Source organism: Salvelinus fontinalis, unplaced genomic scaffold, assembly GCF_029448725.1.
Source record: "Salvelinus fontinalis isolate EN_2023a unplaced genomic scaffold, ASM2944872v1 scaffold_0903, whole genome shotgun sequence".
Taxonomy (NCBI): domain Eukaryota; kingdom Metazoa; phylum Chordata; class Actinopteri; order Salmoniformes; family Salmonidae; genus Salvelinus; species Salvelinus fontinalis.
The window spans coordinates 9,655-76,060 of NW_026601112.1; the positions used below are offsets into that span (position 1 = coordinate 9,655).

The 66,406-nt window shown below is 45.3% G+C and overlaps 2 protein-coding genes across 2 annotated transcripts; both read left to right on the plus strand.

The window, feature by feature from the left end:
* Positions 1 to 24,123: 24,123 nt before the first annotated feature.
* LOC129847633 (beta-1,3-galactosyltransferase 1-like) lies at positions 24,124 to 25,447 on the plus strand. Its single transcript, XM_055915388.1, has one exon. It carries the CDS (start codon positions 24,124 to 24,126, stop codon positions 25,333 to 25,335), a length of 1,212 nt encoding a protein of 403 aa, XP_055771363.1. The 3' UTR covers positions 25,336 to 25,447.
* Positions 25,448 to 40,777: 15,330 nt separating this feature from the next.
* LOC129847634 (beta-1,3-galactosyltransferase 1-like) lies at positions 40,778 to 44,416 on the plus strand. Its single transcript, XM_055915389.1, has 2 exons — positions 40,778 to 41,106; positions 41,387 to 44,416. The coding sequence occupies exons 1-2, from the start codon at positions 41,024 to 41,026 to the stop codon at positions 42,432 to 42,434; spliced, it is 1,131 nt and encodes a 376-aa protein (XP_055771364.1). The 5' UTR covers positions 40,778 to 41,023; the 3' UTR covers positions 42,435 to 44,416.
* Positions 44,417 to 66,406: the final 21,990 nt, after the last annotated feature.

The following is a 66,406-nucleotide window of genomic DNA, read 5'->3' on the forward strand; positions in this document are numbered from 1 at the left end:
TCCAAAACTATAGTTTTCCTACCTCATGATGCCATCTATTTTGTGAAGTGCACCAGTCGCTCCTGCAGCAAAGCACCCCCACAACATGATGCTGCCACCCCCGTGCTCCACATATACATATACTTAACAAGAAATTTGTGAAGTGGTTGAAAAACGAGTTTGAATGACTCCAACCTAAGTGTATGTAAACTTCCGACTTCAACTTTAAGTGTCTCAGTGTCAATAAAGTGTGTCCCAAATGGAAGCCTATTCCCATAGGGCTCTGGTCGATAGTAGTACCACTATATAGGGAATAGGGAGCCATTTGGCATACCATCCTGTTCTCAATTTTCATCACATGACTCTGGACCCAGGATATCATGACAGACAATTGGTTCTCTGTTCAGAATTCCTAGATTTGGGGCCTAGTTACCTGAGTACAATATAACAATAGAGTTGGTGCCTAGTTACCTCAGTACAATATAACAATAGATTTGGGGCCTAGTTACTCCAGTACAATATAACAATAGATTTGGGGCCTAGTTACCTCAGTACAATATAACAATAGATTTGGGGCCAAGTTACCTCAGTATAATAGAACAATAGATTTGGGGCCTAGTTACCTAAGTACAATATAACAATAGATTTGGGGCCTAGTTAGTCCAGTACAATATAACAATAGATTTGGGGCCTAGTTAACCCAGTACAATAGAACAATAGATTTGGGGCCTAGTTACCTCAGTACAATAGAACAATAGATTTGGGGCCTAGTTAGTCCAGTACAATAGAACAATAGATTTGGGGCCTAGTTAGTCCAGTACAATAGAACAATATATTTGGGGCCTAGTTACCTCAGTACAATAGAACAATAGATTTGGGGCCTAGTTAGTCCAGTACAATAGAACAATATATTTGGGGCCTAGTTACCTCAGTACAATAGAACAATAGATTTGGGGCCTAGTTAGTCCAGTACAATATAACAATAGATTTGGGGCCTAGATACCTCAGTACAATAGAACACTAGATTTGGGGCCTAGTTACCTCAGTACAATAGAGCAATATATTTGGGGATCTAGTTACCTAAGTACAATATAACAATAGATTTGGGGCCTAGTTACGTCAGTACAATAGAACAATATATTTGGGGCCTAGTTACCTCAGTACAATATAACAATAGATTTGGGGCCTTGTTAATCCAGTACAATAGAACAATAGATTTGGGGCCTAGTTACCTCAGTACAACAGAACAATAGATTTGGGGCCTAGTTAACCCAGTACAATAGAATAATGGATTTGGGGCCTAGTTAGTCCAGTACAATAGAACAATATATTTGGGGCCTAGTTAACCCAGTACAATAGAATAATAGATTTGGAGCCTAGTTAGTCCAGTACAATAGAACAATAGATTTGGGGCCAAGTTACCTCAGTAAAAATAGAACACTAGATTTTGGGCCTTGTTAGTCCAGTACAATAGAACACTAGATTTGGGGCCTAGTTAGTCCATTACAATATAACAATAGATTTGGGGCCAAGTTAGTCCAGTACAATAGAACAATAGATTTGGGGCCAAGTTACCTCAGTACAATAGAACAATAGATTTGGGGCCTAGTTGATCCAGTACAATAGAACAATAGATTTGGGGCCTAGTTACCTCAGTACAATAGAACAATAGATTTGGGGCCTAGTTAGTCCAGTACAATAGAACAATAGATTTGGGGCCTAGTTAGTCCAGTACAATAGAACAATAGATTTGGGGCCAAGTTACCTCAGTACAATAGAACAATAGATTTGGGGCCTAGTTGGTCCAGTGCAATAGAACAATATATTTGGGGCCTAGTTAACCCAGTACAATAGAATAATAGATTTGGGGCCTAGTTAGTCCAGTACAATAGAACAATAGATTTGGGGCCTAGTTAGTCCAGTACAATAGAACAATAGATTTGGGGCCTAGTTAGTCCAGTACAATAGAACAATAGATTTGGGGCCAAGTTACCTCAGTACAATAGAACAATAGATTTGGGGCCTAGTTGGTCCAGTACAATAGAACAATATATTTGGGGCCTAGTTAACCCAGTACAATAGAACAATAGATTTGGGGCCTAGTTACCTCAGTACAATATAACAATATATTTGGGGCCTAGTTAGTCCAGTACAATAGAACAATATATTTGGGGCCTAGTTAACCCAGTACAATAGAACAATGGATTTGGGGCCTAGTTACCTCAGTACAATAGAACAATAGATTTGGGGCCTAGTTAGTCCAGTACAATAGAACAATAGATTTGGGACCTAGTTAGTCCAGTACAATAGAACAATATATTTGGGGCCTAGTTACCTCAGTACAATATAACAATAGATTTGGGGCCTAGTTAGTCTAGTACAATAGAACAATAGATATGGGGCCTAGTTACCTCAGTACAATATAACAATAGATTTGGGGCCTAGTTACCTCAGTACAATATAACAATATATTTGGGGCCTAGTTACCTCAGTACAATATAACAATATATTTGGGGCCTAGTTAGTCCCAGTACAATATAACAATAGATTTGGGGCCTAGTTACCTCAGTACAATATAACAATAGATTTGGGGCCTAGTTACCTCAGTACAATATAACAATAGATTTGGGGCCTTGTTAATCCAGTACAATAGAACAATAGATTTGGGGCCTAGTTACCTCAGTACAATATAACAGTAGATTTGGGGCCTAGTTACCTCAGTACAATATAACAATATATTTGGGGCCTAGTTACCTCAGTACAATATAACAATATATTTGGGGCCTAGTTAGTCCCAGTACAATATAACAATAGATTTGGGGCCTAGTTACCTCAGTACAATATAACAATAGATTTGGGGCCTAGTTACCTCAGTACAATATAACAATATATTTGGGGCCTAGTTAGTCCAGTACAATAGAACAATATATTTGGGGCCTAGTTAACCCAGTACAATAGAACAATACATTTGGGGCCTAGTTAGTCCAGTACAATAGAACACTAGATTTGGGACCTAGTTAACCCAGTACAATAGAACAATAGATTTGGGGCCTAGTTAGTCCAGTACAATATAACAATAGATTTGGGGCCTAGTTAGTCCAGTAAAATAAAACAATATATTTGGGGCCTAGTTAGTCCAGTACAATAGAACAATATATTTGGGGCCTAGTTAACCCAGTACAATAGAACACTACATTTGGGGCCTAGTTAGTCCAGTACAATAGAACACTAGATTTGGGGCCTAGTTAACCCAGTACAATAGAACAATAGATTTGGGGCCTAGTTAGTCCAGTACAATATAACAATAGATTTGGGGCCTAGTTAGTCCTGTATAGTAGAACAATACATGTGGGGCTTAGTTAATCCAGTACAGTAGAACAATAGATTTGGGGCCTAGTTAGTCCAGTACAATATATTTGGGGCCTAGTTACCTCAGTACAATATAACAATAGATTTGGGGCCTAGTTACCTCAGTACAATAGAACAATAGATTTGGGGCCTAGTTACCTCAGTACAATATAACAATAGATTTGGGGCCTAGTTACCTCAGTACAATAGAACAATAGATTTGGGGCCTAGTTACCTCAGTACAATAGAACAATAGATTTGGGGCCAAGTTACCTCAGTATAATAGAACAATAGATTTGGGGCCTAGTTACCTAAGTACAATATAACAATAGATTTGGGGCCTAGTTAGTCCAGTACAATATAACAATAGATTTGGGGCCTAGTTAACCCAGTACAATAGAACAATAGATTTGGGGCCTAGTTACCTCAGTACAATAGAACAATAGATTTGGGGCCTAGTTAGTCCAGTACAATAGAACAATAGATTTGGGGCCTAGTTAGTCCAGTACAATAGAACAATATATTTGGGGCCTAGTTACCTCAGTACAATATAACAATAGATTTGGGGCCTAGTTAGTCCAGTACAATATAACAATAGATTTGGGGCCTAGTTAGTCCAGTACAATAGAACAATATATTTGGGGCCTAGTTACCTCAGTACAATATAACAATAGATTTGGGGCCTAGTTAGTCCAGTACAATATAACAATAGATTTGGGGCCTAGTTACCTCAGTACAATAGAGCAATATATTTGGGGATCTAGTTACCTCAGTACAATATAACAATAGATTTGGGGCCTAGTTACCTCAGTACAATAGAACAATATATTTGGGGCCTAGTTACCTCAGTACAATATAACAATAGATTTGGGGCCTTGTTAATCCAGTACAATAGAACAATAGATTTGGGGCCTAGTTCCCTCAGTACAACAGAACAATAGATTTGGGGCCTAGTTAACCCAGTACAATAGAATAATGGATTTGGGGCCTAGTTAGTCCAGTACAATAGAACATTATATTTGGGGCCTAGTTAACCCAGTACAATAGAATAATAGATTTGGAGCCTAGTTAGTCCAGTACAATAGAACAATAGATTTGGGGCCAAGTTACCTCAGTAAAAATAGAACACTAGATTTTGGGCCTTGTTAGTCCAGTGCAATAGAACACTAGATTTGGGGCCTAGTTAGTCCATTACAATATAACAATAGATTTGGGGCCAAGTTAGTCCAGTACAATAGAACAATAGATTTGGGGCCTAGTTAGTCCAGTACAATAGAACAATAGATTTGGGGCCAAGTTACCTCAGTACAATAGAACAATAGATTTGGGGCCTAGTTGTTCCAGTACAATAGAACAATATATTTGGGGCCTAGTTACCTCAGTACAATAGAACAATAGATTTGGGGCCTAGTTAGTCCAGTACAATAGAACAATAGATTTGGGGCCTAGTTAGTCCAGTACAATAGAACAATAGATTTGGGGCCAAGTTACCTCAGTACAATAGAACAATATATTTGGGGCCTAGTTGGTCCAGTACAATAGAACAATAGATTTGGGGCCTAGTTAGTCCAGTACAATAGAACAATAGATTTGGGGCCAAGTTACCTCAGTACAATAGAACAATAGATTTGGGGCCTAGTTGGTCCAGTACAATAGAACAATATATTTGGGGCCTAGTTAACCCAGTACAATAGAATAATAGATTTGGGGCCTAGTTAGTCCAGTACAATAGAAAAATAGATTTGGGGCCTAGTTAGTCCAGTACAATAGAACAATAGATTTGGGGCCTAGTTAGTCCAGTACAATAGAACAATAGATTTGGAGCCTAGTTACCTCAGTACAATAGAACAATAGATTTGGAGCCTCGTTAGTCCAGTACAATAGAACAATATATTTGGGGCCTAGTTAACCCAGTACAATAGAACAATAGATTTGGGGCCAAGTTACCTCAGTACAATAGAACAATAGATTTGGGGCCTTGTTAGTCCAGTACAATAGAACACTAGATTTGGGGCCTAGTTAGTCCAGTGCAATATAGCAATAGATTTGGGGCCTTGTTAGTCCAGTACAATAGAACAATAGATATGGGGCCTAGTTAGTCCAGTACAATAGAACAATAGATTTGGAGCGTAGTTACCTCAGTACAATAGAACAATAGATTTGGGGCCTAGTTAGTCCAGTACAATAGAACAATAGATTTGGGGCCTAGTTAGTCCAGTACAATATAACAATAGATTTGGGGCCTAGTTAGTCCAGTACAATAGAACAATAGATTTGGAGCCTCGTTAGTCCAGTACAATAGAACAATAGATTTGGGGCCTAGTTAGTCCAGTACAATAGAACAATAGTTTTGGGGCCTAGTTAGTCCAGTACAATAGAACAATAGATTTGGAGCCTAGTTACCTCAGTACAATAGAACACTAGATTTGGTGCCTAGTTTCCTCAGTACAATAGAACACTAGATTTGGGGCCTAGATACCTCAGTACAATAGAACACTAGATTTGGGGCCTAGTTACCTCAGTACAATATAACAATAGATTTGGGGCCTAGTTGGTCCAGTACAATAGAACAATATATTTGGGGCCTAGTTAACCCAGTACAATAGAATAATAGATTTGGGGACTAGTTAGTCCAGTACAATAGAACAATAGATTTGGGGCCTAGTTAGTCCAGTACAATAGAACAATAGATTTGGGGCCTAGTTAGTCCAGTACAATAGAACAATAGATTTGGGGCCAAGTTACCTCAGTACAATAGAACAATAGATTTGGGGCCTAGTTGGTCCAGTACAATAGAACAATAGATTTGGGGCCTAGTTAACCCAGTACAATAGAATAATAGATTTGGGGCCTAGTTAGTCCAGTACAATAGAACCATAGATTTGGGGCCAAGTTACCTCAGTACAATAGAACAATAGATTTGGGGCCTTGTTAGTCCAGTACAATAGAACAATAGATATGGGGCCTAGTTAGTCCAGTACAATAGAACAATAGATTTGGAGCGTAGTTACCTCAGTACAATAGAACAATAGATTTGGGGCCTAGTTAGTCCAGTACAATAGAACAATAGATTTGGGGCCTAGTTAGTCCAGTACAATAGAACAATAGATTTGGGGCCTAGTTAGTCCAGTACAATAGAACAATAGATTTGGAGCCTCGTTAGTCCAGTACAATAGAACAATAGATTTGGGGCCTAGTTAGTCCAGTACAATAGAACAATAGATTTGGAGCCTAGTTAGTCCAGTACAATAGAACAATATACTCGGGGCCTAGTTAATCCAGTACAGTAGAACAATAGATTTGGGGCCTAGTTAGTCCAGTACAATATATTTGGGGCCTAGTTACCTCAGTACAATAGAACAATAGATTTGGGGCCTAGTTAGTCCAGTACAATAGAACACTAGATTTGGGGCCTAGTTAGTCCAGTGCAATAGAACAATAGATTTGGGGCCAAGTTACCTCAGTACAATAGAACAATAGATTTGGGGCCTAGTTGGTCCAGTACAATAGAACAATATATTTGGGGCCTAGTTAACCCAGTACAATAGAATAATAGATTTGGGGCCTAGTTAGTCCAGTACAATTGAACAATTGATTTGGGGCCTAGTTAGTCCAGTACAATAGAACAATAGATTTGGGGCCTAGTTAGTCCAGTACAATAGAACAATAGATTTGGGGCCAAGTTTCCTCAGTACAATAGAACAATAGATTTGGGGCCTAGTTGGTCCAGTACAATAGAACAATATATTTGGGGCCTAGTTAACCCAGTACAATAGAACAATAGATTTTGGGCCAAGTTACCTCAGTACAATAGAACAATAGATTTGGGGCCTAGTTAGTCCAGTACAATAGAACACTAGATTTGGGGCCTAGTTAGTCCAGTGCAATATAGCAATAGATTTGGGGCCTTGTTAGTCCAGTACAATAGAACAATAGATATGGGGCCTAGTTAGTCCAGTACAATAGAACAATAGATTTGGAGCGTAGTTACCTCAGTACAATAGAACAATAGATTTGGGGCCTAGTTAGTCCAGTACAATAGAACAATAGATTTGGGGCCTAGTTAGTCCAGTACAATAGAACAATAGATTTGGGGCCTAGTTAGTCCAGTACACTAGAACAATAGATTTGGAGCCTCGTTAGTCCAGTACAATAGAACAATAGATTTGGGGCCTAGTTAGTCCAGTACAATAGAACAATAGATTTGGAGCCTAGTTAGTCCAGTACAATAGAACAATATACTCGGGGCCTAGTTAGTCCAGTACAATAGAACACTAGATTTGGGGCCTAGTTAGTCCAATACAATAGAACAATAGTTTTGGGGCCTAGTTAGTCCAGTACAATAGAACAATAGATTTGGAGCCTAGTTACCTCAGTACAATAGAACAATAGATTTGGTGCCTAGTTTCCTCAGTACAATAGAACACTAGATTTTGGGCCTAGATACCTCATACAATAGAACACTCGATTTGGGGCCTAGTTACCTCAGTACAATATAACAATAGATTTGGGGCCTAGTTACCTCAGTACAATATAACAATAGATTTGGGGCCTAGTTGGTCCAGTACAATAGAACAATATATTTGGGGCCTAGTTAACCCAGTACAATAGAATAATAGATTTGGGGCCTAGTTAGTCCAGTACAATAGAACAATAGATTTGGGGCCTAGTTAGTCCAGTACAATAGAATAATAGATTTGGGGCCTAGTTAGTCCAGTACAATAGAACAATAGATTTGGGGCCAAGTTACCTCAGTACAATAGAACAATAGATTTGGGGCCTAGTTAGTCCAGTACAATAGAACAATAGATTTGGGGCCTAGTTAGTCCAGTACAATAGAACAATAGATTTGGAGCCTCGTTGTCCAGTCTGCATCGTTGGGCCTGTTGTCCAGTACAATAGAACAATATACTCGGGGCCTAGTTAATCCAGTACAATAGAACACTAGATTTGGGGCCTAGTTAGTCCAGTACAATAGAACAATAGATTTGGAGCCTGGTTACCTCAGTACAATAGAACAATAGATTTGGTGCCTAGTTTCCTCAGTACAATAGAACACTAGATTTGGGGCCTAGATACCTCAGTACAATAGAACACTAGATTTGGGGCCTAGTTACCTCAGTACAATATAACAATAGATTTGGGGCCTAATTACCTCAGTACAATAGAACACTAGATTTGGGGCCTAGTTAGTCTAGTACAATAGAACAATAGATTTGGGGCCTAGATACCTCAGTACAATAGAACACTAGATTTGGGGCCTAGTTACCTCAGTACAATATAACAATAGATTTGGGGCCTAGTTACCTCAGTACAATATAACAATAGATTTGGGGCCTAGTTAGTCCAGTACAATAGATTTGGGGCCTAGTTATTCCAGTACAATAGAACACTAGATTTGGGGCCTAGTTAGTCTGGTACAATAGAACAATATATTTGGGGCCTAGTTACCTCAGTACAATAGAACACTAGATTTGGGGCCTAGTTAGTCTGGTACAATAGAACACTAGATTTGGGGCCTAGATACCTCAGTACAATAGAACAATAGATTTGGGGCCTAGTTACCTCAGTGCAATAGAACAATAGATGTGGGGCCTAGTTAGTCCAGTATAATAGAACAATAGATTTGAGTCCTAGTTACCCCAGTACAATAGAACAATAGATTTGGGGCCAAGTTACCTCAGTACAATATAACAATAGATTTGAGTCCTAGTTACCCCAGTACAATAGAACAATAGATTTGGGGCCTAGTTACCTCAGTACAATAGAACAATAGATTTGAGTCCTAGTTACCCCAGTACAATATAACCTAAATATGTTGTCTCTATGGCATCGAAATGATGATGAGAATATTGGAAACATGCTTTCACTGTTTATGCCACAGTGGTATCTATTGTTTTTGGATACTGTATAGGGTTAACAACCTCTATCTGTCTCAGTCTAACAGAACATCCCTGGTGTCCTGAGACATATGGATACTGTATAAGGTTAATATCCCTGGTGTCCTGAGACATATGGATACTGTATAGGGTTAATATCTCCTGGTGTCCTGAGACATATGGATACTGTATAGGGTTAATATCCCTGGTGTCCTGAGACATATGGATACTGTATAAGGTTAACATCCCTGGTGTCCTGAGACATATGGATACTGTATAAGGTTAACATCCCTGGTGTCCTGAGACATATGGATACTGTATAAGGTTAACATCCCTGGTGTCCTGAGACATATGGATACTGTATAAGGTTAACATCCTCTACCTGTCTCAGTCTAACAGAACATCCCTGGTGTCCTGAGACATATGGATACTGTATAAGGTTAACATCCTCTACCTGTCTCAGTCTAACAGAACATCCCTGGTGTCCTGAGACATATGGATACTGTATAAAGTTAACATCCCTGGTGTCCTGAGACATATGGATACTGTATAAGGTTAACATCCTCTACCTGTCTTAGTCTAACAGAACATCCCTGGTGTCCTGAGACATATGGATACTGTATAAGGTTAACATCCCTGGTGTCCTGAGACATATGGATACTGTATAAGGTTAACTACCTCTATCTGTCTCAGTCTAACAGAACATCCCTGGTGTCCTGAGACATATGGATACTGTATAGGGTTAATATCCCTGGTGTCCTGAGACATATGGATACTGTATAAGGTTAACATCCCTGGTGTCCTGAGACATATGGATACTGTATAAGGTTAACATCCCTGGTGTCCTGAGACATATGGATACTGTATAAGGTTAACTACCTCTACCTGTCTCAGTCTAACAGAACATCCCTGGTGTCCTGAGACATATGGATACTGTATAAAGTTAACATCCTCTACCTGTCTCAGTCTAACAGAACATACTTGGTGTCCTGAGACATATGGATACTGGGCCACCTGGTGTCACCTCAGGGTATGAGAGGCAGAGAGGTTTGAAACGTCTTTGTGAAATTTAGCAGGACTTGCAATTACATATCCAGCCAGCAGGTGGCAGCAGTGGCTGTAGCAGATATATAGGAAGTGTTCAGGAAGTTCAGGAAGTAATCATACCCCCTTTCTTCTTCTTCATTATGTTGTGTTACAGCCTCAATTCAAATTTGATCAACTTGAGATTTTGTGTCACTGGCCTACACACAATACCCCATAATGTCAAAGTGGGATTATGTTTTTAGATTTTTTTTTGTGATTAATAAAAAAGAAAAAGCTGAAATGTCTTGAGTCACTAAATATTCAACCCGTTTGTTATGGCTATTCTAAATAAGTTCAGGAGTAAATATTCAACCCGTTTGTTATGGCTATTCTAAATAAGTTCAGGAGTAAACATTTGCTTAATAAGTCACATAATAAATTGCATCGATTCACTCTGTGTGCAAAAATAGTGTTTAACATGATTTTTGAATGACTACCTCATCTCTGTACCCCACACATACAATTATCTGTACGGTCCCTCAGTCGGGAGGTGAATATCAAACACAGATTCAACCACAAAGACCAGGGAGGTTTTTCAATGCCTCACAAAGAAGGACACCTATTGGTAAATGGGTAAAAAAAAAAAACATACATTGAATATCCATTTTGAGCGTGGTGAAGTTGTTAATTACACTGTGGATGACATATAAAAACACAAAGTCACAACAAAAGATACAGGTGTCCTTCCTAAACCATTGGCCTCATTGCAAATGAGGTCTTTGAAACAGTTACAGAGTTGAATGGCAGTGATAGGAGAAAAATGAGGATGGGTGAACAACATTGTAGCTACTCCACAATACTAACCTAAATGACAGAGTGAAAAGAAGGAAGACTTGTACAAAACAAAATATTCCGAAACATGCATCCTGTTTGTAACAAGGTAACAAAGTAAACCTGCAAAAAATGTGACAAAGAAATGAATTATGTCCTGAATACAAAAGTGTTATGTTTGGGGCAAATCCAACACAACACAACACTCTTCATAGTTTCCAGCACTTTGGTGGCTGCATCACGTTATGGGTTTGCTTGTCATCGGCAAGGACTTGAGAGTTTTTTTTAGGATAAAAAATAAATGGAATAGAGCTAAGCACAGGCACAATCCTAGAGGAAAACCTGGTTCAGTCTGCTTTCCACCAGACACTGGGAGAAAAATTTACCTTTCAGCATAACAATAATTTAAAACACAAGGCCAAATATACACTGGAGTTGCTTACCAAGACGACATTGAATGTTTCTGACTGGCCGAGTTACAATTTTTACTTAAATCGTTATTAAAATATATGGCAAGACTTGAAAATTGCTGTATATCGATAATCAATAACCAACTTGACAAAGCTTTAAGAATTTAAAAAAGAATAATGTGCAAATATTGTACCAAATCTAGGTGTGCAAAAATACTCACAGCTGTAATCGCTGCCAACGGTGATTTGAACATGAGTTGATAGAGTGATGTGAATATACACCACCGTTCAAATGTTTGGGGTCACTTAGAAATGTTCTTGTTTTTGAAAGAAAAAATAAATAATTGTCCATTAAAATAACATCAAATTGATCAGAAATACAGTGTAGACATTGCTAATGTTGTAAATTACTATTGTAGCTGAAAATGGCAGATTTTTAATGGAATATCTACATAGGCGTACAGAAGCCCATTATCAGCAACCATCACTCCTGTGTTCCAATGGCACGTTGTGTTAGCTAATCCAAGTTTATCATTTTAAAAGTCTAGTTGATCATTAGAAAACCCTTTTGCAATTATGTTAGCACAGCTGAAAACTGTCGTGCTGATTAAAGAAGCAATAAAACTGTCCTTCTTTAGACTCGTTGAGTATCTGGAGCGTCAGCATTTGTGGGTTCGATTACAGGCTCAAAATAGCCAGAAACAAAACGTTCTTCTGAAACGCGTCAGTCTATTCTTGTTCTGAGAAATGAAGGCTATTCCATGTGAGAAATTGCCAAGAAACGGAAGATTTGGTACAACACTGTGTACTACTCCCTTCACAGAACAGCGCAAACTGCCTCTAGCCAGAATAGAAAGAGGAGTGGGAGTCCCCAGTGCACAACTGAGCAAGAGGACAAGTACATTAGAGTGTCTAGTTTGAGAAACAGATGCCTCACAAGTCCTCAACTGGCAGCTTCATTAAATAGTACCCGCAAAACACCAGTTTCAACGTCAACAGTGAAGAGGCGACTCCGGGATGCTGGCCTTCTATAGAGAGAGAGAGAGAGAGAGAGCGAGAGAGAGAGAGAGAGAGAGAGAGAGAGAGAGAGAGAGAGAGGAGAGAGAGAGAGAGAGAGAGAGAGAGAGAGAGAGAGAGAGAGAGGAGAGAGAGAGAGAGAGAGAGAGAGAGAGAGAGAGAGAGAGAGAGAGAGAGAGAGAGAGAGAGAGAGAGAGAGAGAGAGAGAGAGAGAGAGAGAGAGAGAGAGAGTGAGAGAGAGAAGAGAGAGAGAGAGAGAGAGAGAGAGAGAGAGAGAGAGAGAGAGAGAGAGAGAGAGAGAGAGAGAGAGAGAGAGAGAGGAGAGAGAGAGAGAGAGAGAGAGAGAGAGAGAGAGAGAGAGAGAGAGAGAGAGAGAGAGAGAGAAATAGTTTTTTCCCACATAACCACAATCTTTCAGAACGGAGACAAGTTTGATCCTAACAATTACAGAGGCATTTGTGTGAACATTAACCTGGGGAAGGTTTTCTGTAGTATTATACATGTAAAATGTAAGTTCTAAACTTCCTTGATAAGCACAATGTCTTGCGTAAAAGCCTAATTGGATTTATACCAAACATCGCACGACTGATCATATATACACCCTACACACCCTGATAGATAAACATACTAAAATATACGCTTGCTTTATCAACTTCCAAAAAGCATTTGATTCTATTTGGCATAAAGGACTGTTCTACAAAGTTATTGAAAGTGGTGTAGGGGGTAAAACATATTACATAATTAAATCAATGTATACTGGCAATACGTGCAGCATTAAAATTGGAAAGAATAGAACATAATTCTTTAACCATGGGTAGGGCCTTCGTCAGGGTTGCAATCTGAGCCCTGCACTCTTCAATATTTACATCAACGAATTGGCCACTATTCTAGAAAAATCCTCAGCCCCTGGTGTTAGTCTCCACAATTCAGAGGTTAAATGCCTACTCTTCGTAGATGACCTATGCCTGCTCTCACCCACAGCCCATGGCCTACAGCAGAGCCTGGACCTGCTAGAGCAGTACTGCCAGACCTGGGCCCTGGCAGTAAACCTCAAAATTACTAAAATAATGCTTTTCCAGAGAAGATCCAGATCCCAGGGAATTAGACCAAAGTTCTCAATTGATACAAAATATATAGAGTACTGCACACACTACAATTACTGAGGTTTAAAAATAAGCTCAACTGGACACCTTAATGAGGCAGTAAATTAACTGAGAGAGAAAGCACGCAGGGCATTCTACGCCATTAAAAAACAAATTCAAATTGAAATACCTATTAAAATTTGGCTAAAACTAATTGAATGTGTCATTGAACCAATTGCAATTTATGGCAGCGAGGTGTGGGGTCCACTTGCAAAACAAGATTTCCCCAAATGGGACAAACACCCCATTGAAACCCTACATGCAGAGTTCTGTAAGATTCTCCTACGTGTCCAGAGGAAAACTACAAACAATGCATGCAGGGCAGAATTAGGCCAATATCCACTAATAATAAAAACTCATAAAAGAGCAATTAAGTGTTGGAAACATCTAAAATACAGTGGCCCCCTCTCATATCACCACCAAGCCCTGCAATGCCAAGAGCTGAGCAAAGAAAAGAGTCCCCTCATCCAGCTGGTCCTGGGGCTGAGTTCACAAACCTGTTCTACTAACACACTGAAGCCTCAGGACCAGAACATCCAATCAATCAAAATAAAACAAATTACAACACAGTCAAAACAAAACTACATTGCTTATTGGGAAACACAAGCACAAACACAGAGCAAAATGCAGTGCTATCTGGCCCTAAATCGACAGTACACCGTGGCTAACTATTTGATCATGGTTACTGATCAAAACCTTAGAAAAACCTTGACAAAGTACAGGCTCAGTGAGCACAGCCTTGCCATGGAGTAGGGTAGACACAGGAAAACCTGGCTCCCTGTAGAAGAAAGGCTGTGCAACCACTGCACAACAGCAGAACCTGAGACGCAGCTGCATTTCCTGACAAAATGTAAAAAATATAAAACAATTAGAGAGAAACCCTTATTCAAGGTTTCAAAAACCTCTCTGATGAGGATAGGCTACCAGTCCTGTTGGGGGAGGACGCAGACAGCTGTGGGTTGGCAGCGCACTACATTGCTGCCTGCCATAAGATGAGGGACAGTGGCCTCTACTGTTTGCTTATTATTATTGTTGAATGTATGGTTATTTTGACTCTTGGTTATTGTTGTTACTGTTGTCCCGTTCTTATTATTTTCAAATTGTAAATATCAAAAATAAGCTTTGGCAATATGTACATTGTTACGTCATGCCAATAAAGCAAATTGAACTGAATTGAATTGAAAGAGAGCGAGAGAGAAATAGAGAGAAAGAGAGATATAGAGAGAGAGAGAGACAGAGAGATAGATAGAGAGAAAGAGAGATAGAAAGGGAGAAAGAGAGAGAGAGAGAGACAGAGAGAGAGAGAAAGAAAGAAAGAGAGCAAGAAAGAGAGAGAGAGAGAGAGATAGAAAGGGAGAAAGAGAGAGAGAGAGAGACAGAAAGAGAGAGAATGAAAGATAAAGAGAGAGAGAGAGAGAAAGAAAAAGAGAGAGCAAGAGAGAGAGAGAAGGAGAGAAAGAGAGAAATATGTGCTTTATACATATACATTATTATTTGACAGATAGAATTTCATGGCAAAGCTATGTAGTGTGTGTGTGTGTGTGTGTGTGTGTGTGTGTGTGTGTGTGTGTGTGTGTGTGTGTGTGTGTGTGTGTGTGTGTGTGTGTGTGTGTGTGTGTGTGTGTGTGTGTGTGTGTGTGTGTGTGTGTGTGTGTGTGTGTCAGGTTTGAAATCAGTGTCAGAGACATACAACAGTTCTTCACCAGAGTAAATAATTCATTACAATGCCCAACGAATCATTACAACTCTCTTGTGCTAACGTGTGTTAGCTCTTGTGCTAACGTGTGTTAGCTCTTGTGCTAACGTGTGTTAGCTCTTGTGCTAACGTGTGTTAGCTAAGCGTCTATTTTAGCCTCATATCAAATGTTAATAGGTCAAATGTAATACAGAGATCTGAAAGACATGAAGACAGCAGTCTATACTAGATATGGATGTGAAACTGCAGTTGTTACCACCTTAAGGTATCAGATCCTCAACATTGTAATCGTCTGTGTTCATTACAGAGATAAGAGACACATGAGGAGAGATGATATTGATCCCTAAAGAAAACTGCTTCCCAAACAGCCAATAGTTCTACAATAGAATGATATTGATCCCCAAAGAAAACTGCTTTCCAAACAGCCAATAATTCTACAATAGAATGATATTGATCCCCAAAGAAAACTGCTTTCCAAACAGCCAATAATTCTACAATAGAATAATATTGATCCCGAAAGAAAACTGCTTCCCAAACAGTCAATAGTTCTACAATAGAATGATATTGATCCCCAAAGAAAACTGCTTTCCAAACAGCCAATAATTCTACAATAGAATGATATTGATCCCCAAAGAAAACTGCTTTCCAAACAGCCAATAATTCTACAATAGAATGATATTGATCCCCAAAGAAAACTGCTTCCCAAACAGTCAATATTTCTACAATAGAATGATATTCATCCCCAAAGAAAACTTCTTCCCAAACAGCCAATATTTCTACAATAGAATGATATCGGTGTTGCATCAGACAAATGCTACAGATGTTATCGTGATACAATATTTCCTGCAGTCGACACTGTCACCACCGATAAATCTGCGATAATTGAGAATTTCAATAAGCATTTTTCTACGGCTGGCCATGCCTTCCACCTGGCTACCCCGACCCCGGCCAACAGCCCTGCACCCCTCACAGCAACTTGCCCAAACCTCCCCCATTTCTTCTTCACCCAAATCCAGATAGCTGACGTTCTGAAAGAGCTGCAAAATCTGGACCCCTACAAATCAGCAGGGCTTGACAATCTGGACCCTCTCTTCCTAAAATGATCTGCCGAAATTGTTGCAACCCCTATTACTAGCTTGTTCAACCTCTCTTTCGTATCATCTGAAATCCCCAAAGATTGGAAAGCTACCGCAGTCATCCCCTCTTCAAACGGGGAGACACTCTAGACCCAAATTGTTATAGACCTATATCCATCCTGCCCTGCCTTTCTAAAGTCTTCGAAAGCCAAGTTAACAAACAGATTACCGACCACATCGAATCTCACCGTACCTTCTCCGCTATGCAATCTGGTTTCCGAGCTGGTCATGGGTGCACCTCAGCCACGCTCAAGGTCCTAAACGATATCATAACTGCCATCGATAAGAGACAAAACTGTGCAGCTTTATTCATTGACCTGGCCAAGGCTTTACGACTCTGTCAATCACCTTATTCTCATCAGCAGACTCAACAGCCTTGGTTTCTCAAATGACTGCCTAGCCTGGTTCACCAACTACTTCTCTGACAGAGTTCAGTGTGTCAAATCGGAGGGCCTGTTGTCCGGACCTCTGGCAGTCTCTATGGGGGTGCCACAGGGTTCAATCCTCGGGCCGACTCTTTTCTCTGTATACATAAATAATGTCGCTCTTGCTGCTGGGGATTCTCTGATCCACCTCTATGCCGACGACACCATTCTGTATACTTCTGGCCCTTCTCTGGACACTGTGTTAACTAACCTCCAGACGAGCTTCAATGCCATACAACTCTCCTTCCGTGGCCTCCAACTGCTCTTAAATGCAAGCAAAACTAAATGCATGCTCTTCAACCGATCGCTGCCCACACCTGCCCGCCGGTCCAGTATCACTACTCTGGACGGTTCTGACTTAGAATATGTGGACAACTATAAATACCTAGGTGTCTGGTTAGACTGTAAACTCTCCTTCCAGACTCACATTAAGCATCTCCAATCCAAAATGAAATCTAGAATTGGCTTCCTATTTCACAACAAAGCATCCTTCACTCATGCTGCCAAACATACCCTCGTAAAACTGACTATCCTACCAATCCTTGACTTCGGCGATGTCATTTACTCTGCTGCCAATGACTGGAACGAACTGCAAAAATCACTGAAACTGGAGACCACTATCTCCCTCACTTTAAGCACCAGCTGTCAGAGCAGCTCACAGATCACTGCACATGTACACAGCCAATCTGTAAATAGCCCATCCAACTACCTCATCACCATATTGTTATTTATTTTATTTACTTTGCTCCTTTGCACCCCAGTACCTTTACTTGCACACTCATCTTCTGCACATCACCCCAGTGTTTTATTTGCCATACTGTGATATTTTGCCACTATGACTAATTTATTGCCTCACCCCCCTTATCTTACCTCATGTACACACACTGTATATCGACTTTTTTATTTACTGTATATTTGTTTACTCCATGTGTAACTGTGTTGTTGTTTGTGTCGCACTGCTTTGCTTTATCTTGGCCACGTCGCAGTTGTAAATGAGAACTTGTTCTCAACTAGCCTACCTGGTTAAATAAAGGTGATCTGGTCTACCTGGTTAAATAAAGGTGATCTGGTCTACCTGGTTAAATAAAGGTGATCTGGCCTACCTTGTTAAATAAAGGTGATCTGGTCTACCTGGTTAAATAAAGGTGATCTGGTCTACCTGGTTAAATAAAGGTGATCTGGTCTACCTGGTTAAATAAAGGTGATCTGGTCTACCTGGTTAAATAAAGGTGATCTGGTCTACCTGGTTAAATAAAGGTGATCTGGTTAAATAAAGGTGATCTGGCCTACCTGGTTAAATAAAGGTGATCTGGTCTACCTGGTTAAATAAAGGTGATCTGGTTAAATAAAGGTGATCTGGTTAAATAAAGGTGATCTGGTTAAATAAAGGTGATCTGGCCTACCTGGTTAAATAAAGGTGATCTGGTCTACCTGGTTAAATAAAGGCCATCTGGCCTACCTGGTTAAATAAAGGTGATCTGGCCTACCTGGTTAAATAAAGGTGATCTGGCCTACCTGGTTAAATAAAGGTGATCTGGTCTACCTGGTTAAATAAAGGTGATCTGGCCTACCTGGTTAAATAAAGGTGATCTGGTCTACCTGGTTAAATAAAGGTGATCTGGTCTACCTGGTTAAATAAAGGTGATCTGGTTTACCTGGTTAAATAAAGGTGATCTGGTCTACCTGGTTAAATAAAGGTGATCTGGCCTACCTGGTTAAATAAAGGTGATCTGGTCTACCTGGTTAAATAAAGGTGATCTGACCTACCTGGTTAAATAAAGGTGATCTGGTCTACCTGGTTAAATAAAGGTGATCTGGTCTACCTGGTTAAATAAAGGTGATCTGGCCTACCTGGTTAAATAAAGGTGATCTGGCCTACCTGGTTAAATAAAGGTGATCTGGTCTACCTGGTTAAATAAAGGTGGTCTGGTCTACCTGGTTAAATAAAGGTGATCTGGTCTACCTGGTTAAATAAAGGTGATCTGGTCTACCTGGTTAAATAAAGGTGATCTGGTCTACCTGGTTAAATAAAGGTGATCTGGTCTACCTGGTCAAATAAAGGTGATCTGGTCTACCTGGTTAAATAAAGGTGATCTGGTCTACCTGGTTAAATAAAGGTGATCTGGTCTACCTGGTTAAATAAAGGTGATCTGCCCTACCTGGTTAAATAAAGGTGATCTGGTCTACCTGGTTAAATAAAGGCGATCTGACCTACCTGGTTAAATAAAGGTGAACTGGCCTACCTGGTTAAATAAAGGTGATCTGGCCTACCTGGTTAAATAAAGGTGATCTGGTCTACCTGGTTAAATAAAGGTGATCTGGTCTACCTGGTTAAATAAAGGTGATCTGGCCTACCTGGTTAAATAAAGGTGATCTGGTCTACCTGGTTAAATAAAGGTGATCTGATCTACCTGGTTAAATAAAGGTGATTTGGCCGACCTGGTTAAATAAAGGTGAAATAAAATAAATAAATACATGTGAACAGGAACTGTACTGTACGCAGTCAGGCAAGATAAAAACACTGCAAAACATGTGAGACACTTCCTACAGTAACCGTAAGCCGTGGTCTTCATAAACACATACACTTGCGCTGTATAATTCTCAGAGCTATTTCTGAACTTTGTAACTGTGTAACATCACTATCTTGATGTGCACTTGTTTTAAACTAATAAGAAAATGTAAAGATATTTGCAAAGGAACATGACTGAAACTAGATGGTGTGTGAAAGCGAACACATTTGGAAACCTTCCTGACACGACATGGCCTACAGTTGCTAAGCAACAGTGACTAGCCACAAACCACTGCCTGTATCTCAGTATGAAACATTTGATCATTTCACAAGGCATCACTTGAGTCATACACTACCGTTCATAAGTTTGAGGTCACTTAGAAATCTACTTGTTTTTAAAATACTTTTTTTAATCCATTAAAATAACATAAAATTAATCAGAAATACAGTGTAGACATTGTTAATGTTGTAAATGACTATTGTAGCTGAAAACGGCAGATTTCTTTTGGAATATCTACTTGTTGTCACGTTCCTGACCTGTTTTCTGGTTGGTATGTGTTTAATTGGTCAGGGCGTGAGTTTTGGGTGGGTAGTCCATGTTATGTGTTTTCTATGTTGGGTTAATGGGTTGCCTGGTATGGCTCTCAATTAGAGGCAGGTGTTTGGCGTTTCCTCTGATTGAGAGTCATATTAAGGTAGGTTGTTTCACATTGTTTGTTGTGGGTGGTTGTCTTCCGTGTCAGTACATGTTACCACACGGGGCTGTTTTCGGTTTGTCTGTTCCTGTTCGTGTGTTCTTCGTTTCATGTAATTTTAGGTCTGTTTAGTTCGTTTTGTAATTTTGTTTTCTAAAGTGTTATTTTGTGTTTCGTCGTTTTGTCTAATAAATCATTATGTCCACATACCTCGCTGCGTGTTGGTCTGATCCATGCTCCTCCTCATCCGAGGAGGAGGAATATGACGACGATCGTTACCCTTGTAGGCATACAGAGGCCCATTATCAGCAACCATCACTCCTGTGTTCCAATGGCACATTGTGTTAGCTAATCAAAGTATATCATTTTAAAAGGCTAATTGATCATTAGAAAACCCTTTTGCAATTATGTTAGCACAGCTGAAAACTGTTGTTCTGATTAAAGAAGCAATAAAACTGGCCTTCTTTAGACTAGTTGAGTATCTGGAGCATCAGCATTGGTGGGTTCGATTACAGGCTCTAAATTGGCCAGAAACAAAGAACTTTCTTCTGTAATTCGTCAGTCTATTCTTGGTCTGAGAAATGAAGGCTATTCCATGCGAGAAATTGCCAAGAAACTGAAGATCTCGCACAACACTGTGTACTACTCCCTTCACAGAACAGCGCAAACTGTCTCTAGCCAGAATAGAAAGAGGAGTGGGAGGCCCCGGTGCACAACTGAGCAAGAGGACAAGTACATTAGAGTGTCTAGTTTGAGAAACAGACGCATCACAAGTCCTCAACTGGCAGCTTCATTAAATAGTACCCGCAAAACACCAGTCAGATTTCTCAACGTCTCAACGTCAACAGTGAAGAGGCAACTCCGGGATGCTGGCCTTCTAGGCAGAGTTCCTCTGTCCAGTGTCTGTGTTCTTTTGCCCATCTTAATCTTTTATTTTTATTGGCCAGTCTAAGATAACGCTTTTCTTTGCAACTCTGCCGAGAAGGCCAGCATCCCAGAGTCGCCTCTTCGCTGTTGATGTTGAGATTGGTGTTTTGCGGGGACTATTTAATGAAGCTGCCAGTTGAGGACTTGGTGTCTGTTTCTCAAACTAGACACTTTAATGTACTTGTCCTCTTGCTCAGTTGTGCACCGGAGCCTCCCACTCCTCTTTCTTTTCTGGTTAGAGACAGTTTGCTCTGTTCTGTGAAGGGTAAGGGTTAGGGTTAGTAGTACACAGCATTGTACGAGGTCTTCAGCTTGGTTAACACAACGTGCCATTGGAAAACAGGAGTGATGGTTGCTGATAATGGGCTTCTGTACACCTATGTAGATATTCCATTAACAATCTGCCGTTTCCAGCTACAATATTAACACAACATTAACAATGTCTACACTGTATTTCTGATTAATTTGATGTTATTTTAATGGATTAAAAAAAGTATTTCAAAAACAAGGACATTTCTAAGTGACCCCAAACTTTTGAACGGTAGTGTACCTTTTTTCCACCTTTAGAGAATCACCACCGTTCATCTCAATGTAAAGATATCTGAGAACACGGCTTCATCTCAATGTAAAGATATCTGAGAACACGGCTTCATCTCAATGTAAAGATCTCTGAGAACACGGCTTCATCTCGATGTAAAGATCTCTGAGAACACGGCTTCATCTCGATGTAAAGATATCTGAGAACACGGCTTCATCTCGATGTAAAGATATCTGAGAACACGGCTTCATCTCAATGTAAAGATATCTGAGAACACGGCTTCATCTCGATGTAAAGATCTCTGAGAACACGGCTTCATCTCGATGTAAAGATCTCTGAGAACACGGCTTCATCTCGATGTAAAGATCTCTGAGAACACGGCTTCATCTCGATGTAAAGATCTCTGAGAACACGGCTTCATCTCGATGTAAAGATCTCTGAGAACACGGCTTCATCTCGATGTAAAGATCTCTGAGAACACGGCTTCATCTCAATGTAAAGATATCTGAGAACACGGCTTCATCTCGATGTAAAGATCTCTGAGAACACGGCTTCATCTCGATGTAAAGATCTCTGAGAACACGGCTTCATCTCGATGTAAAGATCTCTGAGAACACGGCTTCATCTCGATGTAAAGATCTCTGAGAACACGGCTTCATCTCGATGTAAAGATCTCTGAGAACACGGCTTCATCTCGATGTAAAGATCTCTGAGAACACGGCTTCATCTCGATGTAAAGATCTCTGAGAACACGGCTTCATCTCGATGTAAAGATCTCTGAGAACACGGCTTCATCTCGATGTAAAGATCTCTGAGAACACGGCTTCATCTCGATGTAAAGATCTCTGAGAACACGGCTTCATCTAAGTGGAGAGCTCGACACAGTGGAATAATTGATGTAGGAGTCATTAAAGTCATATTCAAATGCTTACGGCACAAATATACAATACCCAACTTTGCTGTTGTCAAGAATATCAAAATATATTGCTGTTGAATACGTCATATTTACATAAACTAACAGGTTTTGGCATTTCAAAATAGATTGGAAACATGTCTGATCTATCAGTCTACAATTTGAATACTGTGATCTTTCTGACTGTAGCATTGTAGAACCACTTCTAATCATCAGCACTCACTCTACAGTAGACAGACTGTTTAATCAACTTAGAGGACTGACTCCACTGTGAACAGACTAGTTAATCTCCTTAGAGGACTGACTCCACTGTGAACATACTATTTAATCTCCTTAGAGGACTGACTCCACTGTGAACAGACTAGTTAATCAATTTAGAGGACTGACTCCACTGTGAACAGACTAGTTAATCTCCTTAGAGGACTGACTCTACTGTGAACAGACTAGTTAATCTCCTTAGAGGACTGACTCTACTGTGAACAGACTAGTTAATCTCTTTAGAGGACTGACTCTACTGTGAACAGACTAGTTAATCAATTTAGAGGACTGACTCCACTGTGAACAGACTAGTTTATCAATTTAGAGGACTGACTCCACTGTGAACAGACTAGTTAATCAATTTAGAGGACTGACTCCACTGTTAACAGACTAGTTAATCTCCTTAGAGGACTGACTCCACTGTGAACAGACTAGTTAATCAATTTAGAGGACTGACTCCACTGTGAACAGACTAGTTAATCAACTTAGAGGACTGACTCCACTGTGAACAGACTAGTTAATCTCCTTAGAGGACTGACTCCACTGTGAACAGACTATTTAATCTCCTTAGAGGACTGACTCTACTGTGAACAGACTAGTTTATCAATTTAGAGGACTGACTCCACTGTGAACAGACTAGTTAATCTCCTTAGAGGACTGACTCTACTGTTAACAGACTAGTTAATCTCCTTAGAGGACTGACTCCACTGTGAACAGACTAGTTAATCTCCTTAAGGACTGACTCTACTGTGAACAGACTAGTTAATCAATTTAGAGGACTGACTCCACTGTGAACAGACTAGTTTATCAATTTAGAGGACTGACTCCACTGTGAACAGACTAGTTAATCTCCTTAGAGGACTGACTCTACTGTGAACAGACTAGTTTATCAATTTAGAGGACTGACTCCACTGTGAACAGACTAGTTTATCAATTTAGAGGACTGACTCCACTGTGAACAGACTAGTTAATCTCCTTAGAGGACTGACTCTACTGTTAACAGACTATTTAATATCTTTAAAGGACTGACTCCACTGTGAACAGACTAGTTAATCAATTTAGAGGACTGACTCCACTGTGAACAGACTAGTTAATCAATTTAGAGGACTGACTCCACTGTGAACAGACTAGTTAATCAATTTAGAGGACTGACTCCACTGTGAACATACTATTTAATATCTTTAGAGGACTGACTCCACTGTGAACAGACTAGTTAATCTCCTTAGAGGACTGACTCCACTGTGAACATACTATTTAATATCTCTAGAGGACTGACTAACATAGCCGTACTATGAGTCCAAAGTAACTTGCTGTTAAAGACCTCTGAGCTTGTTTTTGGTATGTTACGATTGACCTCCATTTTGTTTTTTTCTAGTGACAAAGATCCCGATGTAATGATCAGTCACTGGCGGACGTGCACCAAGATCTTCCTGGTACTGGTGTCTCTGAGGGTCATATACTATACCGTTCTGGAATATCCCAACAACCCAAACCACCGCTACCGGCGTCCCCCTTCCAGGAGGACTCCAGACCCTTCGAGAGGAGAGGACTTGTCCTCCGAGAGCATCAGTCCAACTACTAATGATGCATCAACATATTATATGGAAGCTGAAACACCAGACAACAAGGACACACCTACAATGTATGTTGACGTTCAACCACAAGCTGAATCAGAAGTTTACCTGGACACAATATCCATTCAGGACTGGCCATCAATAACACTGACCACTGTACTGGCCACTCCTCCTCCTCCGTATGTGTCCCCAGGACCGTACCATGTAGAATACCCATCAGAGTACATCTTCATCCTGGATGAGCCAGAGAAATGCCGGGAGCAGAACCCCTTCCTGGTTCTGATGGTGCCAGTGGCGCCCAATAACAGGGACGCTCGTGAGGCCGTCCGCAGTACTTGGGGCAGTGAGAGGCAGGTACTGGGCAAAGAGGTCCGTCTGTTCTTCCTGCTGGGACTGCCCAGTGGAGAGGAGACAGCGCAGCTCCAGGAGAAGGTGCTGCAGGAGAGCAAAGAGCACCAGGATCTGCTGCAGAGCGACTTCATAGACAGCTACAAAAACCTGACCATCAAGACCATGGTGATGATGGAGTGGCTGAGCTCTCGCTGCCCCAACGCCTCCTACGCCATGAAGATCGACTCAGACATGTTCCTCAACGTGCACAACCTGGTTTACATGCTGATTCTACATTCTCCAAAGGAGAACTACATGTCTGGACAAGTGGCAATTGGTGCCGCAGTCCTTCATGACCCAAGCTCCAAATGGTATCTTCCAAAGGAGGTGTTTCCTGAACTGGTATATCCACCTTACGCTCTGGGCCTGGGCTATGTCTTCACCTTAGACCTCCCCAGGAAGCTGGTGGAGGCGTCCAGGCATGTTAAAGCCGTCTACATAGAGGATGTGTATCTGGGACTGTGTATGAGACACCTGGGCATCCGGCCTACTGACCCCCCGAGTGACAACGTCTTCCAAGGGTATGCAGGAGCCCAGGACCGCTGTCACTACATGGCTGTTATCACGACCATTCTCGACACCCCTCAAGAGCTTCTGGACGTATGGAGAAACTTACACCAACCTGGGCCTGTCTGTCATTGAAAACAACACTCTGGGAAAGACAAATAGCCTTGAGGTTAGAGCGTTGGGCCAATAACCCAAAAAGGTTGATGGTTCCAATGCCGGAGCTGACAAAATGGCAAATCTGTCACTGTGCCCTTGAGCAAGCACTTAACCCCAGTGCTCCATGGGTGCTGGACATTGGTGTCCCTGACCGTGAACTCCCTGTGGGTGTCTTGTTTGTTTCTGTGGATGTGGTAGAGAAGGATCACCTTATCTCTGTGTTTCTGTGGATGTGGTAAAGGATCACCTTATCTCTATGTTTCTGTGGATGTGGTAGAGAAGGATCACCTTATCTCTGTGTTTCTGTGGATGTGGTAGAGAAGGATCACCTTACCTCTGTGTTTCTGTGGATGTGGTAGAGAAGGATCACCTATCTCTGTGTTTCTGTGGATGTGGTCGAGAAGGATCACCTTATCTCTGTGTTTCTGTGGATGTGGTAGAGAAGGATCACCTTACCTCTGTGTTTCTGTGGATGTGGTAGAGAAGGATCACCTATCTCTGTGTTTCTGTGGATGTGGTAGAGAAGGATCACCTTACCTCTGGGTTTCTGTCAATGTGGTAGAGAAGGATCACCTTACCTCTGTGTTTCTGTGGATGTGGTAGAGAAGGATCACCTTATCTCTGTGTTTCTGTGGATGTGGTAGAGAAGGATCAGCTTACCTCTGTGTTTCTGTGGATGTGGTAGAGAAGGATCACCTTACCTCTGTGTTTCTGTGGATGTGGTAGAGAAGGATCACCTTACCTCTGTGTTTCTGTGGATGTGGTAGAGAAGGATCACCTTATCTCTGTGTTTCTGTGGATGTGGTAGAGAAGGATCACCTTACCTCTGGGTTTCTGTCAATGTGGTAGAGAAGGATCACCTTACCTCTGTGTTTCTGTGGATGTGGTAGAGAAGGATCACCTTACCTCTGTGTATCTGTGGATGTGGTAGAGAAGGATCAACTTATCTCTGTGTTTCTGTGGATGTGGTAGAGAAGGATCACCTTATCTCTGTGTTTCTGTGGATGTGGTAGAGAAGGATCACCTTATCTCTGTGTTTCTGTGGGTGTGGTCGAGAAGGATCACCTTATCTCTGTGTTTCTGTGGATGTGGTAGAGAAGGATCACCTTATCTCTGTGTTTCTGTGGATGTGATAGAGAAGGATCACCTTACCTCTGTGTTTCTGTGGATGTGGTAGAGAAGGATCACCTTACCTCTGTGTTTCTGTGGATGTGGTAGAGAAGGATCACCTTACCTCTGTGTTTCTGTGGATGTGGTAGAGAAGGATCACCTTAACTCTGTGTTTCTGTGGATGTGGTAGAGAAGGATCACCTTACCTCTGGGTTTCTGTCAATGTGGTAGAGAAGGATCACCTTACCTCTGTGTTTCTGTGGATGTGGTAGAGAAGGATCACCTTACCTCTGTGTTTCTGTGGATGTGGTAGAGAAGGATCAACTTATCTCTGTGTTTCTGTGGATGTGGTAGAGAAGGATCACCTTATCTCTGTGTTTCTGTGGATGTGGTAGAGAAGGATCACCTTATCTCTGTGTTTCTGTGGGTGTGGTCGAGAAGGATCACCTTATCTCTGTGTTTCTGTGGATGTGGTAGAGAAGGATCACCTTATCTCTGTGTTTCTGTGGATGTGATAGAGAAGGATCACCTTACCTCTGTGTTTCTGTGGATGTGGTAGAGAAGGATCACCTTACCTCTGTGTTTCTGTGGATGTGGTAGAGAAGCATCACCTTACCTCTGTGTTTCTGTGGATGTGGTAGAGAATGATCACCTTATCTCTGTGTTTCTGTGGATGTGGTAGAGAAGGATCACCTTACCTCTGTGTTTCTGTGGATGTGGTAGAGAAGGATCACCTTACCTCTGTGTTTCTAACAGTGGTGGAAAAAGTACCCAAAACTCATACTTGAGTAAAAGTAAAAATACCTTAATGGAAAATGACTCAAGTAAAAGTGAAAGTCCCCCAGTAAAATATTACTTGAGTAAAAGTCTAAAAGTATTTGGATATAAATATGCTTAACTATCAAAAGTAAAAAGTACAGGTATAAATCAATTCAAATTCCTTATATTAAGCAAACCAGATGGCACTATTTTCTAGTTTTTTAAAAACATTTTCAGATAGCCAGGGGCCACACTCCAACGCTGAGACACTCCAACACTGAGACACTCCAACACTGAGACACTCCAACACCGAGACACTCCAACACCGAGACACTCCAACACTGAGACACTCCAACACTGAGACACTCCAACACTGAGACACTCCACACTGAGACACTCCAACACTGAGACACTCCAACACCGAGACACTCCAACACCGAGGCACTCCAACACTGAGGCACTCCAACACTGAGACACTCCAAACTCAGACACTCCAACACTGAGACACTCCAACACTGAGACACTCCAACACCGAGACACTCCAACACCGAGACACTCCAACACTGAGACACTCCAACACTCAGACACTCCAACACTCAGACACTCCAACACTGAGACACTCCAAACTCAGACACTCCAACACTGAGACACTCCAACACTCAGACACTCCAACACTGAGACACTCCAAACTCAGACACTCCAACATTGAGACACTCCAACACTGAGACACTCCAACACTGACACTCCAACACTGGTGGTAGAGAAGGATCAACTTATCTCTGTGTTTCTGTGGATGTGGTAGAGAAGGATCACCTTATCTCTGTGTTTCTGTGGATGTGGTAGAGAAGGATCACCTTATCTCTGTGTTTCTGTGGGTGTGGTCGAGAAGGATCACCTTATCTCTGTGTTTCTGTGGATGTGATAGAGAAGGATCACCTTACCTCTGTGTTTCTGTGGATGTGGTAGAGAAGGATCACCTTACCTCTGTGTTTCTGTGGATGTGGTAAAGGATCACCTTACCTCTGTGTTTCTGTGGATGTGGTAGAGAAGGATCACCTTATCTCTGTGTTTATGTGGATGTGATAGAGAAGGATCACCTTACCTCTGTGTTTCTGTGGATGTGGTAGAGAAGGATCACCTTACCTCTGTGTTTCTGTGGATGTGGTAGAGAAGGATCACCTTAGCTCTGTGTTTCTGTGGATGTGGTAGAGAAGGATCACCTATCTCTGTGTTTCTGTGGATGTGGTAGAGAAGGATCACCTTAACTCTGTGTTTCTGTGGATGTGGTAGAGAAGGATCACCTTACCTCTGTGTTTCTGTGGATGTGGTAGAGAAGGATCACCTTACCTCTGTGTTTCTGTGGGTGTGGTCGAGAAGGATCACCTTATCTCTGTGTTTCTGTGGATGTGGTAGAGAAGGATCACCTTATCTCTGTGTTTCTGTGGATGTGATAGAGAAGGATCACCTTACCTCTGTGTTTCTGTGGATGTGGTAGAGAAGGATCACCTTACCTCTGTGTTTCTGTGGATGTGGTAGAGAAGGATCACCTTACCTCTGTGTTTCTGTGGATGTGGTAGAGAAGGATCACCTTACCTCTGTGTTTCTGTGGATGTGGTAGAGAATGATCACCTTATCTCTGTGTTTCTGTGGATGTGGTAGAGAAGGATCACCTTACCTCTGTGTTTCTGTGGATGTGGTAGAGAAGGATCACCTTACCTCTGTGTTTCTAACAGTGGTGGAAAAAGTACCCAAAACTCATACTTGAGTAAAAGTAAAAATACCTTAATGGAAAATGACTCAAGTAAAAGTGAAAGTCCCCCAGTAAAATACAACTTGAGTAAAAGTCTACAAGTATTTGGATATAAATATGCTTAACTATCAAAAGTAAAAAGTACAGGTATAAATCAATTCAAATTCCTTATATTAAGCAAACCAGATGGCACTATTTTCTAGTTTTTTAAAAACATTTTCAGATAGCCAGGGGCCACACTCCAACGCTGAGACACTCCAACACTGAGACACTCCAACAATGAGACACTCCAACACCGAGACACTCCAACACCGAGACACTCCAACACTGAGACACTCCAACACTGAGACACTCCAACACTGAGACACTCCACACTGAGACACTCCAACACTGAGACACTCCAACACCGAGACACTCCAACACCGAGACACTCCAACACTGAGGCACTCCAACACTGAGACACTCCAAACTCAGACACTCCAACACTGAGACACTCCAACACTGAGACACTCCAACACCGAGACACTCCAACACTGAGACACTCCAACACTGAGACACTCCAACACTCAGACACTCCAACACTGAGACACTCCAAACTCAGACACTCCAACATTGAGACACTCCAACACTGAGACACTCCAACACTGAGACACTCCAACACTGAGACACTCCAACACTCAGCCACTCCAAACTCAGACACTCCAACACTGAGACACTCCAACACTCAGACACTCCAACACTGAGACACTCCAAACTCAGACACTCCAACATTGAGACACTCCAACACTCAGACACTCCAACACTGAGGCACTCCAACACTGAGACACTCCAACACTGAGACACTCCAACACTGAGACACTCCAACACTGAGACACTCCAACACTGAGGCACTCCAACACTGAGGCACTCCAAAACTGAGACACTCCAACACTGAGACACTCCAACACTGAGACACTCCAACACTCAGACACTCCAAACTCAGACACTCCAACACTGAGACACTCCAACACTCAGACACTCCAACACTGAGACACTCCAAAACTGAGACACTCCAACACTGAGACACTCCAAACTCAGACACTCCAACACTGAGACACTCCAACACTCAGACACTCCAACACTGAGACACTCCAAAACTGAGACACTCCAACACTCAGACACTCCAACACTGAGACACTCCAACACTGAGACACTCCAACACTGAGACACTCCAACACTCCAACACTCAGACATTATTTACAAACACAGCATTTGTGTTTAGTGAGTCCTCCAGATCAGAGGCAGTAGGTATGACCAGGAATGTTCTCTTGATAATTGTGTGAAATGGACCATTTTCCTGTCCTGCTAAGCGTTCAAAATGTAACGACTATTTTTGGGTGTCGAGGAAAATGTATGGAGTAAAATAACATTGTTTTCTGTAGGAATGTAGTGAATTAAAAGTAAAAAGTTGTCAAAAATGACCATATTAGAGACACACATTTCCCTCAGATTACACAGACCCACAAAGAATTAGAAAACAAATCCAATTTTGATAATCTGTCCTTCTGCCCCTGAACAAGGCAGTGAACCCACTGTTCCCCTGTAGGCCGTCAATGAAAATAAGAACTTGTTCCTAACTGACTTGCCTAGTTAAATAAAAATGTCTATTGGGTAAAAATTCCACAGTGTGAAATCACAGCAGCAAGATTTGTGACCTGTTGCCACAAGAAAAGGGCAAACCAGTGAAGAACAAACACCATTGTAAATACAACCTTTATTTATGCTTATTTATTTTCCCTTTTTGTACTTTATTTCCACATCATTACAACACTGTACATAGACATAATATGAGCTGACAAAATGGCAAATCTGTCGCTGTGCCCTTGAGCAAGGCACTTCACCCCAATGCTCCATGGGTGCTGGACAATGGTGTCCCTGTCCGTGACCCCGCTCCCTGTGGGTGTCCTGGGGGCAGCTGGGATATGAAGAAACACATTACCATTACACACCTGTGCACACGGTGTATGTTTTCTCTTACTGACATTCAGAGTCTAGAAACCAAAGACAACAGTCACAGCTCAAACAACACAACCAGAGACAACAGTCACAGCTCAAACAACACAACCAGAGACAACAGTCAGAGCACAAACTACACAACCAAAGACAACAGTCACAGCTCAAACAACACAACCAGAGACAACAGTCAGAGCCCAAACAACACAACCAGAGACAACAGTCACAGCCCAAACAACACAACCAGAGACAACAGTCACAGCCCAAACAACACAACCAGAGACAACAGTCAGAGCACAAACAACACAACCAAAGACAACAGTCACAGCTCAAACAACACAACCAAAGACAACAGTCACAGCCCAAACAACACAACCAGAGACAACAGTCACAGCTCAAACAACACAACCAAAGACAACAGTCACAGCTCAAACAACACAACCAAAGACAACAGTCACAGCTCAAACAACACAACCAAAGACAACAGTCACAGCTCAAACAACACAACCAAAGACAACAGTCACAGCTCAAACAACACAACCAAAGACAACAGTCACAGCTCAAACTACACAACCAAAGACAACAGTCACAGCTCAAACAACACAACCAAAGACAACAGTCACAGCACAAACAACACAACCAAAGACAACAGTCACAGCTCAAACAACACAACCAAAGACAACAGTCACAGCTCAAACAACACAACCAAAGACAACAGTCACAGCTCAAACTACACAACCAAAGACAGTCACAGCTCAAACTACCCAACCAGAGACAGTCACAGCTCAAACTACACAACCAGAGACAACAGTCACAGCTCAAACAACACAACCAAAGACAACAGTCACAGCTCAAACAGCACAACCAGAGACAACAGTCACAGCTCAAACAACACAACCAAAGACAACAGTCAGAGCTCAAACAACAAAAAACCAGAGACAACAGTCACAGCTCAAACTACACAACCAGAGACAACAGTCACAGCTCAAACAACACAACCAAAGACAACAGTCACAGCTCAAACTACACAACCAAAGACAACAGTCACAGCTCAAACAACACAACCAAAGACAACAGTCACAGCTCAAACAACACAACCAAAGACAACAGTCACAGCTCAAACAACACAACCAAAGACAACAGTCACAGCTCAAACAACACAACCAAAGACAACAGTCACAGCTCAAACAACACAACCAAAGACAACAGTCACAGCACAAACAACACAACCAAAGACAACAGTCACAGCTCAAACAACACAACCAAAGACAACAGTCACAGCTCAAACAACACAACCAAAGACAACAGTCACAGTTCAAACTACACAACCAAAGACAACAGTCACAGCACAAACAACACAACCAAAGACAACAGTCACAGCTCAAACAACACAACCAAAGACAACAGTCACAGCTCAAACAACACAACCAAAGACAACAGTCACAGCTCAAACTACACAACCAAAGACAACAGTCACAGCTCAAACAACACAACCAAAGACAACAGTCACAGCACAAACAACACAACCAAAGACAACAGTCACAGCTCAAACAACACAACCAAAGACAACAGTCACAGCTCAAACAACACAACCAAAGACAACAGTCACAGCTCAAACTACACAACCAAAGACAGTCACAGCTCAAACTACCCAACCAGAGACAGTCACAGCTCAAACTACACAACCAGAGACAACAGTCACAGCTCAAACAACACAACCAAAGACAACAGTCACAGCTCAAACAGCACAACCAGAGACAACAGTCACAGCTCAAACAACACAACCAAAGACAACAGTCAGAGCTCAAACAACAAAACCAGAGACAACAGTCACAGCTCAAACTACACAACCAGAGACAACAGTCACAGCTCAAACAACACAACCAAAGACAACAGTCACAGCTCAAACTACACAACCAAAGACAACAGTCACAGCTCAAACAACACAACCAAAGACAACAGTCACAGCTCAAACAACACAACCAAAGACAACAGTCACAGCTCAAACAACACAACCAAAGACAACAGTCACAGCTCAAACAACACAACCAAAGACAACAGTCACAGCTCAAACAACACAACCAAAGACAACAGTCACAGCACAAACAACACAACCAAAGACAACAGTCACAGCTCAAACAACACAACCAAAGACAACAGTCACAGCTCAAACAACACAACCAAAGACAACAGTCACAGTTCAAACTACACAACCAAAGACAACAGTCACAGCACAAACAACACAACCAAAGACAACAGTCACAGCTCAAACAACACAACCAAAGACAACAGTCACAGCTCAAACAACACAACCAAAGACAACAGTCACAGCTCAAACAACACAACCAAAGACAACAGTCACAGCTCAAACGACACAACCAAAGACAACAGTCACAGCTCAAACTACACAACCAAAGACAACAGTCACAGCTCAAACAACACAACCAAAGACAACAGTCACAGCTCAAACAACACAACCAAAGACAACAGTCACAGCTCAAACAACACAACCAAAGACAACAGTCACAGCTCAAACTACACAACCAAAGACAACAGTCACAGCTCAAACAGCACAACCAAAGACAACAGTCACAGCTCAAACAACACAACCAAAGACAACAGTCACAGCTCAAACAACACAACCAAAGACAACAGTCACAGCTCAAACAACACAACCAAAGACAACAGTCACAGCTCAAACTACACAACCAAAGACAACAGTCACAGCTCAAACAACACAACCAAAGACAACAGTCACAGCTCAAACTACACAACCAAAGACAACAGTCACAGCTCAAACAACACAACCAAAGACAACAGTCACAGCACAAACAACACAACCAAAGACAACAGTCACAGCTCAAACAACACAACCAAAGACAACAGTCACAGCTCAAACAACACAACCAAAGACAACAGTCACAGCTCAAACTACACAACCAAAGACAGTCACAGCTCAAACTAAACAACCAGAGACAGTCACAGCTCAAACTACACAACCAGAGACAACAGTCACAGCTCAAACAGCACAACCAAAGACAACAGTCACAGCTCAAACAGCACAACCAGAGACAACAGTCACAGCTCAAACAACACAACCAAAGACAACAGTCACAGCTCAAACAACACAACCAGAGACAACAGTCACAGCTCAAACTACACAACCAGAGACAACAGTCACAGCTCAAACAACACAACCAAAGACAACAGTCACAGCTCAAACAACACAACCAAAGACAACAGTCACAGCACAAACAACACAACCAAAGACAACAGTCACAGCTCAAACAACACAACCAAAGACAACAGTCACAGCTCAAACAACACAACCAAAGACAACAGTCACAGCTCAAACAACACAACCAAAGACAACAGTCACAGCTCAAACAACACAACCAAAGACAACAGTCACAGCTCAAACAACACAACCAAAGACAACAGTCACAGCTCAAACAACACAACCAAAGACAACAGTCACAGTTCAAACTACACAACTAAAGACAACAGTCACAGCACAAACAACACAACCAAAGACAACAGTCACAGCTCAAACAACACAACCAAAGACAACAGTCACAGCTCAAACAACACAACCAAAGACAACAGTCACAGCTCAGACTACACAACCAAAGACAACAGTCACAGCTCAAACAACACAACCAAAGACAACAGTCACAGCTCAAACTACACAACCAAAGCCAACAGTCACAGCACAAACTACACAACCAAAGACAACAGTCACAGCTCAAACAACACAACCAAAGACAACAGTCACAGCTCAAACGACACAACCAAAGACAACGGTCTCAGAGTTTTGAAATAACTAAAACCCGCAGACAGGAAGGGGTGCAGACAGAGACAGTGTGACAGTGCAATCGTTCACTTCCCCTGTCATTTACTGTAAAAAGAAGTCAGCGTTTGGGAGACTGAGACGCCTGATACTGAGGATGAATTCAGAATGACACCTTATCCTCTATATAGTCTCTGGTCAAAAAGAGTGTCCTATATAGGGGATAAATGACTCTGTATACCCGATTTAGTCTCTGGTCAAAAAATAGTGTCTTATATAGGGGATAAAAAGTTGTGTATTATATAGGGAATAGGGTGCCACTGAGACAATAGTTCACAAGGATTAGAACGATAAACAACACTGATCATTTGGTTCACAGTAGTTTACTGACAGATCAGGATCACCCTGGTTTGAGAAAACTTCAAGAATTTCATTTTACCAGGCATGTCAGTTAAGAACAAATTCTTATTTTCAATGACAGCCTAGGAACAGTGGGTTTAACTGCCTTGTTCAGGGGCAGAACGACAGATTTGAACCTTGTCAGCTCAGGGATTCGATCTTGCAACCTTTCGGTTACTAGTCCAATGCTCTAACCACTAGGCTACCTGCCGCCCCAGAATGGTGTATGTACTCTGAAATAAAGTATATTTTTTATACAACTGGACATGAATAATTGTAGACGTAAAGGCCTACATCAAATATTATTCTATGTTGCCTATTTGTTTACCACTGTCAAGAATGGCAAGCAATTTTTGTTGAATATATTGACTTCGTTTTCATCCTGTATTTGAATATATACGTGGTTTGTTGCCCACGTCCATGTGCTCTTTAAGATGTTGGCTAGGTCTCTATGCTCCCCTTGATCAACAGGACTTGGTTGTTTGCCCGACAGTCCTGTTCCAAGTTCCCTGTCTGAATCCACGAAAACACATTCAGCCAGGAAGTTGCCCAGAAACACAGCCTGGTCTCATAGACTAGACGTAACATAATACATGTGGGGGGAAAAACAGACATTCAAATGAGAATGATATGTTATGTTTGGTATGGTTACGTAAGACAGAAGGTTACTCAAGTCAGAAACGAGAGGAGGGGGTCTGGTCGGGGGGTGGATATGTGGGTGTATAACGTGAACGTCTAGCAACCCAAAGGTTATGTGTTCGAATCTCATCACGGATTAGAAACTTTTCAACTACTTACTACTTTTTAGCTACATGCACAGTCTTTTCAGAAATGGATCACTCAGACATATATTTAGTGTCAAATTAACTCAATGGTTGTAAATGAGGCCCATGGTCCCCTATTGAACACTGAATAGTCTCATCATCATGTCCCTTGGCTTATCTCCCCTTCAGAAGAGTCCTGTTGGACTGAAACATGAGATAGCTTATCTCCCCTTCAGAAGAGTCCTGTTGGACTGAAACATGAGATAGCTTATCTCCCCTTCAGAAGAGTCCTGTTGGACTGAAACATGAGATAGCTTATCTCCCCTTCAGAAGAGTCCTGTTGGACTGACACATGAGATAGCTTATCACCCCTTCAGAAGAGTCCTGTTGGACTGAAACATGAGATAGCTTATCTCCCCTTCACAAGAGTCCTGTTGGACTGAAACATGAGATAGCTTATCTCCCCTTCAGAAGAGTCCTGTTGGACTGAAACATGAGATCGCTTATCTCCCCTTCAGAAGAGTCCTGTTGGACTGAAACATGAGATAGCTTACCTCCCCTTCAGAAGAGTCCTGTTGCACTGAAACATGAGATAGCTTATCTCCCCTTCAGAAGAGTCCTGTTGGACTGAAACATGAGATAGCTTATCTCCCCTTCAGAAGAGTCCTGTTGGACTGAAACATGAGATAGCTTATCTCCCCTTCAGAAGAGTCCTGTTGGACTGACACATGAGATAGCTTATCTCCCCTTCAGAAGAGTCCTGTTGGACTGAAACATGAGATAGCTTATCTCCCCTTCAGAAGAGTCCTGTTGGACTGAAACATGAGATAGCTTACCTCCCCTTCAGTGTGTGTGTGTGTGTGTGTGTGTGTGTGTGTGTGTGTGTGTGTGTGTGTGTGTGTGTGTGTGTGTGTGTGTGTGTGTGTGTGTGTGTGTGTGTGTGTGTGTGAAAGAGAGAGAAATAGACACACACACATACCTGTTCACACAATGAAATAATAAAACACTACATTCACTGCCTCTGCCAGACTGTGGCCTGTGCTGATGGACTGTGACGCACTAAAGCGTAGTGGGTGCAGAGTCAGGCGCAGGAGACAGAAAGTACTGAGTAGTGCTTTATTTGGCACAGGGAAAATACGTGCACTCCAACACTCACGGGCGCAGACAAACACGATACCCAAAACCAGGACCTAACAAGTCCAGAGGGATAACCCCGAAACCAAACAAGATACCCAAAACCAGGACCTAACAAGTCCAGAGGGATAACCCCAAAACCAGGACCTAACAAGTCCAGAGGGATAACCCCAAAACCAAACACGATACCCAAAACCAGGACCTAACAAGTCCAGAGGGATAACCCCAAAACCAAACACGTTACCCAAAACCAGGACCTAACTAGTCTAGAGGGATAACCCCAAAACCAGGACCTAACAAGTCCAGAGGGATAACCCCAAAACCAAACACGCTACCCAAAACCAGGACCTAACAAGTCCAGAGGGATAACCCCAAAACCAAACACGCTACCCAAAACCAGGACCTAACAAGTCCAGAGGGATAACCCCAAAACCAAACACGCTACCCAAAACCAGGACCTAACAAGTCCAGAGGGATAACCCCAAAACACTACCACACACAAACACAGTGAAAAGAATAAGCACAAAGAGCAGGCCAGCTTAAATAGCCCCACTAAACGTAAACAAGAAACAGGTGTAACTAATGAGACAAAACCAACAGAAAAGGAAAAGGGATCGGTGGCAGCTAGTAGACTGGTAACGACGAGCGCCGAACACCGCCCGAACAGGGAGAGGAGCCACCTTCGGTTGGAGTCGTGACAGTACCCCCCCCCCCCCCCCCCCCCCCCACCCCCACCCCCTGACGCGCCGACACCGGCCTCGAGGGCGAACCGGAGGGCGAGGCGCAGGGAGATCCGGATGGAGGCGATGGAAATACCTCAACAGTGACGGATCTAAGATGTCCCCCACCGGTACCCAGCACCTCTCCTCCGGACCGTACACCTCCCAGTCCACGAGGTACTGCAGGCCCCTCACCCGGCGTCTCGAGTCCAGGGGGGACCTCCGGCACCTCACCTTCTTGCAGGGGACCAGCTACCACCGGCCTGAGGAGAGACACATGAAACGAAGGGGTTAATACGATAATAGGAAGGGAGTTGTAATCGATAACACACCTCGTTTATCCTCCTCAGGACTTTGAAAGGCCCCACACCCTGCGGCCCCAGCTTCCGGCAGGGCAGGCGGAGGGGTAGGTTTTGGGTCGAGAGCCAGACCCTGTCCCCTGGTACAAACACGGGGGCCTCACTGCGGTGGCGGTCAGCGCCCCTCTTCTCAGGTAGGCTAGTTGAGAACAAGTTCTCATTTACAACTGCGACCTGGCCAATAAAGCAAACCAGTACCACACAAACAACAACACAGAGTTACACATGGAATAAACAAACATACTGCCAATAGTACAACAGAGAAAGTCTATATACAGTGTATGCAAATGAGGTAGGATAAAGGAGGTAAGGCAATAAATAGGCCATAGTGGTGAAATGATGAGTGTGCAAGTAACGGTACTGGGGTGCAAAGGAGCAAAATAAATAAAATAAATAACAATAACAATATCAAATCAAATGTATTTATATAGCCCTTCTTACATCAGCTGATATCTCAAAGTGCTGTACAGAAACCCAGCCTTAAACCCCAAACAGCAAGCAATGCAGGTGTAGAAGCACGGTGGCTAGGAAAAACTCCCTAGAAAGGCCAAAACCTAGGAAGAAACCTAGAGAGGAACCAGGCTATGAGGGGTGGCCAGTCCTCTTCTGGCTGTGCCGGGTGGAGATTATAACAGAACATAGCCAAGATGTTCAAATGTTCATAAATGACCAGCATGGTCAAATAATAATAATCACAGTAGTTGTCGAGGGTGCAGCAAGTTAGCACCTCAGGAGTAAATGTCAGTTGGCTTTTCATAGCCGATCATTAAGAGTATCTCTACCGCTCCTGCGGTCTCTAGAGATATGGTGATGAGGTAGTTGGATGGGCTATTTACAGATGGGCTGTGTACATGTGCAGTGATCTGTGAGCTGCTCTGACAGCTGGTGCTTAAAGCTAGTGAGGGAGATATGAGTCTCCTGCTTCAGTGATTTTGTCACGACTTCCTCCGAAGTCGGTCCCTCTCCTTGTTCGGGCGGCGTTCGGCGGTCGAAGTCGGTCCCTCTCCTTGTTCGGGCGGCGTTCGGCGGTCGAAGTCGGTCCCTCTCCTTGTTCGGGCGGCGTTCGGCGGTCGAAGTCGTCGACCTTCTAGCCATCGCTGATCCTCTTTTCATTTTCCATTGGTTTTGTCTTGTCTTGTATCACACCTGGTTCCAAATCCCATTCATTACATGTTGTGTATTTATTAACCCTCTGTTCCCCCTCATTGTCCTTGTCGGTGATTGTTTGTTTGCTTTGTGGAAGATTATGTTCTGGTGTGCGATGGGGTTTGTACCCATTTATATTGGTATATTTTTGGTTTTCAGAGTTTTGAGCACATATAAAATGGCTCCGTTTTATACCAAGTTCATTATCCTGCGGCTGACCTCCCTGCCACCAGCACGCACCCTGACAGATTTACCGACCAGGACAATGAGGGGGAACAGAGGGCAATGCCACCAGCACGCACCCTGACAGAATCACCGACCAGGACAATGAGGGGGAACAGAGGGCAATGCCACCAGCACGCACCCTGACAGAATCACCGACCAGGACAATGAGGGGGAACAGAGGGCAATGCCACCAGCACGCACCCTGACAGAATCACCGACCAGGACAATGAGGGGGAACAGAGGGCAATGCCACCAGCACGCACCCTGACAGAATCACCGACCAGGACAATGAGGGGGAACAGAGGGCAATGCCACCAGCACGCACCCTGACAGAATCACCGACCAGGACAATGAGGGGGAACAGAGGGCAATGCCACCAGCACGCACCCTGACAGAATCACCGACCAGGACAATGAGGGGGAACAGAGGGCAATGCCACCAAATACTAATTGAGTGTATGTAAACTTCTGACCCACTGGGAATGTGATAAAAGAAACAAAAGCTGGAATAAATCATTCTCTCTGCTAATTTTCTGACATTTTACATTCTTTAAAATAAAGTGGTGATCCTAACTGACCTAAAAACAGGGAATTGTTACTAGGATTAAATGTTAGGAATTGTTTAAAACTGAGTTTAAAATGTATTTGGCTGAGGTGTATGTAAACTTCTGAATTCAACTGTACATTTGAACAGCATACAGGACAAACAAACTGGTTCTTCAACGTTGGTTTAGTGGAAAAATATTAAAACGGACTACAGGCAATGTATTGGAAGACTTCTAACAGATTTCATTCTTAAAATACCAGAAAAGTATGATAGCTAATATTTCTGAAATCATAATATAAACGTCTTAATGACAGAAGTTAAAATATATTGTATCCCAGCACCTCCTCTGATCTCTTTCTCTCGCTCAGACACACACAGGTGATAGGTGGTTGTAAATGTGGACATTGACAGTGATAAGTACTATTGTTGACATTTGGTTCAAGGTCTTAAAAGTCATACTTACTTTCTGTTTGTAACACTTCATGACACATAACTGACAGAAAAAAAGTGGCTCCCATGAAAGTGATGCCCACAACACAGGAAACCACAGAGAAAGCAGCTGTGCTACTGACATGCTGAGGCCCATAAAGTCAGAGCAGCCCTCCCACCTATGCTCCACCCACTGCCAATCAACCTACAACCAGAGACGGAAAGAGAAAGCGATACATCTCACTGGCTCTTTTTCCTGGTTCATTTGAAGTCAGCGAAACAAGCAGAACAGACCCAGCTACTATCGCAATTGGTGTTAATGGGAGAACCACCCCTTAAGCAGAGCCTGGAACGGTGACCAAGGTAAATGGACAACGGTAAACGGCGTCTTCATTTATCTGAAACGTAATAAAGCCCTTCATTTTTTATTTTTTTATATAGTCGTTGACATTCAAAGAGCTGACATTCTGAGCCTCAAGTCGGTAGATTATCATGTCTCTGTCAGACCTTTATACACCCTCTTTGCTACAATCTTACCCAAATGCATGATGGGGGTCTGCCACAACTTCTGGCCCCAGCGCCCCCCACCTGACGCCCATGATGCCCAGCCCCTCATCGCTAAACAATGGTGAGCCACAGAGGGAGGAGAAAGGGGGGGGGGGGGGGACTTCTCTTCTAAACACTGAACATTCAAATCAAATCTAGTGCATGATGTTGATTGGTTGTATACAGTATGATGATATGTAAAAAGAAACAAAACAAAAAAACATCTTATATCATACAAACTATATAAAATACATTAACTTGCATTGTGAATTTAAACCAATGTATGGAGTGGTGAATCAATTAGAGAAACAAGTGGTCAGACACTGATAGTAGTTGTATTGTATCTCCACCTTGTGTTTCAGCAGTACTGATGATAGCCAGCAGGGGGCAGACAGGACACAGCTCAAAAAGAGACGTTGGTGTCACATCAGCTGCCTGTTTCTGTTCCTGGTCGTGATGATGATTGTGGTCATCCTGGTAATTGACCTCAAAGACCGGATCTCACCTTCAACAACGAATCCGGCAGCAAACATGTCAGTTAGGATTCTGGCCACTCCTCCTCCGTATGTGTCCCCAGGACCGTACCATGTAGAATACCCATCAGAGTACATCTTCATCCTGGATGAGCCAGAGAAATGCCGGAAGCAGAACCCCTTCCTGGTTCTGATGGTGCCAGTGGCGCCCTATAACAGGGACGCTCGTGACGCCGTCCGCAGTACTTGGGGCAGTGAGAGGCAGGTACTGGGCAAAGAGGTCCGTCTGTTCTTCCTGCTGGGACTGCCCAGTGGAGAGGAGACAGAGCAGCTCCAGGAGAAGGTGCTGCAGGAGAGCAAAGAGCACCAGGATCTGCTGCAGAGCGACTTCATAGACAGCTACAAAAACCTGACCATCAAGACCATGGTGATGATGGAGTGGCTGAGCACTCGCTGCCCCAAAGCCTCCTACGCCATGAAGATCGACTCAGACATGTTCCTCAACGTGAACACCTTGGTCAACATGCTGCTTCACGCTCCAAAACAGAACTACCAGACTGGACTAGTGGCCCGACGGGGCGCCGTTCTAAGAGACCGTAACTCCAAATGGTATCTTCCAATGGAGGTGTTTCCTGAACTGATATATCCACCTTACGCTCTGGGCCTGGGCTATGTCTTCACCTTAGACCTCCCCAGGAAGCTGGTGGAGGCGTCCAGGCATGTTAAAGCTGTCTACATAGAGGATGTGTATCTGGGACTGTGTATGAAACACCTGGGCATCCGGCCTACTGACCCCCCCAATGGAAACCTCTTCCAGGTTTCCCCTGTGGCTTATGACCGCTGCACCTACTCGCGGCTGATAGCCACCACCACATACAGTATCACTCACCAGGTCAACGCATGGACAGACCTACACAAACCTGGTCCTCCCTGCTGATCTCATAGAGTAACAAAAAGTTTCTGCAATATTGAAGGTCCCCAAGAACACAGTGGCCTCCATCAATCTTAAATAGAAGAAGTTTGGAACCACCAAGACTCTTCCTAGAGCTGGCCGCCAAGCCAAACTGAGCAATCGGTGGAGAAGGTCCTTGGTCAGGGAGGTGACCAGGAACGCGATGGTCATTCTGACAGAGCTCTAGAGTTCCTCTGTGGAGATGAGAGAATCTTCCAGAAGGACAATGATCTCTGCAGCACTCCACCAATCAGGCCTTTATGGTATGCTGTGGGGATGTTTTCAATGCCAGTGACTGGGAGACTAGTCATGATTGAGGCAAAGATGAACGGAGCAAAATACAGAGAGATCATTGATGAAAACCTGCTCCAGAGCACTCAGGACCTCAGACTGGGGTTACAGTTCACCTTCCAACAGGACAAAAACCCTAAGCACCCAGCCAAGACAATGCAGGAGTGGCTTCGGGACAAGTCTCTGAATGTCCTTGAGTGGCCCAGCTAGAGCCTAGACTTGAACCCAATCGAACATTTCTTGATAGATCTAAAAACAGCTGTGCAGCAACACTCCTCATCTAACCTGAAAGAGCTTGAGAGACTCTGCAGAGAAGAATGAGAGAAACTCCTCAAATACAGGTGTGCCAAGCTTGTAGCGTCATACCCAAGAAGACTCAAGGTTGTAATCACTGCCAAAGGTGCTTTAACAAAGTACTGAGTAAAGGGTCTGAATACTTTCCAAAGGCAAAATTTTCTAAAATCCTGTTTTTGCTTTGTCAATATGGGGTATTGTGTGTAGATTGATGAGGGGAAATAACTATTTAATACATTTTAGAATAAGGCTTTAACCTACCAAAATGTGGAAAAAGTCAAGGTGTCTGAATACTTTCCAAAGGCTCTGTATACCTTGGTGAAGAACATTTACACCCTGAAGGACCAGTTTCTTCACGTTACGTCCTTTGGGAGAATGTTGTTTTTCTCTGAACCAAGGCAGACACCTTGCCTCACCGGTTTTTCATTCAAAAGCCTTTTTTAAACAAAGACTGAGAGCAGCAGTTATCTGTCTAACATGGACTAAGAAATGGATTCACCGGGTTGGGTCTGTCTGTGGTGAATGTGTGTACTACACTGAAGCAGCAGACACCCAGAACAAGTTAAACAGGTTTATTGTAATAGAGACTAGTTGGCTGTGTTTAGACAGGCAGACCAATTCTGTTCTTTTATACACTAAATGTTCATTTGACCAATAATCACATCTATTTCAGAACTGATCTGATGGTCAAAAGTCTAAACACAGCCGCTGCACTGCACTTCATAATCAGGTTTGCCTTTTCCCAGAGTGCATCTGTAACAGGTTAATTTGACCCTGCTTCTCACAGCAGGGAAAATAACACTGGAGCAGCAGAACATGTAGATTATAATTAACAACTTTTTGGTTGTCGTAGGGGTTGATATAGTTTTCGTGAGGGCAAATCATGTTTGAAATGTTAAAGTGGAAATTACAAACTTTAGAACCCTTTTTAAACCACTAAAATTGGCATTTCCTGCTACGCAGGAATATTCTCTGTGACAACAGAGTGATCAAATAGACAGCAGATCTGTGTAGTTCCTGACGGAAAGAAGTGAAGGGGAACTGTGAAGGCTTTGGCTGTAGAGGCAATAGAATAGTAGACCAGGCACTTTCCCCAAAGTCACAAGTCAGGGGGAACTGTGAAGGCTTTGGCTGTAGAGGCAATAGAATAGTAGACCAGGATGAAGGGTGTCATTTGGGGCCAAGCATTGTCACCAAAGTCACAAGTCAAAAGTTTTTTTATTTTCTTTATTTAACTAGGCAAGTCAGTAAAGAACAAATTCTTATTTACAATGACCGGCCTACACCGGCCAAACCCAGACGACACTGGGCCAATTGTGCGCCGCCCTAACAGGACTCCCAAACACGGCCGGTTGTGATACAGCCTGGAATCGAACCAGGGTGTCTGTAGTGACACCTCAAGCACTGAGATGCAGTGCCTCAGACCGCTGCGCCACTCAGGAGCCCCAAGTCAAGAAGCTTCGTATGAGCTGTAGTGTTTATTATGTGGCGGAAGGAGGAAGGTTTAGTCCAGCTATCAGGAAGAGATGCTACCTTGCATTCATTTTGCACTTGGCAGGGTCAGAGGGAATGTGGTTTGCCTGAGAGTTTGTGCCAACTGCGTTGATGACAGCTGAGACGGCACACTGAGGAGGACCTATCACTTCCTCCTTCGTTCTTGACAGAGATGTAATCTGGTGACTTTGTAATGCATTTCCACTTTGATTAAAATGTTTTAATAATGATTATGGTGATGTTTCTAATTTTGGATTAGAAGAGAGTTAAAACACACAAAACAATATTTGTCTGCCCAAAGGGCCTGTTACACAGATGATGTTTAGACTACAGTGTGATTAGACCAGGGCTGATGTTTAGGCTACAGTGTGGTTAGACCAGGGCTGATGTTTAGGCTACAGTGTGGTTAGACCAGGGCTGATGTTTAGACTACAGTGTGGTTAGACCAGGGCTGATGTTAGACCAGGGCTCATGTTTAAACTACAGTGTGATTAGACCAGGGCTGATGTTTAGGCTACAGTGTGGTTAGACCAGGGCTGATGTTAGACCAGGGCTGATGTTTAAACTACAGTGTGGTTAGACCAGGGCTGATGTTTAGACTACAGTGTGGTTAGACCAGGGCTGATGTTAGACCAGGGCTGATGTTTAAACTACAGTGTGATTAGACCAGGGCTGATGTTTAGGCTACAGTGTGGTTAGACCAGGGCTGATGTTTAGGCTACAGTGAGGTTAGTACAGGGCTGATGTTTAGACTACAGTGTGATTAGACCAGGGCTGATGTTTAGGCTACAGTGAGGTTAGACCAGGGCTGATGTTTAGACTACAGTGTGGTTAGACCAGGGCTGATGTTTAGACTACAGTGTGATTAGACCAGGGCTGATATTTAGTCTACAGTGTGATTAGACCAGGGCTGATGTTTAGACTACAGTGTGATTAGACCAGGGCTGATGTTTAGGCTACAGTGAAGTTAGACCAGGGCTGGAATAAAACCCTGCACAACCAGTAGCTATCCTGGAGGATGGCAGCCACCCTTGATATAACATTGTAGAAAAAGGGAAAGGGTTACACCAAAAAGGTATTGTACTGAAACATTGACCACAACACATGAACGGAGGTACAATCTTCTTGTCACGCCCTGGCTATAGAGAGGCTTTTTATTCTCTATTTTGGTTAGGCCAGGGTGTGACTAGGGTGGGCAGTCTATGTTCTTTTTTCTATGTTTTTGTGTTTCTATGTGTTTGGCCTGGTATGGTTCCCAATCAGAGGCAGCTGTCAATCGTTGTCTCTGATTGAGAACCATACTTAGGTAGCCTGTTCCCACCTGTGTTGGTGGTTGTTTTCTGTTTTGTGTGTATACCTTACAGAACTGTTTCGTTTCGTTCTCTCCCTTTGTTGTTTTTTTGTCATTTCAGTGTTCAGTTTATTTTATGACATTAAAATGAACACTTACCACGCTGCACCTTGGTCCTCTTCTCCTTCTTCCAAGGACAATCGTTACACTTGTGTTCAGGAGATATTTATATTATTTTACTGTTTTTATTTAATTAAAATAGTTATTTTATGGCTGTAATGTCTGTACATAAAGAGGGGTTTTACATGTTGAGTAGTCCTCTCATCATTATTGTTACAACGATCTATCCATGCTCATAGTTATGTATGGTCAGTAGAAGGTTTATGTTTATATAGTGTATAGACTAGTCTCTGGAGAAGCTAGCTGGGGACCAGCGCTGGGTTCAGAGGTTATAAAGTGTATAGACTAGTCTCTGGAGAAGCTAGCTGGGGGACCAGTGCTGGTTTGGCTCTGGGTTCAGAGGTTATAAAGTGTATAGACTAGTCTCTGGAGAAGCTAGCTGGGGGACCAGCTCTGCTTTGGCTCTGGGGTTCAGAGGTTATAAAGTGTATAGACTAGTCTCTATAGAAGCTAGCTGGGGGACCAGCGCTGGGTTCAGAGGTTATAAAGTGTATAGACTAGTCTCTGGAGAAGCTAGCTGGGGGACCAGCGCTGGGTTCAGAGGTTATAAAGTGTATAGACTAGTCTCTGGAGAAGCTAGCTGGGGGACCAGCGCTGGGTTCAGAGGTTATAAAGTGTATAGACTAGTCTCTGGAGAAGCTAGCTGGGGGACCAGCGCTGGTTTGACTCTGGGTTCAGAGGTTATAAAGTGTATAGACTAGTCTCTGGAGAAGCTAGCTGGGGACCAGCGCTGCTTTGGCTCTGGGTTCAGAGGTTATAAAGTGTATAGACTAGTCTCTGGAGAAGCTAGCTGGGGGACCAGCGCTGCTTTGGCTCTGGGTTCAGAGGTTATAAAGTGTATAGACTAGTCTCTGGAGAAGCTAGCTGGGGGACCAGCGCTGCTTTGGCTCTGGGGTTCAGAGGTTATAAAGTGTATAGACTAGTCTCTGGAGAAGCTAGCTGGGGGACCAGCTTTGGGTTCAGAGGTTATAATGTGTATAGACTAGTCTCTGGAAAAGCTAGCTGGGGGACCAGCGCTGCTTTGGCTCTGGGGTTCAGAGGTTATAAAGTGTATAGACTAGTCTCTGGAGAAGCTAGCTGGGGGACCAGCTCTGGGGTTCAGAGGTTATATAGTGTATAGACTAGTCTCTGGAGAAGCTAGCTGGGGGACCAGCGCTGCTTTGGCTCTGGGGTTCAGAGGTTATAAAGTGTATAGACTAGTCTCTGGAGAAGCTAGCTGGGGGACCAGCGCTGCTTTGGCTCTGGGGTTCAGAGGTTATAAAGTGTATAGACTAGTCTCTGGAGAAGCTAGCTGGGGGACCAGCGCTGCTTTGGCTCTGGGTTCAGAGGTTATAAAGTGTATAGACTAGTCTCTGGAGAAGCTAGCTGGGGACCAGCGCTGGGTTCAGAGGTTATAAAGTGTATAGACTAGTCTCTGGAGAAGCTAGCTGGGGGACCAGCACTGGTTTGGCTCTGAGTTCTGAGATTATAAAGTGTATAGACTAGTCTCTGGAGAAGCTAGCTGGGGGACCAGCGCTGCTTTGGCTCTGGGTTCAGAGGTTATAAAGTGTATAGACTAGTCTCTGGAGAAGCTAGCTGGGGGACCAGCGCTGCTTTGGCTCTGGGTTCAGAGGTTATAAAGTGGATATAGAATGATTATTTGTTTTATATGAACATGAGTACAAACAATGGTTGAAAAAGAAAAGTACAGTCTCACAGGAGTTCAGATACAATAACCTAATAACCAACGTTATGACAGACGAGCTGTCTTCTTCAGGGTATAATGACAAACCCTGCGGGTCACTAGTTTATATAGTGTCAAAGGACACACACAGGTGTCTGTAATCATGGTATAATGACAAACCCTGCGGGTCACTAGTTTATATAGTGTCAAAGGACACACACAGGTGTCTGTAATCATGGTATAATGACAAACCCTGCGGGTCACTAGTTTATATAGTGTCAAAGGACACACACAGGTGTCTGTAATCATGGTATAATGACAAACCCTGCAGGTCACTAGTTTATATAGTGTCAAAGGACACACACAGGTGTCTGTAATCATGGTATAATGACAAACCCTGCGGGTCACTAGTTTATATAGTGTCAAAGGACACACACGGTGTCTGTAATCATGGCCGGCTGTGGCTTGATATCATTGGTTAATTTACAGATATAAATAGAACGTATAAAAAACATGAATGGATAACATGAGATCATAGATACAATTTGGCTATATAGGCCTTCAAACATTTACAATAGCAAAACCACAATAATCACAAGAATGGCTTCAGATCAAAGACATTTGTCCTTTTCCTCCAGGCATTGGGAACAAACAATTGAGACCGAAGGGACAAAGGGTGTTTAAATGAAAGATCCAGGCAGCCTCTCGTTGTAACAATAAATAGTGGAGATCACCCCCTCCTCTCAAGTGTTTAACTTCCCTTAGCCAGCGCCTCGCCTAAACAGCTGTGTGTTTCTTTCACCTCCAGAGTTCCTGAAGATGAGAGAGTATGTCTGCTGTATGATCTTGGGGAAATAGAAAATTAAATCCATGTCGTGATTTATTGCCCTCTGTGTGACGACCTGAGACATGTTGGTGATAACCCTGAAGGATTCTGGGTTACGGGACGAGCAGAGGCTTGAATTCTCTTTCAGTCGGGGCGTGGTTGAGATAGCTCAGATAGTTCCCAGTGCCTGGAGGAAAAGGACAAATGTATTGGTTGGTATAGTAGGGCTAGATGGTAGATGGTAGCTGGTTGTGTAGTGGGGCTAGATGGTAGATGGTTGTGTAGTGGGGCTAGATGGTAGATGGTAGATGGTTGTGTAGTGGGGCTAGATGGTAGATGGTTGTGTAGTGGGGCTAGATGGTAGATGGTAGATGGTTGTGTAGTGGGGCTAGATGGTAGATGGTAGATGGTTGTGTAGTAGGGCTAGATGGTAGATGGTTGTGAAGTGGGGCTAGATGGTAGATGGTAGATGGTTGTGTAGTGGGGCTAGATGGTAGATGGTTGTGTAGTGGGGCTAGATGGTAGATGGTTGTGTAGTGGGGCTAGATGGTAGATGGTAGATGGTTGTGTAGTGGGGCTAGATGGTAGATGGTTGTGTAGTGGGGTTAGATGGTAGCTGGTTGTGTAGTGGGGCTAGATGGTAGATGGTAGATGGTTGTGTAGTGGGGCTAGATGGTAGATGGTTGTGTAGTGGGGCTAGATGGTAGATTGTTGTGTAGTGGGGCTAGATGGTAGATGGTTGTGTAGTGGGGTTAGATGGTAGCTGGTTGTGTAGTGGGGCTAGATGGTAGATGGTAGATGGTTGTGTTGTGGGGCTAGATGGTAGATGGTAGATGGTAGATGGTTGTGTTGTGGGGCTAGATGGTAGATGGTAGATGGTTGTGTAGTGGGGTTAGATGGTAGATGGTAGATGGTTGTGTAGTGGGGCTAGATGGTAGATGGTTGTGTAGTGGGGCTAGATGGTAGATGGTAGATGGTTGTGTAGTGGGGCTAGATGGTAGATGGTTGTGTAGTGGGGCTAGATGGTAGATGGTTGTGTAGTGGGGCTAGATGGTAGATGGTAGATGGTTGTGTAGTGGGGCTAGATGGTAGATGGTTGTGTAGTGGGGCTAGATGGTAGATGGTTGTGTAGTGGGGCTAGATGGTAGATGGTTGTGTAGTGGGGCTAGATGGTAGATGGTAGATGGTTGTGTAGTGGGGCTAGATGGTAGATGGTAGATGGTTGTGTAGTGGGGCTAGATGGTAGATGGTAGATGGTTGTGTAGTGGGGCTAGATGGTAGATGGTTGTGTAGTGGGGCTAGATGGTAGATGGTTGTGTAGTGGGGCTAGATGGTAGATGGTAGATGGTTGTGTAGTGGGGCTAGATGGTAGATGGTAGATGGTTGTGTAGTGGGGCTAGATGGTAGATGGTTGTGTAGTGGGGCTAGATGGTAGATGGTTGTGTAGTGGGGCTAGATGGTAGATGGTTGTGAAGTGGGGCTAGATGGTAGATGGTAGATGGTTGTGTAGTGGGGCTAGATGGTAGATGGTTGTGTAGTGGGGCTAGATGGTAGATGGTTGTGAAGTGGGGCTAGATGGTAGATGGTAGATGGTTGTGTAGTGGGGCTAGATGGTAGATGGTAGATGGTTGTGTAGTGGGGCTAGATGGTAGATGGTTGTGTAGAGGGGCTAGATGGTAGATGGTTGTGTAGTGGGGCTAGATGGTAGATGGTTGTGTAGTGGGGCTAGATGGTAGATGGATGTGTAGTGGGGCTAGATGGTAGATGGTTGTGTAGTGGGGCTAGATGGTAGATGGTTGTGTAGTGGGGCTAGATGGTAGATGGTTGTGTAGTGGGGCTAGATGGTAGATGGTTGTGTAGTGGGGCTAGATGGTAGATGGTAGATGGTTGTGTAGTGGGGCTAGATGGTAGATGGTTGTGTAGTGGGGCTAGATGGTAGATGGTTGTGTAGTGGGGCTAGATGGTAGATGGTTGTGTAGTGGGGCTAGATGGTAGATGGTTGTGTAGTGGGGCTAGATGGTAGATGGTAGATGGTTGTGTAGTGGGGCTAGATGGTAGATGGTTGTGTAGTGGGGCTAGATGGTAGATGGTTGTGTAGTGGGGCTAGATGGTAGATGGTAGATGGTTGTGTAGTGGGGCTAGATGGTAGATGGTAGATGGTTGTGTAGTGGGGCTAGATGGTAGATGGTTGTGTAGTGGGGCTAGATGGTAGATGGTTGTGTAGTGGGGCTAGATGGTAGATGGTTGTGTAGTGGGGCTAGATGGTAGATGGTAGATGGTTGTGTAGTGGGGCTAGATGGTAGATGGTTGTGTAGTGGGGCTAGATGGTAGATGGTTGTGTAGTGGGGCTAGATGGTAGATGGTAGATGGTTGTGTAGTGGGGCTAGATGGTAGATGGTAGATGGTTGTGTAGTGGGGCTAGATGGTAGATGGTAGATGGTTGTGTAGTGGGGCTAGATGGTAGATGGTTGTGTAGTGGGGCTAGATGGTAGATGGTTGTGTAGTGGGGCTAGATGGTAGATGGTTGTGTAGTGGGGCTAGATGGTAGATGGTTGTGTAGTGGGGCTAGATGGTAGATGGTTGTGTAGTGGGGCTAGATGGTAGATGGTTGTGTAGTGGGGCTAGATGGTAGATGGTTGTGTAGTGGGGCTAGATGGTAGATGGTTGTGTAGTGGGGCTAGATGGTAGATGGTTGTGTAGTGGGGCTAGATGGTAGATGGTTGTGTAGTAGGGCTAGATGGTAGATGGTTGTGTAGTGGGGCTAGATGGTAGATGGTTGTGTAGTGGGGCTAGATGGTAGATGGTAGATGGTTGTGTAGTGGGGCTAGATGGTAGATGGTAGATGGTTGTGTAGTGGGGCTAGATGGTAGATGGTAGATGGTTGTGTAGTGGGGCTAGATGGTAGATGGTTGTGTAGTGGGGCTAGATGGTAGATGGTTGTGTAGTGGGGCTAGATGGTAGATGGTTGTGTAGTGGGGCTAGATGGTAGATGGTTGTGTAGTGGGGCTAGATGGTAGATGGTTGTGTAGTGGGGCTAGATGGTAGATGGTTGTGTAGTGGGGCTAGATGGTAGATGGTTGTGTAGTGGGGCTAGATGGTAGATGGTTGTGTAGTGGGGCTAGATGGTAGATGGTAGATGGTAGATGGTTGTGTAGTGGGGCTAGATGGTAGATGGTTGTGTAGTGGGGCTAGATGGTAGATGGTTGTGTAGTGGGGCTAGATGGTAGATGGTTGTGTAGTGGGGCTAGATGGTAGATGGTTGTGTAGTGGGGCTAGATGGTAGATGGTAGATGGTTGTGTAGTGGGGCTAGATGGTAGATGGTGGTGTAGTGGGGCTAGATGGTAGATGGTAGATGGTTGTGTAGTGGGGCTAGATGGTAGATGGTTGTGTAGTGGGGCTAGATGGTAGATGGTTGTGTAGTGGGGCTAGATGGTAGATGGTTGTGTAGTGGGGCTAGATGGTAGATGGTTGTGTAGTGGGGTTAGATGGTAGATGGTTGTGTAGTGGGGCTAGATGGTAGATGGTTGTGTAGTGGGGCTAGATGGTAGATGGTTGTGTAGTGGGGCTAGATGGTAGATGGTAGATGGTTGTGTAGTGGGCTAGATGGTAGATGGTAGATGGTTGTGTAGTGGGGCTAGATGGTAGATGGTAGATGGTAGATGGTTGTGTAGTGGGGCTAGATGGTAGATGGTAGATGGTTGTGTAGTGGGCTAGATGGTAGATGGTAGATGGTTGTGAAGTGGGGCTAGATGGTAGATGGTAGATGGTTGTGTAGTGGGGCTAGATGGTAGATGGTTGTGTAGTGGGGCTAGATGGTAGATGGTTGTGTAGTGGGGCTAGATGGTAGATGGTAGATGGTTGTGTAGTGGGGCTAGATGGTAGATGGTTGTGTAGTGGGGCTAGATGGTAGATGGTAGATGGTTGTGTAGTGGGGCTAGATGGTAGATGGTAGATGGTTGTGTAGTGGGGCTAGATGGTAGATGGTTGTGTAGTGGGGCTAGATGGTAGATGGTTGTGTAGTGGGGCTAGATGGTAGATGGTTGTGTAGTGGGGCTAGATGGTAGATGGTTGTGTAGTGGGGCTAGATGGTAGATGGTTGTGTAGTGGGGCTAGATGGTAGATGGTTGTGTAGTGGGGCTAGATGGTAGATGGTTGTGTAGTGGGGCTAGATGGTAGATGGTTGTGTAGTGGGGCTAGATGGTAGATGGTTGTGTAGTGGGGCTAGATGGTAGATGGTTGTGTAGTGGGGCTAGATGGTAGATGGTAGATGGTAGCTGGTTGTGTAGTGGGGCTAGATGGTAGCTGGTTGTGTAGTGGGGCTAGATGGTAGATGGTTGTGTAGTGGGGTTAGATGGTAGATGGTTGTGTAGTGGGGCTAGATGGTAGATGGTAGATGGTTGTGTAGTGGGGCTAGATGGTAGATGGTAGATGGTTGTGTAGTGGGGCTAGATGGTAGATGGTAGATGGTTGTGTAGTGGGCTAGATGGTAGATGGTAGATGGTAGATGGTTGTGTAGTGGGGCTAGATGGTAGATGGTTGTGTAGTGGGGCTAGATGGTAGCTGGTAGATGGTTGTGTAGTGGGGTTAGATGGTAGATGGTTGTGTAGTGGGGCTAGATGGTAGATGGTTGTGTAGTGGGGCTAGATGGTAGATGGTTGTGTAGTGGGGCTAGATGGTAGATGGTTGTGTAGTGGGGCTAGATGGTAGATGGTTGTGTAGTGGGGCTAGATGGTTGTGTAGTGGGGCTAGATGGTAGATGGTTGTGTAGTGGGGCTAGATGGTAGATGGTTGTGTAGTGGGGCTAGATGGTAGATGGTTGTGTAGTGGGGCTAGATGGTTGTGTAGTGGGGCTAGATGGTAGATGGTTGTGTAGTGGGGCTAGATGGTAGATGGTTGTGTAGTGGGGCTAGATGGTAGATGGTTGTGTAGTGGGGCTAGATGGTAGATGGTAGATGGTTGTGTAGTGGGGTTAGATGGTAGATGTTAGATGGTTGTGTAGTGGGGTTAGATGGTAGATGGTAGATGGTTGTGTAGTGGGGCTAGATGGTAGATGGTAGATGGTTGTGTAGTGGGGCTAGATGGTAGATGGTAGATGGTTGTGTAGTGGGGCTAGATGGTAGATGGTAGATGGTTGTGTAGTGGGGCTAGATGGTAGATGGTAGATGGTTGTGTAGTGGGGCTAGATGGTAGATGGTTGTGTAGTGGGGCTAGATGGTAGATGGTTGTGTAGTGGGGCTAGATGGTAGATGGTTGTGTAGTGGGGCTAGATGGTAGATGGTAGATGGTTGTGTAGTGGGGCTAGATGGTAGATGGTAGATGGTTGTGTAGTGGGGCTAGATGGTAGATGGTAGATGGTTGTGTAGTGGGGCTAGATGGTAGATGGTGGTGTAGTGGGGCTAGATGGTAGATGGTAGATGGTTGTGTAGTGGGGCTAGATGGTAGATGGTAGATGGTAGATGGTAGATGGTTGTGTAGTGGGGCTAGATGGTAGATGGTTGTGTAGTGGGGCTAGATGGTAGATGGTTGTGTAGTGGGGCTAGATGGTAGATGGTTGTGTAGTGGGGCTAGATGGTAGATGGTTGTGTAGTGGGGCTAGATGGTAGATGGTTGTGTAGTGGGGCTAGATGGTAGATGGTTGTGTAGTGAGACTAGATGGTAGATGGTTGTGTAGTGGGGCTAGATGGTAGATGGTTGTGAAGTGGGGCTAGATGGTAGATGGTTGTGAAGTGGGGCTAGATGGTAGATGGTTGTGAAGTGGGGCTAGATGGTAGATGGTTGTGTAGTGGGGCTAGATGGTAGATGGTTGTGAAGTGGGGCTAGATGGTAGATGGTTGTGTAGTGGGGCTAGATGGTAGATGGTTGTGTAGTGGGGCTAGATGGTAGATGGTTGTGTAGTGGGGCTAGATGGTAGATGGTAGATGGTTGTGTAGTGGGGTTAGATGGTAGATGGTAGATGGTTGTGTAGTGGGGCTAGATGGTAGATGGTAGATGGTTGTGTAGTGGGGCTAGATAGTAGATGGTTGTGTAGTGGGGCTAGATGGTAGATGGTTGTGTAGTGGGGCTAGATGGTAGATGGTAGATGGTAGATGGTTGTGTAGTGGGGCTAGATGGTAGATGGTAGATTGTTGTGTAGTGGGGCTTCCTCCATACCCACATCCTGTGGGTATGGAGGAACCAGGTCCTGGGGTTATGGAGGAGCCAGGCCCTGGGGGTATGGAGGGGCCAGGTCCTAGAGGTATGGAGGGGCCAGGTCCTGGGGGTATGGAGGTGCCAGGTCCTGGGGGTATGGAGGAGCCAGGTCCTGGGGGTATTGAGGTGCCAGGTCCTGTTGGTATGGAGGAGCCAGGTCCTGAGGATATGGTGGAGCCAGGTCCTGGGGGTATGGAGGTGCCAGGTCCTGTGGGTATGGAGGAGCCAGGTCCTGGAGGTATGGAGGGGCCAGGTCCTGGGGATATGGAGGAGCCAGGTCCTGGGGGTATGGAGGGGCCAGGTCCTAGAGGTATGGAGGGGCCAGGTCCTGGGGATATGGTGGAGCCAGGTCCTAGAGGTATGGAGGAACCAGTTCCTGGTGATATGGAGGGACCAGGTCTTGGGGGTATGGAGGGACCAGGTCCTATTTATATGGAGGGGCCAGGTCCAGGGGGTATGGAGGGGCCAGGTCCTGGGGGTATGGAGGGGCCAGGTCCTTCGGGGTATGGATTGGCCAGGTCCTGGGGGTTTGGAGGGGCCAGGTCCTGGGGTTAGGGAGGAGCCAAGTCCTGGGGGTATGGAGGGGCCAGGTCCTGGGGATATGGAGGAGCCAAGTCCTGGAGGCATGGATGGGTCAGGTCCTGGAGATATGGAGGAACCAGGTCCTGGGGGTTTGGAGGGGCCAGGTCCTGGGGTTATGGAGGAGCCAAGTCCTGGGGATATGGAGGGGCCAGGTCCTGGGGATATGGAGGAACCAGGTCCTGGGGGTATAGAGGGGCCAGGCCCTGGGGGTATAAAGGGGCCAGGTCCTGGAGGTATGCAGGGGCCAGGTCCTGAGGGTATGGAGGAACCAGGTTCTGGGGGAATGGAGAGGCCAGGTCCTGGGGGTTTGGAGGGGGCAGGTCCTGGGGTTATGGAGGAGCCAAGTCCTGGGGTATGGAGGGGCCAGGTCCTGGGGTTATGGAGGAGCCAAGTCCTGGGGTATGGAGGAGCCAGGTCCTATGGATATGGTGGAGCCAGGTCCTAAATGTATGGAGGAGCCAGGTCCTGGTGATATGGTGGAGCCAGGTCTTGTGGGTATGGAGGAGCCAGGTCCTGCGGGTATGGAGGAACCAGGTCCTGGGGATATGGAGGAACCAGGTCCTAGAGGTATGGAGGAGCCAGGTCCTGGGGATATGGAGGGGCCAGGTCCTGGTGGTATGAAGGGGCCAGGTCCTGGTGGTATGAAGGGGCCAGATGCCTTGGGATATGGAGGAACCAGGTCCTGGGGGGAGGGGCCAGGTCCTGGGGATATGGAGGAACCAGGTTCTGGGGGAACTGAGGGGCCAGGTCCTGAGGGTATGGAGGAACCAGGCTCTGGGGGAATGGAGGGGCCAGGTCCTGGGGGTATGGTGGCGCCAGGTCCTATGTATATGGAGGAAACAGGTCCTGGGGTTATGGAGGGGCCAGGTCTTGGTGGTATGGAGAGACCAGGTCCTATTTATATGGAGGGGGCAGGTCCTGGGGGTATGGAGGGGCCAGGTCCTGCGGTTATGGAGGGGCCAGGTCCTGGGGGTATGGAGGGGCCAGGTCATTCGGGGTATGGATTGGCCAGGTCCTGGGGGTTTGGAGGGGCCAGGTCCTGGGGTTATGGAGGAGCCAAGTCCTGGGGTTATGGAGGAGCCAAGTCCTGGGGGTATGGAGGGGCCAGGTCCTGGGGATATGGAGGAGCCAAGTCCTGGAGGCATGGATGGGTCAGGTCCTGGGGATATGGAGGGACCAGGTCCTGGGGGGTTGGAGGGGCCAGGTCCTGGGGTTATGGAGGAGCCAAGTCCTGGGGATATGGAGGGGCCAGGTCCTGGGGATATGGAGGAGCCAAGTCCTGGAGGCATGGATGGGCCAGGTCCTGGGGATATGGAGGAACCAGGTCCTGGGGGTATAGAGGGGCCAGGTCCTGGGGGTATGGAGGGGCCAGGTCCTGGGTGTATGCAGGGGCCAGGTCCTGAGGGTATGGAGGAACCAGGTTCTGGGGGAATGGTGGGGCCAGGTCCTAGGTATTTGGAGGAAACAGGTCCTTGGGATATGGAGGGGACAGGTCCTGTGGGTATGGAGGAGCCAGGTCCTGCGGGTATGGAGGAGCCAGGTCCTGGGTTTATGGAGGAACCATGTCCTAGAGGTATGGAGGAGCCAGGTCCTGGGGATATGGTGGAGCCAGGTCCTGGGGATATGGAGGAGCCAAGTCCTGGAGGCATGGATGGGCCAGGTCCAGGGGATATGGAGGAGCCAGGTCCTGGAGGTATGCAGGGGCCAGGTCCTGGGGGAATGGAGGGTCCAGGTCCTGGGTGTATGGTGGGGCCGGGTCCTAGGTATATGGAGGAAACAGGTCCTGGGGATATTGAGGGGCCAGGTCCTGGGGGTATGGAGGGGCCAGGTCCTGGGGGTATGCAGGGGCCAGGTCCTGGGGTTATGGAGGGGCAAGGTCCTGGGGGTATGGAGGGGCCAGGTCCTGGGGGTATGGAGAGACCAGGTCCTGGGGTTATTTAGGGGCCAGGTCCTGAGGGAATGCAGGGGCCATGTCCTGGGGATATGGAGGGGCCAGGTCCTGGGGATATGGAGGAGCCAAGTCCTGGAGGCATGGATGGGTCATGTCCTGGCGATATGGAGGAACCAGGTCCTGGGGGTTTGGAGGAACCAGGTCCTGGGGGTATAGAGGGGCCAGGTCCTGGGGGTATGGAGGGGCCAGGTCCTGGGGGTATGCAGGGGCCAGGTCCTGGGGTTATGGAGGGGCCAGGTCCTGGGGGTATGGAGGGGCCAGGTCATTCGGGGTATGGATTGGCCAGGTCCTGGGGATATGGTGGAGCCAGGTCCTGGGGATATGGTGGAGCCAGGTCCTGGTTGTATGAAGGGGCCAGGTCCTTGGGATATGGAGGAACCAGGTTCTGGGGGGAGGGGCCAGGTCCTGTGGATATGGAGGAACCAGGTTCTGGGGGAACTGAGGGGCCAGGTCCTGGGGGTATGTAGGGGCCAGGTCCTGGGGTTATGGAGGGGCAAGGTCCTGGGGGTATGGAGGGGCCAGTTCCTGGGGGTATGGAGAGACCAGGTCCTGGGGTTATTTAGGGGCCAGGTCCTGGGGGAATGCAGGGGCCATGTCCTGGGGATATGGAGGAACCAGGTTCTGGGGTTATGGAGGGGCCAGGTCCTGGGGATATGGAGGAACCAGGTCCTGGGGTTATGGAGGGGCCAGGTCCTGGGGATATGGAGGGGCCAGGTCCTGGGTTATGGAGGGGCCAGGTCCTGGGGATATGGAGGAGCCAGGTCCTGGGGATATGGAGGAACCAGGTCCTAGAGGGAATGGAGGGGCCAGGTCCAATTATATGGAGGAAACAGGTCCTGGGGATATGGAGGAGCCAGGTCCTGGGGGTATGGAGGGGCCAGGTCCTAGGTATATGGAGGAAACAGGTCCTGGGGATATGGAGGGGCCAGGTCCTGGGGGTATGGAGGGGCCAGGTCCATGGGATATGGAGGAACCAGGTCCTGGGGTTATGGAGGGGCCAAATCCTGGGGATATGGAGGGGCCAGGTCCTGGGGATATGGAGGGGCCAGGTCCTGGGGTTATGGAGGGGCCAGGTCCTGGGGGTATGGAGGGGCCAGGTCATTCGGGGTATGGATTGGCCAGGTCCTGGGGATATGGTGGAGCCAGGTCCTGGGGATATGGTGGAGCCAGGTCCTGGTTGTATGAAGGGGCCAGGTCCTTGGGATATGGAGGAACCAGGTTCTGGGGGGAGGGGCCAGGTCCTGTGGATATGGAGGAACCAGGTTCTGGGGGAACTGAGGGGCCAGGTCCTGGGGGTATGTAGGGGCCAGGTCCTGGGGTTATGGAGGGGCAAGGTCCTGGGGGTATGGAGGGGCCAGTTCCTGGGGGTATGGAGAGACCAGGTCCTGGGGTTATTTAGGGGCCAGGTCCTGGGGGAATGCAGGGGCCATGTCCTGGGGATATGGAGGAACCAGGTTCTGGGGTTATGGAGGGGCCAGGTCCTGGGGATATGGAGGAACCAGGTCCTGGGGTTATGGAGGGGCCAGGTCCTGGGGATATGGAGGGGCCAGGTCCTGGGTTATGGAGGGGCCAGGTCCTGGGGATATGGAGGAGCCAGGTCCTGGGGATATGGAGGAACCAGGTCCTAGAGGGAATGGAGGGGCCATGTCCAATTATATGGAGGAAACAGGTCCTGGGGATATGGAGGAGCCAGGTCCTGGGGGTATGGAGGGGCCAGGTCCTAGGTATATGGAGGAAACAGGTCCTGGGGATATGGAGGGGCCAGGTCCTGGGGGTATGGAGGGGCCAGGTCCATGGGATATGGAGGAACCAGGTCCTGGGGTTATGGAGGGGCCAAATCCTGGGGATATGGAGGGGCCAGGTCCTGGGGATATGGAGGAGCCAAGTCCTGGAGGCATGGATGGGTCAGGTCCTGGGGATATGGAGGAACCAGGTCCTGGGGGTTTGGAGGGGCCAGGTCCTGGGGTTGTGGAGGAGCCAAGTCCTGGGGATTTGGAGGGGCCAGGTCCTGGGGATATGGAGTAGCCAAGTCCTGGAGGCATGGATGGGCCAGGTCCTGGGGATATGGAGGAACCAGGTCCTGAGGGTATAGAGGGGCCAGGTCCTGGGGGTATGGAAGGGCCAGGTCCTGGGGGTATGCAGGGGCCAGGTCCTGAGGGTATGGAGGAACCAGGTTCTGGGGGAATGGAGAGGCCATGTCCTGGGTGTATGGTGGGGCAAGGTCCTAGGTATATGGAGGAAACAGGTCCTGGGGATATTGAGGGGCCAGGTCCTGAAGGTATGGAGGGGCCAGGTCCTAGGGGTATGCAGGGGCCAGGTCCTGGGGTTATGGAGTGGCAAGGTCCTGGGGGTATGGAGGGGCCAGGTCCTGGGGGTATGGAGAGACCAGGTCCTGGGGTTATTTAGGGGCCAGGTCCTGGGGGAATGCAGGGGCCATGTCCTGGGGTTATGGAGGGGCCAGGTCCTGGGGATATGGAGGAACCAGGTCCTGGGGTTATGGAGGGGCCAGGTCCTGGGGTTATGGAGGGGCCAGGTCCTGGGGATATGGAGGAACCAGGTCCTGGGGTTATGGAGGGGCCAGGTCCTGGGGATATGGAGGGGCCAGGTCCTGGGGTATGGAGGGACCAGGTCCTGGGGGTATGGTGGGGCCAGGTCCTATGTACATGGAGGAAACAGGTGTTGGGGATATGGAGGGGCCAGGTCTTGGGGGTATGGAGGGACCAGGTCCTATTTATATGGAGGGTCCAGGTCCTGGGGGTATGGAGGGGCCAGGTCCTTCGGGGTATGGATTGGCCAGGTCCTGGGGGTTTGGAGGGGCCAGGTCCTGGGGTTATGGAGGAGCCAAGTCCTGGGGGTATGGAGGGGCCAGGTCCTGGGGATATGGAGGAGCCAAGTCCTGGAGGCATGGATGGGTCAGGTCCTGGGGATATGGAGGAACCAGGTCCTGGGGGTTTGGAGGGGCCAGGTCCTGGGGATATGGAGGAGCCAAGTCCTGGGGATATGGATGGGCCAGGTCCTGGGGATATGGAGGAACCAGGTCCTGGGGGTATAGAGGGGCCAGGTCCTGGGGGTATAAAGGGGCCAGGTCCTGGAGGTATGCAGGGGCCAGGTCCTGAGGGTATGGAGGAACCAGATTCTGGGGGAATGGAGAGGCCAGGTCCTGGGTGTATGGTGGGGCCAGGTCCAAGGTATATGGAGGAAACAGGTCCTGGGGATATTGAGGGGCCAGGTCCTGGGGGTATGGAGGGGCCAGGTCCTGGGGGTATGCACGGGCCAGGTCCTGGGGTTATGGAGAGGCAAGGTCCTGGGGGTATGGAGGGGCCAGGTCCTGGGGGTATGGAGAGACCAGGTCCTGGGGTTATTTAGGGGCCAAGTCCTGGGGGAATGCAGGGGCCATGTCCTGGGGTTATGGAGGAACCAGGTCCTGGGGTTATGGAGGGGCCAGGTCCTGGGGATATGGAGGAACCAGGTCCTGGGGTTATCGAGGGGCCAGGTCCTGGGGATATGGAGGAGCCGGGTCCTGGGGATATGGAGGAACCAGGTTCTGAGGGAATGGAAGGGCCAGGTCCTAGGTATATGGAGGAAACAGGTCCTGGGGATATGGAGGGGCCAGGTCCTAGGTATATGGAGGAAAAAGGTCCTGGGGATATGGAGGGGCCAGGTCCTGGGGGTATGGAGGGGCCAGGTCCTGGGGATATGGAGGAACCAGGTCCTGGGGTTATGGAGGGGCCAGGTCCTGGGGATATGGAGGGGCCAGATCCTGGGGTATGGAGGGGCCATGTCCTGGGGGTATGGAAGGGCCAGGTCCTAGGTATATGGAGAAACCAGGTCCTGGTGTTATGGAGGGGCCAGGGCCTGGGGATATGGAGGAACCAGGTCAAGGGGTTATGGAGGGGCCAGGTCCTGGGGATATGGATGGGCCAGATCCTGGGGTATGGAGGGGACAGGTCCTGGGGTATGGAGGGGACAGGTCCTGGGGTATGGAGGGGCCAGGTCCTGGGGTATGGAGGGGCCAGGTCCTGGGGGTATGGATAGGCCAGGTCCTGGGGTATGGAGGTGCCAGGTTCTGGGGGTATGGAGGAACCAGGTCCTCGGGGTATGAAGGAATTTGGCTTGGTTCGAATAGGACGCAATTTAGGAAGTACAGATTGCACACACACAGTAACACTGCAAGTGACATACTGCAAAATACCTATGTTTGTTCTCAATGCCAGTCAGTAATCCTATTCTTTGGTTTCATCTTGATGTGTTTAAGTTCCGTGTATATTGTACTAAATCAACCAGGAATGACGGGAACAATAGCCATATTCTGAGTGCCTTGCGTACCTGGGGTTACATACTATTTATAATCATTCCAAATACACTAGCTGTGCTTGAGGTTGGCTGTTGACATGGAACCAATAGAATAGTCCTAAAAGTGCAAACCCCGGCCACCTGCCACTCTACAGACAGGCTGAAAAGCATACGCTCAAAGTGTTTGAAAGATTTCGAACAAGAGGCTGTTTGAGGGTCTGGTGCCTTGTCATGTGTTAGTAGAAGTGAAGGTTAATGTCTAAGAGCCTCTGGGGAGTGAAGAAGAACTTAACTCCTTACGACCCACCAGGGGTGCTACAAGGCATCTAGGGAGTGAAGAAGAGACCACTTAATCTAGGGAGTGAAGAAGAGACCACTTAAGTGGTCTATTCTTCACTCCCTAGATGTTGTGCAGCACCCCTGGAGGGTTGTAAGGGGTTAACCCTAACCCCTTACAACCCTCCAGGGGTGCTGCACAGCAGATGACCCACTGCTTCCAGACCCTCCGGTGTTTGTGTGTGTGTGCGTGCGTGCGTGCGTGTTTGTGTGTGTGCGTGTGTGCGTGCATGTGCGTGTGTGTCACAGGGGGTTGGGTTGTGAGCATAAAGACATGGACAATAACGTTAATCGTCTGTTGAGTCCTCCATTGTTCAGTAAATCCCTATTGTTGGACAGGAATATCAAAGGTTTAAGATGACGTGACCAGGTGGTGTTATGTACACAGCGGATGTCCTTTCCTTCTCAGCGACTAAAAATAACAGTAGCCATACCTTTATACCCAAACAGACCTGAGGGGGAGGAGCCGTTCACAGTGTTGCATCACACCATTGACTTGTTTTGCATCATGCCGTTAGACATTACAGAGTCTGAAAGGAATGTTTGCAGTGTTACTAAGTGATATGCAGGTTCAGAGTTCAACGTAATGCTGCTGCTATCTGAGGTAATTCACTGGAAATAGGAATATACAATGTGATCACATGGGGAGAGGTTGTAAAAACACATATAGACATTACCAGTCAAACGTTTGGACAACACCGACTCATTTTAGGGTTTTTCTTTCTTTTTTTTACTATTTTCAACATTGTAGAATAATAGTGAAGACATCAAAACTATGAAATAACACATATGGAATCATGTAGTAACCAAAAAAGTGTTAAACAAATCAAAATAGGAGCCCCGTGTGGCTCAGTTGGTAGAGCATGGCGCTTGCAACGCCAGGGTTGTGGGTTCGATTCCCACGGGGGGCCAGTACAAAAAAATAATAATAATGAATGTACTTGTAAGTCGCTCTGGATAAGAGCGTCTGCTAAACGACTTAAATGTAAAAATATATTTTATGTTTGAGATTCTTCAAAGTAGCCACCCTTTGCCTTGACGACAATTTTTGCACACTCTTGGCATTCTCTCAACCAGCTTAATGAGGTAGTCACCTGGAATGAATTTCAATTCACCGGTGTGCCTGGTTAAAAGTTAATTTGTGGAATTTCTTTCCTTCTTAATGCATGAGTCAATCAGTTGTTCTTGTGACAAGGTCAGGGGGGTTATATAAAAGATAGCCCTATTTGATAAAAGACTACGTCCATATTATGGCAAGAACATTTCAAATAAGTAAAGAGAAACGTCCGTCCATCATTATATGAAGGTCAGTCAATCTGGAAAATGTCTCATGAGGACCATCACAGGAAAGGAAGACCCGGAGTTACCTCTGCTGCAGAGGATAAGTTCATTAGAGTTAACTGCACCTCAGATTGCAGCCCAAATAAATGCTTCACAGAGTTCAAGTAACAGACACATCTAAACATCAACTGTTCAGAGGAGACTGCATGAATCAGGCCTTCATGGTTGAATTTCTGCAAATAAACCACTATTAAAGGACAGCAATAAGAAGAAGATACCTGCTTGGGCCAAGAAGATGAGCAATGGACATCAGACTGGTGGAAATCTGTTTTTTGGTCGGATGAGTCCAAATTTGAGATTTTTGGTTCCAACCACTATGTCTTTGTGAGACGCAGAGTAGGGGAAAGTGGTCAGATGAAGCAGATGCTGAACTACAGGACTGTTTTGCTAGCCCAGACTGGAATATGTTCCGGGATTCTTCCGATGGCATTGAGGAGTATACCACATCAGTCACTTGCTTCATCAATAAGTGCATCGATGACGTCGTCCCCACAGTGACCGTACGTACATACCCCAACTAGAAGCCATGGATTTCAGGTAACATCCACACTGAGCTAAAGGGTAGAGCTGCCGCTTTCAAGGAGCTTATAAGAAATCCCGCTACGCCCTCCGACGAACTATCAAACAGGCAAAGCGTCAATACAGGACTAAGATTGAATCGTACTATACCGGCTTCGACGCTCGTCGGATGTAGCAGGGCTTGCAAACTATTACAGACTACAAAGGGAAACACAGCCGAGAGCTGCCCAGTGACACGAACCTACCAGACGAGCTAAATGACTTCTATGCTCGCTTCGAGGCAAGTAACACTGAAATATGCATGAGAGCACCAGCTGTTCCGGATGACTGTGTGATCACGCTCTCCGTAGCCGATGTGAGTAAGACCAGGTCAACATTCACAAGGCCGTAGGGCCAGACGCATTACCAGGACGTGTACTCCGAGCATGCACTGACCAACTGGCAAGTATCTTCACTGACATTTTCAATCTGTCCCTGTCCGAGGCTGTAATACCAACATGTTTCAAGTAGACCACCATAGTCCCTGTGCCCAAGAACACAAAGGTAACCTGCCTAAATGACTACCAACCCGTAGAACTCACGTCTGTAACCATGAAGTGCTTTGAAAGGCTGGTCATGGCTCACATCAACACCCTTATCCCAGAAACCCTAGACCCACTCCAATTTGCATACAGCACCAACAGATCCACAGATGATGCAATCTCTATTGCACTCAACACTGCCCCCCCCCCCCCCCCCCCCCTGGACAAAAGAACAGCTATGTGAGAATGCTATTCATTGTTCAACACCATATTGCCCTCAAAGCTCATCACTAAGCTAAGGACCCTGGGACTAAGCACCTCCCTCTGCAACTGGATCCTTAGGGGTGCGTGCTCAGTCCCCTCCTGTACTCCTTGTTCACTCATGACTACATGGCCAGGTACGACTCCAACACCATCATCAATTTTGCCGATGGTAGGCCTGATCACCGATAACGATGAGACAGCCTATAGGGAGGAGGTCAGAGACCTGGTCGTGTGGTGCCAGGACAACAACGTCTCCCTCAAGGTGATCAAGACAAAGGAGATGATTGTGGACTACAGGAAAAGGAGGACCGAGCACGCCCCCATTCACATCGACGGGGCTGTAGTGGAGCAGGTTGAGAGCTTCAAGTTCCTTGGAGTCCACATCACCAACACACTATCATGGTACAAACACACTAAGACATTCATGAAGAGGACACAACAAAGCCTATTCCCCCGCATAATACCGTGTAAGTTGGTTAATGGGCTGGACAGCTGAAACTGTGTTGCATAATACCGTGTAAGTTAGTTAATGGGCTGGGCAGCTGAAACTGTGTATCATAATACGGTGTAAGTTAGTTCATTGGCTGGGCAGCTGAAACTGTGTTGCATAATACCGTGTAAGTTAGTTCGTGGGCTGGGCAGCTGAAACTGTGTTGCATAATACCTTGTAAGTTAGTTAATGGGCTGGACAGCTGAAACTGTGTTGCATAATACCGTGTAAGTTAGTTCATTGGCTGGGCAGCTGAAACTGTGTAGCATAATACCGTGTAAGTTAGTTCATGGGCTGGGCAGCTGAAACTGTGTAGCATGATACAGTGTAATGAAAGTAAAAACGAATAGCCTTCATTAAAATGTATCTGTTCCCTTCAGTTTGATCCTCTGTTCTGTTCATACACTTTGGTTGAAGAGGAAGTAGCGTCAATGTTGCCTTCCCTTTGTCCTCATACTCTATAATAAACAGATACATCAATCTACCAATCAATAATCAAGCCACGTTGTCCTCTGTGTCTCATGTGGTAGAGCATGGCGCTCGCAACTCCATGATAGTGGATTCGATTCCCGGGACCCAACCGTGAAGGAAAATGTAAACATGCACAAGCTGCTTTGGATAACACCGTTTGCTAAATGTCATTTATTATATATTGTGTAACATGTTCAGAACCTTCACTATCGTGAGGGTTGAGAATCGTTATGCTTGTCAACAGATCCTGGAATGAGGAACGTGTGTGATAGAGTGACGGTAAGGAGTCGGGTTTTCAGACTTTAAGACTAGTATCGGCATTGGTGTGGTATGATCTGTACTCCACCCACAATGGGGTTTCCCATCTCTGAGAGAAGTCCTGGTCAAAAGCAGTGCACTATATAGGGAATAGGGTGCCATTTGGGATAGAGTCAATGGATAGATTCATCTCTTTCAGATAGCAGTCACAAAACTAGTAGTGGGCTATGTGGACCTGTAGAGTACTACAACTCACATCAATGCTTTAAAGATGCAATCCGTATTTCATACAATTGCAAATCAGTCACCCCGCCGCTCTCAAATTAATAGACAGAGCTATGAGTTCAAGGACTGAGCATCCGATATCAAAGTTATAGTTTTAACCACGTTTTGAGGCTATACAGTCTTTGTTTACATTTTTTTTTTTAAATATGTAAACAAATATTTAGGGTTCTGGTGTCGTTAGACAGACAGGTCATGAGGTATTTAGAAGATATACTTGTCGGGAAATCAATGCGTATATAATGAATATAATATAATATAACTAATATAATTACTATAATATGATATAATTAATATAATATAATTAATATAATTAACATACTACAATTAATATAATTGATATAATTAATATAACATAATATAATTAATATGATATAATTACCATAATTAACATAATATAATTAATATAATTGATATAAT

Bases quoted from the DNA above. Each gene is read 5' to 3' on its own strand.
- LOC129847633 (XM_055915388.1), top strand. From the start codon at position 24,124: ATGATCAGTCACTGGCGGACGTGCACCAAGATCTTCCTGGTACTGGTG.
- LOC129847634 (XM_055915389.1), top strand. From the start codon at position 41,024: ATGATGGGGGTCTGCCACAACTTCTGGCCCCAGCGCCCCCCACCTGAC. The intron at 41,107-41,386 runs GTGAGCCACAGA...CTTGTGTTTCAG, and splicing joins CCCCTCATCGCTAAACAATG to CAGTACTGATGATAGCCAGC.